General features: G+C 40.7%; 1 protein-coding gene across 1 annotated transcript; it reads right to left on the bottom strand.

Annotated features, from left to right (window-relative positions):
- Nucleotides 1–14,292: 14,292 nt before the first annotated feature.
- LOC124291089 (solute carrier organic anion transporter family member 2A1-like) lies at nucleotides 14,293–50,952 on the bottom strand. Its single transcript, XM_046727993.1, has 10 exons — nucleotides 50,295–50,952; nucleotides 35,557–36,395; nucleotides 30,656–30,742; nucleotides 30,048–30,236; nucleotides 29,441–29,605; nucleotides 27,543–27,741; nucleotides 20,056–20,191; nucleotides 18,727–18,884; nucleotides 17,019–17,083; nucleotides 14,293–15,408 (listed from the first exon to the last, which is right to left on the bottom strand). Exons 2-10 carry the CDS (start codon nucleotides 36,281–36,283, stop codon nucleotides 15,104–15,106), a joined length of 2,031 nt encoding a protein of 676 aa, XP_046583949.1. The 5' UTR covers nucleotides 36,284–36,395; nucleotides 50,295–50,952; the 3' UTR covers nucleotides 14,293–15,103.
- Nucleotides 50,953–51,775: the final 823 nt, after the last annotated feature.

Genomic DNA, 51,775 nt, shown 5'->3' with positions numbered 1-51,775 from the left:
CATAATGTATTACATGACGAACATTTGAAATAACACATCAAACGAAATAAAAAATAAACATCAATGTTGCATTGTTTAAATTCACAAAAGTTAACATAACGTGACGTATATCAGAATGCATAGACTATCAATACCTTGTAAATATTCATGGAAATGCTCAAATACGTGGTGAATCAATAAATGAAACAAATAGTTTTAACTGACGTCACTTGGAGGCTCCAAACCAGAATACTGTATCCTCGGGCTTCAGTCAGAAGGAAAAACTCAACCGTAGCATGACGTAAATCAGTTAGCATAAGTTAACCAAGGTTAACCAGGGTTCACCTGGAACGTCCAGTGTTTTGAAATCGAACGCAAGCACAAATACAAATCACCAAGCCTTTACGTACAAACTACCATTCAAGCCGGAGGCTACAGCTGTGAGTAGCCTCTTATGTAACAAATCTACGTCGCCTTACCTCAACAGATGTTATACAAGATCGGTGTTATGAACAAGCACTAGGTAACATCTATGGCGACAAAACATAATTGTGGCACTATTATATTATAAATAGCCTACGCTGTCGTTCATAACTAAGAATAAACCACGGAGAATTTTTAATGGGTTTAAAAGCATCGATAGTGACGAGTTTCTGAGGAATGCTACTGATGAGAGTGCTCTCTTCAAACAGTTGCAAAGAAATATATCAATACTAGAACAAGAGCGAGAAAGGTTACTGGGTACGAGTGAATTCGAACTTCCTATTACAGAAAATGTTTGAGTAATGTGTAGAACTACACGATGACCCGTTCACTGTTAACAAACTCGGTGTTGGAAACACAAGCCTCCTATAGAGGTGCTAATCAATAATATATGGCGATGGAGTGGTAGAGAAACGAAAAATCGATAATAGGTTCAGGTAGGAAGGGATGATGGTGAGAAAAGCATGTTATCTACGGACGTAAGAGGATTTGGTTTTAATTAAAACTTTTTCTCATTTGTTGATAGACTGTCAAGCCGCTCCTGCAATTCCATAGATTAGCTGCATCACGTAATGTATATAGTTATGCTTTCTGAAACTTTAAATCAGCGATTACTCCCTATCTTAAGTTTTTTTAATAATTGGTCATTTCAGCGATTTTTTCTTTGGGGATACTTTTCCAATTTTATAGAGGCATGGAAGACTGAAGGTAAGGTTCACATTGGGAGCTTTACAAGCAAACTCGAACATCCCTGGAGCCGACCTTCAAGTATTTAGGTTCCTTTCCTCTTTGCCTTTCTTGTGACAGGGGTGGTGGGAGGGGTGGGTTGAGGAGGATTGGCTGAGATGGTGGTGAGGGGATGGGCAAGTGGCAGTGAAAGATCAGCCTAAATATTGAATATATTAAACACCGCATACTTTTCTAAAGATTAAACATTAAAAATTAAAAATAACCCTACCCTAAAAAGTAAAGTTAATCTTCAATCATTTTCACAGTCCGGCCATTACCTCCTACCTGCATACTGTGAGTGAGTGAGTGAGTTTGGTTTTACGCCGCTTTTAGCAATATTCCAGCAATCGGCTTCACACATTGTAACCATGTGGGGAATCGAACCCGGGCCTTCGGACTGACGAGCGAACGCTTTAACCACGAGGTCGCATTATGGTCGTGTTACGATCGTTCTGTGTAACGGGGTCGTATGAAAGTACAGTATCACTGTTAAGAGATAATAACCTTAAACCCAGATTCCTATTTTAATTACAGCAATGTTGGTTCACGGTTACAGTGTATAAAAGGAGCCGATTTGAAGAATACCAAAGTGATTATACAGCTTTGGAGTTGAGTACATGCTCAAGATATTGTTATTGTTTGTTGAGGATGATTATCATCACTTGCAGCTTAATGACCCTTTGAAGATGGTAGTCAAAGAAGTTGAGCCTCAATACGACATCCCGGGGATAAAGGTGCTTACACCAGATGGTGGCACAGCATCTTCATCGTGGGCGTTGGCACTGCCTGGATACAGCAGAGTAAATCAATGAGCACGTCATACTTATAGACCCTCATCCAATTTGAAACATTAGAAGCAGGACAACTGGATAAAAACGGCTGACTTCAAGAGTATTACATTGTATTTGTGCAAATATTACTATCTGCTATTCAAACGATTCATAGCGTGGGTCATCTCCTCCGGTTCAGCTCTGGACAGAGCGGTCAATCAAACGTCCAATCGCTAAGATGTCAATATAACTTACTCTCAGACGATGAAATGGATATTTGCTCCTCTGTCAGAGACTTTGCTTGTAATAACCCAGTGCCAGTGAAAACTAGAGAATATTGACGGTGCGTTCACTCAAGCATAGCAGACAGAAACTCTACACTTATTTCTCCTGAATCAGTTATTGATCGCAGTAGCATTTAGTTCTAGACAGAGACACGATGAAAGCCGAACAGTAATAAAATATGCACCTACATGAATGCCAGGTTTTGTGGTTACCTCCGTCTGTAGGTTGTATCGCGATAGTAAACGTGTTTTAGTTGCAAACTAAAAGTAGGGTTCCTTTAAATTAATATGCTGAGACACGATGACCGTATGTTCGAATCCAATATTCGCGTTGCTTAGGATCTTACGTCTGTCAGAGCCACGATGTGCTTTTGGATGTGACCAGTGAACTGTTTCACTTCGGGTATTCCTTACAAAATGCAGACTCGCGTCGTGTCCTATACAAGGGAATAACATTTAATGGAGTTAAACCGACTCATGCATTCACTCACTCACACAAAATTGAAAAACAACACACGTACAAGTTTGTAATGATGTAATAGCATTCAGGGGCGGATCCAGGATTTTGGAATGGATGGGGTGGGGATTGGGGTGGGAGGTTACCACCTGGGTATATCTTAATCCGGATAAATTATAAGGAAAGTATGTCCGGATTAGGGGGTCCCTGTATGAAGCGTGTGCATCTTACGAGCATGACTTAATGTCTTCTAGCTGGAGCGGTGAGGTAGCCTAGTGGTTAAAGCGTTCGCTCGTCACGCTGAAGACCCGGGTTCGATTCCCCAAATGGGTACAATGTGTGAAGCCCATATCTGGTGTCCCCCGGCGTGATATTGCTGAAATATTGTTAAAAGCGGCGCAAAACTAAACTCACTCGCTACCTCATCTAGCTATTTAATGCTGGTCGCATGATGCCGCTTACTACCACGACATCGTGGACTGTTGTCATAATATCAACACCTGGTTTTGCCGTGACTTAACTACGTTTCTCGTGTGGGTCTCGGTGCTGAACGACAGCTTCTCTCTCATTTTCAATAAATTCATGTTAGTTAAGGCTCTGCGAGTTAACCATGACGATCTGAGAGATTTCTTGCTGTCAGTGTCGATATTAATAAACATGTGAAGACATGTGCTTGACACTAATACATATCAGTAGTGATGTCTGTTTCATATGAAATGTACACCCGCCTATATAAGCATGAGGTATGTAGCCGTATAGATGCTTTACCGATATGTATATCGCTGGAAATTGAGCTCACGTGGGAATGTCGCCTCTTTACAGCCCACGTAGGAATAGAAAGCCAGACATACCACAACGAAACAAGATTTTTTTTCCCTCTGAGATCAAATTATTGCTACACATGTATTGATGGGACTGGCTTCCATCCCTTGGATCTATCAGTGTTGAAAGCATGAAGCATTCATTGATTGGGAACAAATGCATTAACTGAATTAATTCACTGTATCATCAAAATTTATGACCTTGTTATTGTAAGGCAAGTTTTCGCAATGACATAAAATGATAACTAGTCATGTGAAATATGATGCACCTTTTTGTACTTTATATTATGATTAATAAAGATAAAATATTTAAAAAAATAAAATTTTAATCTAAAATATCATACAAATTCTGTTATTTCGATGAAAAATACAATATGAACATTGTGTATGAACACTTCGAGATGAATATATTCAAAACAATAACGACCATATTAAACTTAATGTTCGAGAATGCAGAGACAAACAAGATAAACAAGAGGCTATAATATAAAAGGCGATTTTTTTTCAATCGGCTCCATTGTCCACGTACATTACACAATTGAAACAAACGCATTGTCAATTTATGTATCAGAAACAGCAGCTCTCCTATTCTGAATGCGTAAAATTTTAATGACTTTTTGTAACTTTTACAGCAAAATAAAGAAAGTTCTACGTATAAATACATCAAACGAATATATTCCTTCTGTGACCTACCTGTTTTGACTGTCACACCTGTACAGCGATACCTGTGCGGCCTCTCAAAGACCTTCCTGTTGTCAAATGATGTTGCAATTGCGAGTCCCGTTAGCGAGGATTTGTAGGAGAAACGTATGTAAACACGACCGATTGCGAAAACACCGGTATCTGTGTGCAACGTGAAATGGTCGCCAGGCGTGACGTCACTTAATCACGTGACTTGTAAGTTTCCATCCGCCTGTTAAGAAGAATACCTATCAACATCGATCTGTGTTCCTCAATGGAATATACCCAGCTGGGAGAGGATGGTGACGCATAGACCGTGTGTGTGTGCGTGTGTGTGAGTTGAAGTAGGGGATGTCGACTGTTGTTTATGCTGTCTGTGCCGGCCACGACTCATCCAGTAGATGATATATATTATGCATGGTATACTGTCCCTGGAAGGCGTGAATGAAGTCAAGGCACGCACTGCTGTTGCATCTGTGCCAGCTGTACAGTACTGCTCAGACATAGTTTACCAACTTCCAGGTACAGCTCAGAAAGCTATCGTAGCGCTACGACTGTCGTAAGTCTATGTTACAGTATAGGAGGTAGGACAGTCGTAGCGGGGCCACGTACGTGTATAACATCCCCGTACATCCCATGCACGTTGTACTGTGGGTATAATTCAGTTGTCGTGGTAAGCGATGTTATATGATCATGAGCCAGATGTTGTGACAGATTATGGAATTAGAGCAGTGTGTGGTAGTACAACTGTATAGATAGTGAGATAGCTAAAAGTGTTTGGAATTTTAACAGGTTTTGAAGGGTTGGTATTGTAACATTGTGAGATTCTGGAGTGTGTGGTATTGTAACAGTGTGAGATTCTGGTGTGTGTTGTATTGTAACAGTGTGAGATTCTGGTGTGTGTGGTATTGTAACAGTGTGAGATTCTGGAGAGTGTGGTATAAAAATGATGTGAGATTGCCAAATTGTATTGTTGTATTATTATAGCACTAAAACAGTGTGAGATTGTTGAAGTGTTTGGTATTGTAACAGTGTGAGATTGTTGAAGTGTTTGGTATTGTAACAGAGTGAGATTGTTGAAGTGTTTGGTATTGTAACAGTGTTAGACTGGTGGACTGTTTGGTATCATAACAAGGTGAGATTGCTTAAGTACATGGTATTATAAAAGTGTGCGACTACTGAAGTGTGTAGTATTATAACAGTGCTATAATCACAACGGTGTGAGATTGCTGCAGCTTGTGGTATCACAACGGTGTGAGATTGCTGCAGCTTGTGGTATCACAGCGGTGTGAGATTGCTGCAGCTTGTAGTATCACAACGGTGTGAGATTGCTGCAGCTTGTGGTATCACAACGGTGTGAGATTGCTGCAGCTTGTGGTATCACAACGGTGTGAGATTGCTGCAGCTTGTGGTATCACAACGGTGTGAGATTGCTGCAGCTTGTGGTATCACAACGGTGTGAGATTGCTGCAGCTTGTGGTATCACAACGGTGTGAGATTGCCGCAGCTTGTTGTATCACAACGATGTGAGATTGCTGCAGCTTGTTGTATCACAACGGTGTGCGATTGCTGCAGCTTGTGGTATCACAACGGTGTGAGATTGCTGCATTGGGTATCACAACGGTATGAGATTGCTGCAGCTCGTGGTATCACAACGGTGTGAGATTGCTGCAGCTTGTGGTATCACAACGGTGTGAGATTGCTGCAGTTTGAGGTATCACAACATTGTGAGATTGCTGAAGTGTACACTTTTAATACACTCTGGCATAGTTACACTCCGACAAATGAGAACTTACATAGGATGTCCAGCAACGGATATTTTAACAAGAATGAAAACATGATCAGCAAATCTCTGTTGAAGTCCTGTACATGAAGCCAGAACGTTCCGGCATTAATAAAGTATGTCCTGATTACCCCCAGCGAGCTGGGATTGTGGCTCACCGTGGTTCAGTTATTGGGTACGATGTCTGAGGAGGTAGCTAACGTGACCACAAGGCCTACTAAACCCCCTTGAAGGACATGGTGGTGCCTACATCTGAAACAAACGAAATATGTCTATTCGATGTTCGATGATATAATGAGCAGTGCACAGTGTAGCAGGCATCGTCAGTATCAGTGAGTGAGTGACTTTAGTTTTACGCTGCTTTTAGCATGATTTCATCACGATGGGGTCACCAGAAATGGGCTTCCTGCATTGTATCCATGTGGGGAATCGAACCCGGTCGCTTCAACCACTAGGCTCCCCATCGCCCCTGTATCAGCTTGAACTGGTTAATGAATACCAGACATTCAACTCCAAAAGGTTATTTATGACGTTTCTGAAGTTTAAGTGAAATCCACTTTTCATAAGCGGTACAACAGTTTATTATTGGCGGTACTCAGAAGGGACCGGGGTCTTAGAAGATTCCCGGAATGCTTGGCGACTAAATGTAATGAATAGTCAGAACCAGTGACTTTTCTGACGTGTGACAGTTCCCGACTGCGTGAACCGTTTCTCAGTCAGTACGACGTGTCTGATTGCGTGCAATAGTGCCCCTGATTGCGTGGAGCTTTTTGTGAAGCGGTGTGCATTGGCTGATTTATGATTTTGACCTAGGTTGCGCCGACCGTTGCTCAGTCTGTGGCTCACTGCGTGCACTAGTGCCCCCGATTGCGTTGTACGTTTCCCAAGCGTACGTTTCTCGGATTCCGTAAACCAATGAAATGTTTGACACAATGATAAAAACCCGCCGTTCCTCAGTCACAGCACTCAGCTCTCAGCTCTCTGGTAAGAGCAGCAAATGATGGTACAAGCATCTCTAAGTCAATGACATCAATTTTCTTTTAAACGTCAGGTCTTGGAATTCTGAAGCCTTTCTTTAATAATGCGGAAGTAGTGTAAAATGAATTCATTGTAAATCGATAAAGCATCGACCTAACGGTAAAAATATATACATGTGCCGTGAACAAACAGCGCTGGTGACGCAGATACATTGTCTGGTCGAAAATATACCAGAGAGCAGGCTTAAACATAAGAAAACAAGCATTGATCTACTTGTGACCAGTTTAAAAATACATTTAATCCATTCTACACCTGGAAATAGCTTCTTAATTGACGTACTTTGCTCCATGTCCATGTCTTCGTGGAACTAGAACAAAATAGGGAAAGGAATCCATCGAGTGAATTATTGATAATCCAGGAACAACATACGTGTTTCAGAATAGTAAACTATTATAACTACGTTATTATGGGATTGCTAGCAGAACAGAATAATATAATCTTGTGTATTTGGTATATTGATTTTTAATAATTTATGCCAACTTGTGAGGTTAATGGTGGGACTATTGCTGATGAGTGCATGTGGTGTCGAATTTTGTTTTGTGGTGAACAACTCCAGGAATAGGTTCTGTTTGGTAATATGCTCCATGGCGTGTCCTTGATCGTTGGTTGGCTGGTTGTTTAACGCCGTCTGGGTCTGTCAATAATTTCATTGACATTCCAGTGACCAACAGCATGAGCATCGACCTACGTAATTCGGATACGATGACATGTGTCAAATAAGTCAGCGAGCCTGACCACCCGATCCCGTTAGACCAATTCTATCCCGGATCTTCACGGGTATGCGTCCTTGCACTCTCCTACCCAGACTTCCATGCGGCCAGCAAGCATAGTACCTCTGCAACAGACCAGAAAGATGTGACGATTCGTCACATCTTGCACAGTCCATTCAATATAATATACATATTTCTTAACACTTTTATTTTTGACGAGTCTACACATCTAATTAAACATCTTTGATAGAATGGTTTAGTTCCACAGAGAAAAAATCCTAAAACATGTAACACTATTTCGGTTTGCGTAGCGATCCTTTGTTTACATAGGTTGTACGGCTCCACGTCCTGTCATCGAAGCCAACGGAGAGCAAACGATGCAGCAAGTTTGATATCTAAATATGTACTGTCATAAACCTTACTGCCGTAGTTGTGGAAGAATATTAATGTAACAATGTAAAACATTGTGAAGTGCGCGTAGAAAGCTTGCTTAAGGCCAGTCTCTTCTTATTTTGAATATGCGCGTTTGTTTACAAACAAGAGAAAAGTCCGGTCACGTGGTATGCAAATTAGCCTGTGGCAGTGATGTTATGCTAAGTCATCACTGCGCCCGAGTGTGGCGTCCTTATACCATCGCTATATCCTGACACTGTACATAGCGGGCCTGACCATCCGATCCCGTTAGACCAATTCTAACCCGGATCTTCACGGGTACGCGTCCTTGTAAACCATCTGTACACCTAAATTGTATCCTGACAGTACAGGTACCTCGTGACTAACTTGATACTGTCTACCAGGTCACTGCACATTGTCACTAAACCATGTCACTGTAACAACCAGTCATTGCACAAGGTCACTGTAATCCTACCGCTGTACCCAATCGATGTAATTCGTCACTGACCCCATCAGTGTACCTTGTCACTGTACCCTCGTCACTCAACATGTTCAGCGTGCCACATCACTGTACCCTGCCACTGAGCCCTGCCAGTGTACCCTGTCACCCTGCCCTGTCACTATTGCCCGTCAACTGTAGCCCGTCACTCTACCTTGAGACTGTACCCGCCCTTCTGTCCCACCTTGAGACTGTACCCGCCCTGCTGTCCTACCTTGAGACTGTACCCGCCCTGCTGTCCTACCTTGAGACTGTATCCCCCTGCTGTCCGTTACCTGGCACTGTATAATCCTTCAGTATGTGACTCCACCATGTCACTTTATATTGTCATCCCTCCCCGTCACTGTACCATGTGACTACATTGAGATCATCTCACTGCACCATATCACTACATGTATACCCTGTCACCGTAGCATGTCACTACATGTATACCCTGTCACCGTAGCATGTCACTACATGTATACCCTGTCACCGTAGCATGTCACTACATGTATACCCTGTCACCGTAGCATGTCACTACATGTATACCCTGTCACCGTAGCATGTCACTACATGCATACCCTGTCACTACATGTCACTACCCCCTGTCACCGTAGCATGTCACTACATGTATACCCTGTCACCGTAGCATGTCACTACATGTATACCCTGTCACCGTAACATGTCACTACATGTGTACCCTGTTACCGTAACATGTCACTACATGTATACCCTGTTACCCTGTTACCGTAACATGTCACTACATGTATACCCCCTGTCACCGTAACATGTCACTACATGTATACCCTGTTACCGTAACATGTCCCTGTCGTAGCCGTAGCATACCCCTGTCACCGTAACATGTCACTACATGTGTACCCTGTTACCCATGTTACCGTATACCCTGTCACCGTAATGTCATGTCACTACATGTATACCCTGTTACCGTAACATGTCACTACACTACATGTATACCCTGTCACCGTAGCACCGTGTCACTACATGTACCGTACATGTCACTACTGTTACCGTAACATGTCACTACATGTATACCCTGTCACCGTAACATGTCACTACATGTATACCCTGTCACCGTAATGTCATGTCACTACATGTATACCCTGTTACCGTAGTAGCATGTCACTACATGTATACCCCCTGTTACCGTAACATGTCACTACATGTATACCCTGTCATGTCACTACTACATGTGTGCCCTGTTACCGTAACATGTCACTACATGTATACCCTGTTACCGTAACATGTCACTGTATACCCTGTCACCGTAGCATGTCACTGTGTACCCTGTTACCGTAACATGTCACTACATGTATACCCTGTCACCGTACTACATGTAGTGTCACCCTGTTACCGTAGCCCGTCACTTCGATTCCTGTTACCGTAACATGTCACTGTGTTACCGTAGCCCATCACTGTCCTACCGTTACCGTAACATGTCATTGCATGTCACTACAATGTTACCTGCGTACCGTAACTAAACATGTCACTACATGTATACCCTGTCACCGTAGCCGTGTCACTACATGTATACCCTGTTACCGTAACATGTCACTACATGTATACCCTGTTACCGTAACATGTCACTACATGTATGTATACTGTTATGTCCGTACCCTGTCACCGTATACCCTGTCACCGTAACATGTCACTACATACATGTTACCGTATGTCACTGTACACCGTGTATACCCTGTTACCGTAGCATGTCACTACATGTACCCTGTTACCGTAACATGTCACTACATGTATACCCTGTTACCGTAACATGTCACTACATGTATACCCTGTTACCGTAACATGTCACTACATGTATACCCTGTTACCGTAATATTGCTAAAAGCGGCGTATGTCACTACATACATGTCATACAAGTGTACCCTGTTACCGTAACATGTCACTACATGTATACCCTGTCACCGTACCATGTCGCTACATGTATATCCTGTCACCGTACCATGTTGCCGTCACTACATGTATACCCTGTTACCGTAACATGTCACTACATGTATACCCTGTCACCGTAACATGTCACTACATGTATACCCTGTTACCGTAACATGTCACTACATGTATACCCTGTTACCGTAACATGTCACTACATGTATACCCTGTCACCGTACCATGTCACTACATGTATACCCTGTCACCGTAATTTGTCACTACATGTGTACCCTGTCACCGTACCATGTCACTACATGTATACCCTGTCACCGTAATTTGTCACTACATGTGTACCCTGTCACCGTACCATATCACTACATGTATACCCTGTCACCGTAATTTGTCACTACATGTGTACCCTGTCACCGTACCATATCACTACATGTATACCCTGTCACTGCACAACGTCACTACGTTTATACCCTGTCACCGTAAGATATCACTACATGTATACTCTGTTACCGTAGCACGTGTATGTTACATTACATTACATTTCATTTAACAAATTAATATATTTTAAAGTTTCCAATGCTCACCTTTAAATGATAGTTTCCATATGGTAATATATTTCTGTCTGAGATTTTCGAAATAGATAGTTCGAATCTTACCAAACTTTGCGTTAATGTACATGTGATATACCTGTGATTTATTTTCGAATCTTTTTTGAGGCATTGATCATTGTATTTTGAAGAAATTATACGTTTTTGTTCTGCGATCTTCAGGGGTGTTACACTATTTCACGCATTCACTGACTGGTTAATAGAAACTATCAAGGTGAGGCGATCTGGTTAAAGTGCTGAAGTGGCGATGGCTGCAGGGCGAGCAAATACTGTAGTGTAATGAGCGGAATACCATACGTTGCATCAACCCACGGCATCAGCCCCCTCGGTAAGTAAAGTGAGAACGTTCAAATAAAGAAAATAGTTTATTTCATATTCATTTAGTACTAAATCACAACGTCATTACAATATAACTGGTTTATACACACAAACATATAAATGTAGTCATTGTGATGAAAAATGAAAATAGATCTCGTTTTAAAACGTGTGATTAACAACACGCGATACAAGGATACATGTACATTACAAAATGAAAACTCATATAACACGCCCCAATAAGTAAGAGTTGGAGCTCTCTTTCACTTCATGTGTCACTGGCGTTTCCTAGGAACCCCTCAGACTCTCATCGATTCGTTACAAAGTCACCCCTCCGTGGTCTAAAGGATAGAGTATCTGTCCGGAGAGCGAAAAGTCGGTCAAACCGGCAGCGTCAGACAAAACATATGAAAATATGGTACTTGTTGTTGCCTTGCCTAGCCCTGCCATTTAGGGAAAACAAGGACTGTTCGGTTAGGAGTCAGTGTACTGTGTCTGAGTGGGCTATCCATGTAAAACTGTGGCTTGGTATCCCCCTAGTGACCCGAATCAGTACCGACAAGCACAGGCATGCACACTTAACACATTTAATTTCACCTCGTTACAAAATCAATTAAAGCTTGAGACCGAATTTTACAGTTATCAGGCATGGTACATATCAGATATGTTCAAATAATTGACAAACAGCCTTTTCACATCCTTGCAATAGGAATTTTCATTCAAGAACCAACTGAATGGCTAAAGTGAGCAAAGGTGATCCTGAGAAAATCTCATATTGAGCAAATCCATGATCAAAGACGATTTTTACTGTAATAGTTGTACTGTTTTTATCATTGTCCCAGTGGTAGCAACATGAGTTAAAGACTTGCTCATATTTAAATATATAATACCTACCTAAAATATTTTGATATAAAAATTTACTGTTATAAATTAAATGATTTTCTCAATAAAATTTAAACTCAAGTATACCTTTAAATGCATAGAGAAAAATGCTGCTTCACAACACATGCTGAAACGGTTACAGGATTGGATCATCACAAGACACCATGTCAGTCTTATTCTTGTAAATGGTAAATGAAAACGATATACCTGCAAGAAATCTTTTGAATGTCAGAAGTATTTTCTTGTTCTTTTACACTTTTACAACATACCTCAATGATCAATAAAACCAGTTTTCTTCTTTTATGTAGGTCAGTAATCCAAATCTACAGCTTACATGATGTGTATTACGTGTCTAAAGCGGACACTCGTTAATCCGGACTCATGTGGATTGGACATACATTGTATATCCCGTGATATCAGAAATACTACAACTACAAATGAAATTTGGTCTTGGTCGAAATGAACAAGGTGAGCCTGCGAAATATCTGAAAAATGAAAAACAGTTCTTTATCTTCACCAAGCCTAAACACATGAAAGGACAGACAGTTACGTTCAGATAAATAGTTTGAATTATGATGGGGTTTTCTTATTTGGAACTATCATTCTAATTTCTAATCACATCTAAACACAACGAAATAAGCTAATGCATATATGTCACCATTAAAATGTATGATTAATGTTAAAAGAATAAAATACATAGGCATTATTTGAGTCAATAAATTCAAAATCAAACAGTACCAAACATCATAGAGTATCATACAATATCAGATCATTGGATCATCAGATCAGGCCTTTCATTTAGTCATTTGCATGTACAAGAAGTTCAATATATTCACACAATATATATTTAGGTCCGTAATGAACACGTGGATAAAAACATTCAGGTTGCACGTTAAAGGGTATTTTTAAAAATCAGAGCATGTGTGGTTTACACAACCATGCTTTTCAGCAATGGGCTATTTACACTGAAAAGCCGACGTGTTATCATTTATTTAATGTAATTATATTTAAACATAAAATACAACAAAGTTTAATAGAGCAAATCGGTCAAACTGATTTCATTTTAAACATTCAGAAGCAGACCTAATTTATGAGAATGAGAATAATTCCGATTTATACTTTGATAGGATCCCAAGAATAATTGTAATTCGACACCAGAAATATACGACATTAACAGGTTGCAGCCCGACTAATGAAATGGCTTCAATGATACAAAAGCTTGTGAATATATAAACTATGAAATCTTATCTGATCGTAATCTAGAACATATCTTTTATGCTTTTAACATTTAACAAGCGTTCGAGCCTATCGTCAGTTACTTTATCCATATTTCATTCCAGCTTTAAACGAATTTGACTGGTTTTGTGTGGTTTCTATAAAAACATTGATTTGATAATGGAATAAAGATTAAATGAAAACTTTAAGCATAAAAAATCTAAGGATATAAGTCATTTGGAATTTTGGTGAATAAGAAGGTCATATGTGACCTGTTCGGTGTTTTCATCATTTGTGACATATCTTAGGATATTTGGTGGGGAAAGACAGCCCACAACATATACAAATGTACATGTTATCAGGTGGATGTAAAAACAATAGATAACATTGATGGTGTATATTTCATTCTTTTTGGACAAATAGCCCCGGCCCTTCCTCCATTACAGCTTCGTTTTGGAAGTGATGCCTTCACTTTTAACCCCAGTTTTGACTTGGGGAGACCTTCTCGTTAGTGTAATTAGACAGAACGGCTATTATTTGTGCGTGGGACTCAAATCAATGCGAGGATAGTGAATGAGTCCATGGTATTCATTATAGTGAAGTATATACATTTGTGTGTGTGTGTGTGTGTGTGTGTGTGTGTGTATGTGTGTATGTATGTATGTGTGTGTGTGTGTGTGTGTGTGTGTGTGTGTGTGTGTGTGTGTGTGTGTGTGTGTGTGTGTGTGTGTGTGTGTGTGTGTGTGTGTGTGTGTGTGTGTGTGTGTGTGTGTGTGTGTGTGTGTGTGTGTGTGTGTGTGTGTGTGTGTGTGTGTGTGTGTGTGTGTGTGTGGTGTGTGTGTGTGTACACTGGATCAAGAAAATGACTTTGAAGACAACAGGACTTTTAACAAACATGCTTTGTCACAGTATCACGCTGCCGTCATTGTTCGTCATTGTTCGTCCTTACAGCGCACTGAAGTATTCTTCGTCTATATTTCCATGGGGCAGGTGTCAGAGGTATCATTGGGAGTAGCACATACATTAATACTTTTTCTCCACTTTCAACTGTGCTTCCTTATGTCTACGCCAGAATGCCTACCTGTAATAACAGCCATCTCATTACATGTAGATACTTTACCTGTATCTGAATCCAGATCTGGGACACTATATAGGAGGTCACGTAGGGTAACAGCGAACTTTGACCTTACAATCTAAAGGAAGAAACGAGTTTAGTTTTACGCCATTTTCAGCAATATTCCAGCAATATTTATTAATACTTCTGAATTTTAAAAGACTCGATTTTGATTGGCTGATTAGAAAGTGGTGACCCAAGATTCAATGGAGTTGTCCTCCGATCTTTACGAACAAAAGTATCGTATCGGAGTAAAAGGTTACATTTGAATGAGATTGGTCCTGTTAAGAGCACCGTCGATGGCATAGATTTGCAGGTGAGCTACGGCCAGCACAGTGCTGGATTATCACAAACCAGAAAACGATAGGTAGCGTTAAATCGTCTCCTATCGGTACTATTACTATGTTCGTCCAGTGTTTGACTACACTTCACAAAAAATGCCTTCAACACTACACCTTACTGTGACGTAGATCCCCGTTCACACCATTTTTCACAATAAATTTCTCTTTCTCGGGGCTATCAACTTTTGGCGTTTCTAAAAAGAAAGGTCTGGTTTTCTTCTTGGCGATTACTAAGGCTACGATATAGAGAAGGACGGAACTTCCTCTTGTAACGACGAACACAGTGTGGTACTTGAGATTGAAGCCACGGAGGTCGTAAAGCAGACACGCCCCTGAACCGGAACAGGAAGTGGCCCACGTACGGCAGGTCGTGTCGATTAGTTTCCCGAACAACACTGGTCCTGGGAACCAACCTAGAAACAGGAAAATTATAATTCTCTTTAATCATAATTCCTGAGAAATAATATATTTATTAACTATGATTTCATATTCATATGAGGTTTAAAACAGATTACCGTATACTTCGACATTCCAAAGTGGCCAATACTGTTAGATTTGAATTATCATCAAGTCAAAACATAGATTACACAACAGTCTCGTTTCCTGTTGTCTGGGTTCCGTCCTATTGCGCAACTTAGTACAATAACCAGTCCAGAATTTCGAGACCAGTTCATTTAACTGGATGCATAAATATTAATCAGTACCATTATTTGATACATCTAAGCATTTGTATATTGCAACACTACGCTCCTTATAATCCTTGCAAAAATGTCGTGCGGCGTGCTCTGTCGTACAGCGTGCACTGACACACAGACACCTGGAAATCGTGGAAATCTCAAAACGAGGCTCTACCGCTAGAAAAGTTTGATATTATATCAATCACATTGTGCGTTACAGAACTGCACTGAATAAGCGCCAAAAACTCAAAACAGGTGTAACCAGTGAGCCAGATGCATTGGGAATCATTTTACGACCTCATCAAACTGGGGCAGTCTGTGACATCTTAGTGAAGGTCATGCTGCCCACACATCGCCAGAAAATATAGAAATACGAGGTTATTAAATTTTAAAATCAAAATTCATTTGTAAATACCATTTTCATATGAAACAAGGAATTGGAATTCAGTGTAACCATTGTTGTTTGTAATGTCTATTTTCACTTTCACACGAGAAAATTCGGATCGGCTGAAAAGTAGGCCATTGTCTGAATAGGTTAATGAGACTCCTGTTTCGGTTTGGTGAGCGGTATTTATTTTAACCTTACTCAAAAACGAAGATATATATAGTCCTTTTCTTTTGTTGTTGTTGTTGTTGTTGTTGTTGTTGTTGCTTGTAGCAATATTCGAGCTAATAAATTGGCAGAACACTTTGCACCCATGAGGGGAATTCGGGTCTTCGGTATTAAAAGCGAACGCTTGAACCACTAGGCTACCCAACAACCACTCTATTTGCTAAGGTGGTTTAGCAGTCATGGTATAGGTTCGTGACACTAAAGACACGGTTTCATTTGCCCATGATACAAATGTGAAACCCAATTTTGGTGAAAGTGGTGATATTCCGAATGAACCACATTGAACTATTGTTAAGCACTTTGTATAAGTCTATCTTTGTGCCGTTATAACCAGGGCGACATTATAACCAGGAAAGCCCAATCGGTCGGTCATATCTCCACCGTCAACACTCTATGGTAGTGATAAGGGACCGTTATAATTTTAGGCTAGGAGGGCTGGTGATGATTTTATGGAGAAGCATGTACAGTGTGAATGCCCCTTCCCCCTAAATTATGTACAAAGTAAGTGACACCCCACGCAATATACTGATATACAGTACACAAATAGTTACATCAGTCACCGTGCGTTGTAACCAGGGAATTTCAATGGGTGGAAATCTGTTCTGAAAAATAATGGCTTTATAACCAGGGGCATTATTACCAGGGTGCACTGAACTTTCTGCTGACTGAACAAATGCCGAATTGCCGTTGTCCTCAATACGGTAAGCTTCCAGTCTGCTCAGTGTTTACTTACCTAGTAAGGTATTGAGGAACGCTGACAAGCCTATGGCGAGCGGTTTATCTGCTTCTGATACGCTTCTGGAACATGAAAGATAAAATCAACGTATTATAAGCACGACAGAGTTCGCGGAAGATATACGTAGGCGAACGAACGACTAGTAGATTTTAGGACCGTTTCTCGTAGTTTCTGAAAGCAAAATTAGCTGAAATAGTGTATGGTTGTATCATTCGTTTTCGTTTCCGCAATCGATTTCGATTTTATGTTTGCTCCGATGTGTCAACGTTAACGTATCTTCACATAAAGATGTTTTGTAAAATAGGTCCACAAAGGAGCTGATTACATATCGGGATTACGTTTTCAGTAGATTCAAACTAAAGGGTAATAACCCATTGTCCCATGGGGTGAAGGTCATAAACTGTTGGTTGCCATCTCCCTGAAATTAGATCCCTGACTCAGATGTTACCCCTTTCTGTGTAGAACCATGAGAACACCTCTGTAGTATGACAGGGGCGTAGCTACCATTATAAAAAAAGCCCGAGCTTACACATCAGTTTTGCTAAAAGGTTGGACAAGTCCTCAATACTATCTAAATAAAAAGCTTTGCAACCTATCGGGCTTACAAGAAAAACAGGGCTTGCTACGCGCCTGGATGAATACATGTGCATGAGTACATTATGGATGTTCTTTTTATTATTTACATGACGTTTCAAAGCAAATTCTTGCTCATTCTTCAGGTGAAGGATGAGAACCTCTATAGGATGTCACGTCGCGTACACCCTTTCATCAGCTAATCACCGTCGAAGTATCGCATTTCGAAGCATTCAGACAAGCATATCATATTTCTCGAAAACGGTTAAAATCGACGATTTGAGCGTGTGTCTCAAACAAGATCAACACATGTGAACCTTTGAGTGAGTGTGAGTTTAGTTTTACGCCGCTTTTAGCAATATTCCATCAAAATCACGGCGGGGGACACCAGAAATGGGCTCCACACGTTTTACCTATGTGGGGAATCGAACCCGGGGTTTCGTCGTGGCGAGCAAAAGCTCTAACCACTAGGCTACCCCACCGCTCTGTAAACCTTTGAAGATATCTTTTCCATAAACGAATATTTTGCTGTTTGCATGGAGCGTATGGGGCAATGGATTAGTGGTTTGCAGATATGATTGATAAACCAGTTCAATCTTACATATTTATATATTACAATTTAACAGCAACTTAGGAGAACTTTAACTGACAAATGTATGTCAAATATGATTTGTTTGTCATTACTTTAGGCAATCAACTTTTTCTACGTTTTCCACGGTTTGTGCAAATAATAACGGTACTAATGCGTGTATATGTCATGTCGATTACTGACAATGGAAGAGGAACAAATGACCCAGTTGTCTGAAGCGCCGCAGTCCGTTGTGCAGAGTTGCGTCCCTTGAGCACGACAGACCCCTATGATCGTGGGTTAGTTATCAGAAATGGCCGAAATAATGCCGATGCGACGTAAAACATAACTCAGATATCGGAACCATACCGTTGCTCGAGGGTTTCTCCGGAACTGGTAAATATCTTGGACCTGCATCACCTCGGGTTTTCCCCCTACACCAGGCTGACGCGCCTTGATACAAACGGAACATTTTCAAAGCGGCGGTAAACCCAATCCATTCATTTACAATGGAACAGTGTGTTTTATTAAACATGCCTGATTATAACCTTCATCTCTACTCACCTGATTGTGACTATAAACCCAGGCATCATTCCGAGGGTCGCTGTGAAGGCACTGAAGAACATGATGGCGACGTAGGGGTATAGGTTGCTGCAGCTGCTCTCACACAGACCAGGCACTGCTGTGGAGTTGCCGGAGATGCACGTGCACCCCGTGTAATACTGAAACAACCGTGGCGTGCGCCTTTAAGAGTCTTCAAAGGCACAAATGGAGTTTGCTTACACAGACGTATCCTTATTTGCGCTTACAATGAATTTAACCGTTAAACATTTGTTTGTCATGTTCTTGTAAACCAGAGTTTAGGTATAATGTGTATCATGCGCTGCCATACATATGCTTTAGATACATGGTTGGCTACGAAAACATGTCATAGCAATGATAAAATGTTTGGGAGCAACCATTGAAGGAAAGAAAATACTGTGATAATGCAAACAAATAATGACGTTTACCTCCTTTTCAGATCTATGATTGGACATAACGATTTACCAATGACTACATGTTGGTTGGGGCTGCTTGGCTCGTCACGCCGAAGACCCGGGTTCGAATCCCCACATGGGTACAATGAGTGAAGCCCATTTCTGGTGTCCCCCGCCGTGATATTGCTGGAATATTGCTAAAAGCGGCGTAAAACCAAACTCAGTCAGTCAGTCAGTGGTTGGGGCTGCTAGACAACGCGTGGGTCTCTATCTGACCTGCAGGTTAACCTTGTTTCTGCTCTTAGATCAACTACTGCTATTACATTTGTCACCGTTCTTTCAAAACCAGCCCTTCAAAACAAGAATGAGCCTAAAGATATATCTCTACTGACAACGATAGTCCTTTCCTAAATCATCTGTCTTCAGCTGAAACTGTAACTGTCTACCTAAATCTCTTAAAGGAAGCGCACAGAATATTTTTCTAAATTGCTAACAAATTTTCATTCACACAAATTTACAGCAAAAGACATGACCCCTCAGGATATGTACTCAGCGGACATTCATGGATAAAAACTCGTAAATTCAGGATTAAGGAATTTGACAATGGCTCCCAGACGGATTCCAAGCTGAATTAATTGATGTATGTAAGCTTCTTCTCGGATCAAGTCAGACCCTATAAAAATCTTCAATATGTAAATATGAGAATTGATGTTCTTTGTGTCCATACTCGTAAAGGGTACCGTCTGTTGAAAACGTATATCTTTACATTTTATTGACGTTTATCATGCAAGGGTTCAGTAGAACATAATAACATTATACTTAAATTTACAAAATATATATATTACCCATAAAAATACTTTAAATTTGGTTTGGTTGGGGTGAATATGTACAGGTAACTCATGTGTCGCTTCACTACCTCTGCGTCCATTGATGGGCATCCTGCATGGCATGGGGACTGGTAGCTGATCCCATCCTCGCCACACACGGGGAAAAAGTCGTTGACGTCACAGCCACAGCCCGATGTGCAGGTCCAAGGCAATGCCGTCGTGTTACTGGAAACATATACAGTGTATCAGAATGGCGTGTCGTCAAACCCCGACGTCTTGAGTTGCTGCTCATTATATCAACCACTGGTTTAGTTGACCAAGACTCGATTACGTAGACATCGAAATGACATAGCTGGGTATTGCTGACTGAAAAACCTAATTCAAACTAATTTGCTAAAAAAACATTACATCATTACATCAACAGATTATATTTATGCAGGGTGAAATTGGGGTCATAGAGTGGGTGAGTTTAGTTTTACGCTGCACACAGCAATATTCTAGCTATATGGTAGCGGTCTGTAAATAATCGAGTCTGGACCAAACAATCCAGTGATCAACAGCATGAGCATTGATCTACGCAATTGGGATTCGATGACAACCCGTTAGTCGCCTCTTTCGACAAGCATGGGTTACTGAAGATCAACCCGTGAAGGTCCGGGTTAGAATGTACCTTCAGTAACCCATGCTTGTCGTAAGAGGCGACTCACGGGATCGGGTGGTCAGGCTCGCTGGCTTGGTTGACATCGGTTCCCATTGCGCAGATCGATGCTGTCTGGTCCGGACTCGATTATTTACAGACCGTCTCCATATAGCTGGAATATTGCTGAGTGCGGCGTAAAACTAAACTCACTCACTGAAGATCAATTCTAACCCGGATCCTCACGGGTTTAGGGTCATAGAAGACTTGACATTGGATTTACATGAGTTATCTCCTTCAGAAATGAGAACAGATTAAACTATTTACATGCTGCAGCTATATAGGTCAATAGCAATTCAGCTGGAGTGTATAATCCGTGACACCGGTGTCGTAACACTGTGTTGATATAAAACACCACACAAAAGATTTCGTTTATCAGGTAAGGACAATACCCCTAAGTCTATTCCACAAAGTTTTCATTTAAAACCAAAATATTTTCACTAAATAACGCCAAACCCTCATGCAAATAAAAAAATATACATTGTCTTAATGAGATGAGGGGCGGTGGGTAGCCTAATGGTTAACGCCTTCGCTCGTCACGCCGAAGACCCGGGCTCGATTCCCCACATGGGCACAATGTTTGATGCCCATTTCTGGTGTCCCCCGACCTTATATTGCTGGAATATTGCTAAAAAGGCGTAAAACTAAACTGACTCACTCACTTTATGAGATAAGAGTACAGTGATACAGCTGGAGTTACGTTAAATGATGATTATAGTAAACATTGAAATGTGATAAATGTAACCATGCGTCAAATGCGATAATGCGACAACCGCGATATTAAGATGCACGTCTCTGTAGGTGCACGTTCAGGACATACACTACTCTGAAGATCACTTTGGAGTAGTCCATGATTGTCTCAGAGTCCATCTCTATGGGAGGCTTCCATCTCTATGGGAGGCTTACATGACAGCAAACTGGGGGTCAGGTCATAATCTGCTTTAAAATTTGGTGTGTAGTTTGGCACTACACCCTATTGGTGAGACACATATGATTTTGCACCATAAATCCTATCGGAAGTCTTCTAAACTGAGACAGTGACATATCTGGTGGATGAGGAGGTCACCATGCATTTGTCCGCACATCTCACATCGTCCACGAGCAGCTCCTGATCTCCATGCAGCACGAAGGTTCACTACGAATCTGGCAGTAGCCTTCACAGAAAGACACACCTCTGCAACCTTCCAGGCTATGTGAGGGGAGATGTCTGGGTGAATGTCCAGAAAGAGACGTGTGTCTGGGTCTGCAAGTATCCTTTGCTTCCACGCTTCTAGTTCATACAGCCTAACTGTCTCCTTTACTTTCCTTTTCCATAACTTTTAAGCCATAAACGAACCGGATATAACCAATCTGTAGGGCAATGGCACCTTTGTTTCTGTGTTGCTGGTGGACAGTTGCTCGACGAGTTGATTTATGTGCCTTGTGAAACACTTCTGTACAGTGGGAACCATGAAGATACTTGTTATTAGCAACTACACAACTTTCCACTTAGCTATAAATGTTGTCCAATATTGTCCATAGGCTATCGGGGATTCCTATAGTGTGCAGTTTGTGCATAAGACCGGCGTGCCAAACCGTGTCAAAATCTTTTGAGCTATTTAGAAAACAACATATAAGGAGTGAGATGTCTCCATGTAGTTGTTTACAGTTTCTTGCGAAATGAACGATGTGTCACAAGAGGTCAATCCTTCATAAAACCGCACTGTTGATTGGATGGGAACATCTTACTATCTTTGAGCTGGGATATCCTTTTGCTGATTACCATTTCAAAAATCAAGATCACTGGCGGTAGAGTAACGCCGTATGAGTCTAGAGAAGTACGGGGTTTCTTTCCTCCTTTATATATTGGCACAATCACGACTTTCTTCCATTGTAGAGGGGTGTATACGGTGTCCAGTATGAGATTAAAGAGGATGGAGAGCATGCTGTATAAATACTTCCCCCATGTTTAAGATGCTCGTAGAAAATATTGTCAAGACCACATGCTTTGTTGTTTTTTAGGTTTCGATAAACACATAAACGTATGTATAACTATGTATTACCATATTTCCTGGCTGGCTGACCGAATTCATCAAACCAATATTGAAGTAAAACCAGGGAAGAGTGCTTTTAGATTGCATGCTTAGATAAAAATAGTTTTACATCTTACAAGAACATGTCCTCAAACTGTCCTCTGTTGTACGACGTTAAGCAGTCATTGGTCATATTTAAACAACATAAAGAAACCGTTAATCTGATCACGTGTACGTCCTGGCGTCTGAACACACCAGCAATACATTGTGATACTCATATCGGGTGTAAATGCTCGTTGGCGGTTTATCGGTGAAGGACACTGCAAGCTGGGCTTTGACCTGTAATATCAGACATGCGCTCTTTCATTTCAGCTGCACGGATCCACGCAACTGCACTTGTACGTTCCCGTGTAGACTTGCACAAGTCTCTAAGGTAATAATTAATAGTTTAAATGATAATTTCTAAAGAATATAAATAACCGTCAAACAGACAGGCGTCCTTGGCCGCTTATCTGGACTTGTCTCTTTAAAGCATAGAATTACTATACATCCATGGGCTTAGCCTTCAGTACAGCCTTGGAGCAAGGCTAGTTCCCAAAGTCTCCGCTAGAGTACAGACCCGTGTCAGTTATATCGACGTAATTTCCATAGACTTACATGTTATTTCAGTGTAGCATAAATAATTTTCATGAAGTGAGTTTAGGATGGATATATTTAAAATTTGACAGGCAAATTTGAAATCATCTCTGCTCTGCGCACATAATTTCAGTTCAATTCTCCGACCAATATTTAACCAATGATATTACATTTATCAACTTATGTATGGTTCAACAGTGCACAACAGTGCAGTGCCCAATAGGCCGCCATGTTAAAGGAGTTCACGGCTATGTACATATGTTGATTAAATTGTTGCCATTCGATAAATAAGCAACGGAAAATTAAACAGAAATTATGTGATTGTAGGTAAGATGATTCCTCACAAGTTTGCAAACTTTTACTTGGATCTTACGATAATTTAATTCATGAAATTATTTATGCTACACTAAATTAACATGTAAGTCTATGGAAATTACGTCAAGTGTCCGAATATAACTGGCACGGGTCTGTAGATAATGTAGTTGTGACCCAGACACGGTGTTTTCCCGGTCAGTCATGTATCTGAAGACGTGTGGGGAATGGATTGAGGGCCTTCGTTCTACAGCTGGTGCATGATAAATCACCTGTATATATGATATATGAATTTAAGGCCTTCAATCTACAGATGGAGCATGATACTGTATGATATATGGACATAGGGCCTTCTTTTTACACTACTTGAATATTACTGTGTTGGAGGTATGGATTAAGGGCTTCCTTTCCAACACTTGAGTATTATAATGTTTGAGATATGGATTTAGGGCCTTCTTTCACTCATTTAAGTAGTATATGTTTGAGATATGGATTTAGGGCCTTCTTTCACTCATTTAAGTAGTATAATGTTTGAGATATGGATTTAGGGCCTTCTTTCACTCATTTAAGTAGTATAATGTAGATATGGATTTTGGGCCTCTTTCACCATTTAAGTTATATGAGATATGGATTTAGGGCCTTCTTTCACTCATTTAAGTAGTATATGTTTGAGATATGGATTTAGGGCCTTCTTTCACTCATTTAAGTAGTATATGTTTGAGATATGGATTTTGGGCCTTCTTTCACTCATTTAAGTAGTATAATGTTTGAGATATGGATTTAGGGCCTTCTTTCACTCATTTAAGTAGTATATGTTTGAGATATGGATTTTGGGCCTTCTTTCACTCATTTAAGTAGTATAATGTTTGAGATATGGATTTTGGGCCTTCTTTCATCATTTAAGTAGTATAATTTTGAGATATGGATTTTGGGCCTTCTTTCACTCATTTAAGTAGTATAATGTTTGAGATATGGATTTTGGGCCTTCTTTCACTCATTTAAGTAGTATATGTTTGAGATATGGATTTTGGGCCTTCTTTCACTCATTTAAGTAGTATAATGTTTGAGATATGGATTTTGGGCCTTCTTTCACTCATTTAAGTAGTATAATGTTTGAGATATGGATTTTGGGCCTTCTTTCACTCATTTAAGTAGTATATGTTTGAGATATGGATTTTGGGCCTTCTTTCACTCATTTAAGTAGTATAATGTTTGAGATATGGATTTTGGGCCTTCTTTCGATAATTTAAGTTGTATAATGTTTGAGATATGGATTTAGGCCTTCTTTCACTCATTTAAGTTGTATAATGCTTGAGATATGGATTTTGGGCCTTCTTTCACTCATTTAAGTAGTATATGTTTGAGATATGGATTTTGGGCCTTCTTTCACTCATTTAAGTTGTATAATGTTTGAGATATGGATTTTGGGCCTTCTTTCACTCATTTAAGTTGTATAATGTTTGAGATATGCATTTAGGGCCTTCTTTCACTCATTAAAGTTGTATAATGTTTGGGATATGCATTTAGAGCCTTCTTTCACTCATTTAAGTTGTATAATGTTTGAGATATGCATTTAGGGCCTTCTTTCACTCATTAAAGTTGTATAATGTTTGAGATATGCATTTTGGGCCTTCTTTTAACCATTTAAGTATTATCACGTTTGAGGTGTGGATTTGGATCTTTCTTTCACCCATTTGAGCATTATAATGTTTGAGATATATATTGGGGCCTTCTCTCCACCACTTGAGTATTATAATGTCTGAGATGTGGATTTATGGTCTTCATTCTACCAATGAGTCGTATAATGTTTTAGATATAAATCACGGCCTCCTTTAGTAATTGGAGCATGACAATGTTCGGGGTGCAATGAACAGTCCACATTTAGAGCAGCAGAAAGAATTTCATTGAATATATCCATTTGATTCTGGGGAAATAATTTCTAAAATATAATAGCTGGCCGCCGAATTTGTCAATTAGTAAATCACAGATTTAGCTGACATGAACAAAATAACACAATGAATCATTAGAAACATTATTGGCAGAAGAGGTTTGGGAATCGGAGGAAAACAAACTCTTCGAGGCTAATTTCATGGATTTCCTTTTTGTACGGGTCACTAGTGACAAGGCGATAATTTTGAAAGAGTAATACAAACGTTCATTTGCAATTTTTGGTCTGCGTGTTTTGTAACTGAGGGTCCATGCAAAGGTGCTTGACGTGTGTAGGCTGTTAGCTCACCAGGTTGACGGCAAATATGTCATTAAAGAGGCCGGAGCTGGTCGCGAGTATTCTGCTCCTTCGGGTATACATACATTGACGTGGCTTCAGGTTCACGGCAAATATGTCATTAAAGAGGCCGGAGCTGGTCGCGAGTATTCTGCTCCTTCAGGTATACATACATTGACGTGGCTTTGTCCACTTGCTGCTTCAACAGTTTGCCAGTTTTGTGGAAATTTATGGCTACCATGTTGCCTTTGCACACTCAATATGAGTGAACGTGTGCCACTGAGTCCAATATGTTCTTGTACGGGGTCTGCGTCTGCCTCTGGGGCATGTGTCATCTCCTGTTTGGTTGGTTTACATACCGGGAAACGCTGACTGGGCTACCTAGTTAAAAATATTTGTCTTTGCAACCAGCTAACGGGGTTCAGTTCTAACAGGGTTATGCGCCTTCGGTTCAGGGGAATATGTCCTCCCTGCCTAGCCCCTCTATGGAGAGGCGTACAGCACCAGGCCCATATTACTAGTAATATTGTTGTTGTTGATGTTGTCGGGTTTTTTTGTTGATGATGTTGTCGTTATTGTTGTTGATGTTGTCGTTGTTGTTGCTGATGATGTTGTCGTTGTTGTTGTTGCTGTTGTTATGAATGTACAATGTTGTTATTATGAATGTACAATGTTGTTATTATGAAACACAATGTTGTTGATGTTGTTGTTGCTGTTTATGTTGTTGTTATTAATGTACAATGTTGTTATCAAAACAGAATGATGTTGTTGATGTTGCTGTTCATGTTGTTGTTGTCATTGTGAAAACACAATGATATTGTTCTTGTTGTTGTTGTTTGTTAAACCGATTTCAACATATTAATCGCACAGATTCGTTTTGACTACGTTTTGCATTTTCTTATATTTAATTAAGGCGTTAACACCGAGGACAGGAAGTTATGTTCTATGTTTTGTTTCAAATTATTGAATTCGGTAATTGGATTGGATCTGTTGCATTACAATGTGTGAATAAGTGACATCTTTACAAAGGCACTCTGGATTGTTTAAACTTACAGATGCATTACTTGTCCGTACAGGATTGACACTCAGACATTAATTTCACACAGGTAGAAGCATTGCTTACACATAGATTGAATTTGTGTATTAAATTATACATCAAATGTTAACTTGTCAATGTGTTCAGTCATAATTAACCCACCATCCCCTTCCCCTGGCCCAACTACCCACCACCATTTTACCCCCACACGAACTCGTCAGGAATCTAACATTTGTTCCATGTTCGTGAGAGAAATGAGCGAGTCAGTTGTATTATACATAGCGTATTTTAAGCAACATTCCACCAACATCAGGGGCCTTCGATATGACGAGCGAACGTGTTCGTCACCTGGCGTCTAGCCGAGCAATATAAGTTTAGGAAAGGATGTTATTATTGTTTAGAGACCCGTGAAGATCCGGGGTAGAATTGGTCTTCAGCAACCCATGCTTGACTTAAGAGGCAACTAACGGGATCGGGTGGTCAGGTTCGCTGACTTGGTTGACACATGTCATCGTATCCCAGTTGCGTAAAACGATGCTCATGATGTTGATCACTGGATTGTCTGGTACAGATTCGGTTATTTACAGACCGCCACCATATAGCTGGAATATTGCTGAGTGAGGCGTTAAACAACCAACAGCTATTATTGTTTAGCTCACCTGGCCATCTGAGTGGTATGGTGTCCCACGATGTGGGGTTGGGGGCACCCAAGGAAGAAGCCGCTAGCGCTGAGAATCACGGACACAGAGGCTATCCCCGTGATGAAGATAATGCAGGTGATGGGTCGCAACTTCAGCTTGGAAGTGATGATACCTCCTAACATGGAACCGCCAGCAGCAGCAACTACGTTCAGGGCACCTGTATCATTGAGATGAGGGTTTATCATTTGCAGTTTCCTTTTGACATACAGTGAATAAAATCTCAATTCATAGTGCAATTCCGTTTGTATCATGGGTATGTGAAGCAGTTCCCAGCTAACACACAACGTTGTGGGAAGGTTGTAGATTGGTAACGTCATGACACAACGTTGTGGGAAGGTTGTAGATTGGTAACGTCATGACACAACGTTGTGGGAAGGTTGTAGATTGGTAGCGTCATGACAACGTTGTGGGAAGGTTGTAGATTGGTAACGTCATGACACAATGTTATGAGAAGGTTGTAGATTGGTAACGTCATGACACAACGTTGTGAGAAGGTTGTAGATTGGTAACGTCATGACACAACGTTGTGAGAAGGTTGTAGATTGGTAACGTCATGACACAACGTTAGTATTACGTCATTGTATTGCGTTTTTTCACAACGTTACAGATACATATTTAAGTTGTCAAAACGTTGTGTATCGACTATTACACAACGTCATGTTTCATCGGTTCTGAAACGTTGATGCAACGTAATCTGTCTCCTTCCCGAAAATCGTAAGAACAAGAGTGACTTTGAATTATTCGTATATTCTGCAGAAAGCAAGACCGTAGTGCATTATTTACCTATTATATTACAATTTGTGATTACCATCCCATAAATATACTGAAGTCACAGTAACGTAATTTCCATTCTTCCTGACGTTAATATTACGTGACGTCGCAGCTTTGTGACAACGTAAACGTCCACAGAATAACGTTGTACAGACGAAAGCATAACGTTGTGGCAACGTGAAATTCTTAGCTGGGTGATGATTCCAGCAGCTGCTGTAAAGTCTCTTGGAAAATGTCAAGACAGAGAGTTGCATCAGACATTTCTTTTGTCACGGATGCAACAAACCCCGTTAGTCCGAAAAACTGTTAGTCTGGAATCCCTACGCCGGTTTAAACAGTGTCCTAAACACAACCTGTGTCAGCAAGTGATTCAGTTCCTATACATTTACCTCTTAATGCGGTTGCAAACCTACATACATAACCATGTGATACGCAGATTCATGGATCTCCAAATGACCTTATGCTTATAAGTGAAATATATACAACCTCCGTGAATGTGAAGTGTTGTTGTTGGGTTTTGTTAATTCAGGCATCTAACGTACTACGAATCTAAATATAGCGGCATGCATTGTGTGGCTGCTTCGGCTAAAGCCTGTTAGGTACCACAGGTCAAGCGACAGCCAGGGTAACAACAAGTATTTAACTACTTTTGGGTTGGCGCGACCGGTGATCGAACACCAGGCATTCTGCTCTCAGGCCTAACGCTCGATCCACTAGACCAGGGAGGCAGTCCTCGGTGAATATACCAACAAACCTAGAATGATCTCGGTGAATATACCAACATACCTAGAATGATCTCGGTGAATATACCAACATACCTGGCTAGAATGATCTCGGTGAATATACCAACATACCTAGTGGAATGATCTCGGTGAATATACCAACATACCTAGAATGATCTCGGTGAATATACCAACATACCTAGAATGATCTCGGTGAATATACCAACATACCTGGCTAGAATGATCTCGGTGAATATACCAACATACCTAGAATGATCTCGGTGAATATACCAACATACCTAGAATGATCTCGGTGAATATACCAACATACCTAGAATGATCTCTGTGAATATACCAACATACCTAGTATGATATTTGCCTTCCATGCTGGTATTTGAAACTGGACTTCGATGTATTTAGGCAGGAAAGACAGCATCCCACTGATGGCGAACAAGGTGAAGCAGGTAGCCAGTACCATGCACATGTAGATAGGATTGGTCAGCAGCCGAATCACCGCCTTCATCAACTCTTTTCACATGAAAATAAAGGTTATTTATACATTTTCATTACACGCTACAAGGCTTAGAAACAAAATCAAAATCACAGTATAGATTTGTCATCATTATACCATTTCATAGTTTTACCGTTATGATGCCATCTTGATCTTTCAATGTTTGATGTGTTTAACAATGTTTGAATCACTACGTTCGGTTACAACCCAGAAAGATTGACTGTTTTCAAGGGAGATCACTCGACCTTACGAAAATATTGCATACCATAAATGGAGTGAGTGAGTTTAGTTTTACGCCGCTTTTAGCAATATCGCAGCAATATCACGGCTGGGGACACAAGATATCGGCTTCACACATTGTACCCATGTGGAGAATCGAATCCGGGTCCTCGGCGTGACGGGCGAAAGCTTTAACCACTAGACTACCCCACCGCCCCACCATAAAGGAAAATAACTCACCTTTCATGTCATTTTTTAAGCTAACCCTCCTCTTTTTCTCCACTCTGGAGATGGTTTGGTCACGTGGTTTGATACGCCGGGGGAAGAAGAAGAGGGGGATGCTTGCGAGGATGCCACCTATCCCGAACACGAGGAAGCCCAGCCACCACGCCCCGATCCATCGAGGATCCCGTGGGGTAAGAGTTGTAGCTAGGGGTAGAGAGTTGTGTAACGAGGTATGTTGGTCATAGCACAGTGTTAGCCTTACATATATCTTGGCAAACAAGCAGATAGTGCTGTAAGTACTGCAATGCGTACGGTTACATTATCAAGCCGTCTAAACAGGTTTACATACTCGGACATTTTACCCAAACTGGATTACTTTCTTGTCGAGAGTCTTATAGATCTTTTATATTTCATTCCCATGGATATAACCCCCCGAAAGTTAAACTTTACATTTAATAAATTCTTCTTGCAATGACCTGTTCCGGATAGTCATATGATTCGGTTATTTAGCAACTGGGACACATGTTGATGCTACTTCCATTCAACGAACTATTTGTCAAAATGGCTGTCGCGTGAAGGCGGAATATGCCGAAAATGCCCGAGAGGTGTGATGAAGTACTCACCTTCCAACGTAACAGGCATCTTGCTGAACACGCCACCTAGCGTGAATGCTATGGCTGGTCCAAATATACTCAAACCAGTGATGATCCCTATAACGAAACGTTTGTCAGACAATTTTTTAATAATTATTTTTGGTGTTAATTTCAGACAAATGGGTTTACAAAATCACAAATTCTTGTTAAATTCGTATAACTGCCTTGGGACTCAACACATGCCTACCTAACTAAGTGCTATTCCTGTAGAGAAATCAAATGGGGCTAACCCCAGGGCATTTAGAAATGGTATCTGCAATCACCTGATTCAGGAAATGCTGCATACTACTAGTGAATGCTGGTAGTAGATAATATTTCAACAAGAGTGACGGGTATGGTTGTACGCCGCTGTTTTCCAGTAATATCACGGCGGGGGACACCAGAAATGGGTTTCACACATTGTACCCAAGTGCGGAATCGAACCCGGGTCTTCGGCGTGACGAGCGAACGCTTTAACCACTAGGCTAACCCACCGCCCCTTTCAACAAGAGAGACGTGCTTGTCGTAGGTAATATTTCAACAAGAAAGACGTGTTTGTCGTAGGTAATATTTCAACGCCAAAGACGTGCTTTCGTAGATAATACATCAACAACAAAGGTATTACTATTATGTCCTGGGACGGATGCTGCAAAGCGGCACTCACACCCGACTGTATGTCAGCGTAACCCACCGGCACGGACGGTTGCTGCACCATTACTTAGCGGGACAATTGCTGACAATGCATAAAAATGTGCTTACTCGGTAATACTGAAAACAACAATGTGTTCTCACCCGAAGGTAATAATAACCCCAGTTTAGGGAATGTCACAGTCTGAAACATTCCCGCAGTTTTTTCAGGATGTCCGTTGTGTTTCTATTAAATATGCGGCCATGACATTTGCCACAAAGATAAATGGGTGTATAGAGCAACAGCACGATGGATGTCCCAGTTGTATATCCGTTTAAAGGTCACCAACTTCACACTACCAACAACTTAAACAAGGCTCTGTCACCTAGAGTCTATTCGTTATTCAGTTTTGCACACTGCATCAGCAATGTAGAGCTTGTCCGATGCATATTTCGTGTTCCGTTGGTATTTTTCGTGGTTGTTGTTGTTATTGTTGTTGTTTAGGGTTTTGGGGTTTTGTTTTGGTTTTGGTTTTGTTTTTGAGGTTGTTTTTTTGTTTATTTGATTTTAAGTACGGTTATTTATGTCAGAATTCCAAGTTGGCAGGCTGGCTCGAGGTTTCGTTCACATTCTGCCCAACGTATTATCGTAAAACGGTGACTGCATTTCGTTATCAGAATATAATATCAAATATTTGTTGTTTTCTTGCAATTATATATCTACATGAATTAGTTAGGGTCTGATCATCTACGCTAATGGGTGGGGAACTGGTCAGAAGGAAAAAGAGGACGGTCACTCAAAATATAAAAGAGTCTTGGGAGGGGGAATCATTAAAATTAATACACATATCGGGTAATACAAAACGGATATTTTGTGATAAATTTATAAAGTGGGTCTGCATTTGTCTTTTCAGGATGGATCATCCAAAATATGTCAACCATCAAAACCCCGATGAATAAAACACGCTTAGAACGGAGCCCGAACCAGCCTCTCCCAACTTAGATGAATATATGCTGAATCAAGGCGTCATCGATTGTCTCATTTAACGCTACTTATATATCCAGGCTTATCTCATATAAGATGTGTCATGTGACAATCGATGTCGCCTTGGTCCATCACATATATATCACATTTGAGTGTGTGTGTGTCTGTGTCTGTGTCTGTGCCTGTGTCTGTGTCTCTGTCAGTCTGTCTGAGTCTGTGCCTGCGTGTCTGTGTCTGTGAGTATCTCTGAGTGTCTGTGCTTGTGTCTATGTCACTGTCTGTCTGTCTGTGTCTGTGTCAGTGTCTGTGAGTATCTCTGAGTGTCTGTGCTTGTGTCTATGTCACTGTCTGTCTGTCTGTCTGTGTCTGTGAGTATCTCTGAGTGTCTGTGCTTGTGTCTATGTGTCTGTGTCTGTGAGTCTCTGAGTGTGTGTCTGTCTGTCTGTGTCTGTGTCTGTGTCTGTGAGTATCTCTGAGTGTCTGTGCTTGTGTCTATGTCACTGTCTGTCTGTCTGTCTGTGTCAGTGTCTGTGAGTATCTCTGAGTGTCTGTGCTTGTGTCTATGTCACTGTCTGTCTGTCTGTCTGTCTGTGTCTGTGTCTCTGTGAGTATCTCTGTCTGTGCTTGTGTCTATGTCACTGTCTGTCTGTCTGTCTGTGTCTGTGTCTGTGAGTATCTCTGAGTGTCTGTGCTTGTGTCTATGTCACTGTCTGTCTGTCTGTCTGTGTCTGTGTCAGTGTCTGTGAGTATCTGTGAGTGTCTGTGCTTGTGTCTATGTCACTGTCTGTCTGTCTGTCTGTGTCTGTGTCAGTGTCTGTGAGTATCTCTGAGTGGCTGTGCTTGTGTCTATGTCACTGTCTGTCTGTCTGTGTCAGTGTCTGTGAGTATCTCTGAGTGTCTGTGCTTGTGTCTATGTCACTGTCTGTCTGTCTGTCTGTGTCTGTCTGTGTCTGTGAGTATCTCTGAGTGTCTGTGCTTGTGTCTCACTGTCTGTCTGTCTGTCTGTCTGTGTCAGTGAGTATCTGTGAGTGTCTGTGCTTGTGTCTGTGTGTGTGACTATCTGTGAGTGTCTGTGTCTGTGCTCTATGTCACTGTCTGTCTGTCTGTGTGTGTCTGTGTCTGTGACTATCTCTGAGTGTCTGTGCTTGTGTCTCTGTCTGTCTGTGTCTGTCTGTGTCTGTGACTATCTGTGTGTCTGTGCTTGTGTCTATGTCACTGTCTGTCTGTCTGTGTGTGTCTGTGTGTGTGTCTGTGTCTGTGACTATCTGTGAGTGTCTGTGCTTGTGTCTATGTCTGTCTGTCTGTCTGTCTGTGCTATCTGTGTCTGTGCTCTATGTGTGTCTGTCTGTGTCTCTGGAGTGGCTGTGAGTCTGAGTGTGTGTCTGTGTGTGCGAGTGTCTGTGTGTCCTGTCAAAGTGATACCTGTCTGGTGTGTGCTGGCAGCGCATGCCCTAGTTACAGGGTGTGTAATTGATTGATTGAAACATAAACAAGAACAATCTCTGGCAGGTTTAATATCTTCGATATATTAATACTTAAAATAAATTCAATTCTCAAGATATTTGCTTTAACGTTGTATTAATGGATCGGACAATTTTACGTTCAACCAAACAGAGTATTTGTACACAAAATACACCAGGTGTTTACGTAGCTGATGACACTGCACCGAATGAAGGGGTGAGTTAGTGCAGTGGCAGAGCATGAGTGAAACACAAGGCCTTAATATGGTCAAACACATAACACCATGCACAAAGGGTCAAAACCTTTTACATCACTCTTAAAGAACCACGACGCCAGTAGTTTAATATATGTTCGCATGCCTTAGTTTTATTATCAGAATATATTACGTAGCATCTATGGTTTGGTTTGTAATGCTAATGCCGTAACCCTTACTTACTTTCATCAAAGTAAGATATTATAATGTATGTTGGATTCGCCTTACAAATTGTGTCTCTTCCTTTGACAGTGATGTCATTGTAAAGTACAGTGTTACACAAGGTTAACATTCTGTATATATTGGTAGTAAAAGCGCTATTATATAAGGTACATTTATCAAGATTCACCTGAACAAATTAACGTTTATTCACATTTATGTTTATCGTATCTCATGACTGTTATCCCCAAGCATTGTTAACTCAAAATTACTCATTATCCCTAACAATAGCATTTCTCTTAAGGTTTCGTGTTTCACTTTCGATGTATACTCATGCCAATAATGGTTGTCACCCCCTTCAATTTTTTTTATTGGAGAGGGTGTGGGGTGGTGGGGGTGTGGGGTTGGGGTGGGGAGGGGGTGACAACCATTATAGGCATGAGTATATATTAGGATGTGAGTATATTTTCTGTGTTTTCCATCTCCCGCACGCGGAATCTCTTTTCGATGTGAAGTAATAAAAAAGGGTTTTCTTAACTCAGTTTTCCCCTCTTGAAATGCATGCCCTGGTGTGATAAAAGAAATACTGTTGCCATGCACGCTCATTCAAAACATGCCAGAATCATCTTTCTTCATCTGCATGTATCTGAAACATTGTTTCCAAAGCAAAACAACTCGATCTACATCATAGATTAATTACAAGAAAATTAATATTACTCAGTGAGTGAAAATACTTATTTAGTTTTAAGCATTATTTTCGAGTGTCCGTTCTATTGTTGTTTGAAGCTGCAGATGAGTAACACATAAAAATAACTCGGATGGCCTCACTTGGAAGCATTAAAATTAATCTTCCTGGCAAAAGAGGTATACACCCTTGTCTAATGGTGACCAAAAAGGAAATAGACAAGAAATAGGTATTCGATGTTTGTAGTCTTCCGGGGACTATGCAGCCTAGTATTGTTTTTATGTCATTTATAATGCTTTCGTCAAATCCAGTTTTAATGTGTATGCTTTCTTTCTGTACGGCTTTTGATTTGACATGCAAACAAGGTTTTGATGGTGGTTGTACATTTGATCATGCTTCAGTTTAATCAGCTCCTTACTATCACTTCAGTGAGTGAGTATAGTTTTACGTCGCTCTTAGCAATATTCCAGCAATATCACGGCGGGGGACACCAGAAATGGGTTCCACACATTGCACCCATGTGGGGAATCGAACTAAGGTCTTAAGACTGACGAGCGAAGGCTAGGCACTAGACCTTTGAAACACAATCAGAATAAACTGAACACCGTATATGTGATAGGTGCAACACCTCACGTCACTAAGGCACTGGCATTGCCCAAAAACCCAATTCCTTGGGACGCAAGCCCTTGTGCTGGAAACATATCAATGACAATTATACTTACCTAGGTACAAGGTTGTCTTCGTTTTATCTACGTTATCATCAACATACGTTGCGATGAACGGGTAACGAGGGGATTTCCCAAAACCTTGCAGGATCATTCCTATAGCTATAAGAGCAATGGCCATACTTCTTATAGACTCGGGTGTGTTTGCATTATTGCCTGAAACTGTCCTTTCTTCACAACCGTAACCTACAGAATTGTTACCGTGGCCTTGACCTTGACCTATGCTACACAATCGTCCTCCAAGCACCTGAGAATTGTTGACCCCTGTTGAATTGACAAAGGGGTGAAGGTCATTTTTGGTTGCAAAATACGGAATACTGCAAATAAGACCCGAGACTCCAAACAAAATGGTAGACAGGCCCAAAACCCGAGGTATGTGAGTCCTACGAGCGATGTAGCTCATGGCTATTGTTGTCATCAAGTAACCGATGTCGTTGCAGCTGAGGAGGAAGCCGCTGACTGAACTGCTGAACCCGAACTGTTTTTCTAGCGTTGTGATCTGCGAGTTGATGTAGATGGAGACGGTAGATGTCAGCAAGCCAGACAGACTGTACATCGCCGAGAATACGCTCATGGTTGCACAGCATTTTAGCGCATTGGGTCGGCACCCACCTATCCCACAATACACTTCGTCTTCCGATTTGACCTCCTTATCCGGTTTCTTCGCCATGTCATAATTGTTGTTCCCTAGGAAGGCTCGGCTGTCTTTGGTTTTAGATGACATGTTTGATCGTTTTGCTTCTCTTCACCAAAGATGAGGTACACATCAACGGCTTAGAACAATGTCAATCAACCACCTGTAAACTTCCAATCCGCTCCTCGCTTCGTGTGTGAATCTGGAACAATAGAACATGTAGAGGTACACCTACAGAATACCGGATACCTACCAGCCATATTGTTTAGTATCACGTCACCCTAACCCCAACGCTAACCCTAACCCGAAACCTCACCTTAAACTTTACCCTAACCTAACCCTAACCCTAAACTTTACCCTAACTCTAAGTAAACTCGCGTGTTTTCAAAGATGGCGGAATGTATCCGATATTCAGTAGTCTTCTGTAGTCTATAAAGCTTCACTATTGCATCACTTCAGCAGTGTTACTCTCCCTGAAATATAATACATTGCTCAAGAATGCACGGTCTAGACGATCTTCACAAACTATAAAACATTTATGACCATGTGCCCTTGCAGTCCTAATTTTATTCAGTTGTAAACCTTAAATTTCTGCATGTTAAACATACATACATACATATATATGTACGTACGTACGTACGTTCGTATATGTACGTACGTTCGTATATACATACATACATAACATGAGTGCGTGCGTGCATGCATTCATGCATGCGTACGTACGTACGTACTTACATGCATACATACAAACATACATACATACATACATACATACATACATACATACATACATACATACATACATACATACATACATACATACATACATACATACATACATACATACATACATACATACATACATACATACATACATACATACACGTACATACATACATACATACATACAAATATACATACACAATCGTGATACATAAATGCTGTAAGCTGGAGTTGCGTCCCTTATGTAGAGGGTAGTGGTTTTCATATGCTCGTACTGTTTTTACATACATTTACTCCACTTTTAAACTGCTAATGCAGTACAAAACACGCAGGTCGTTGGTCTGAAAAACAGTTTGATTCACGTATGAACTACCTGGGGTACCTACCTACGTAGGGAGGGTAGTGTTTTTCACTTCATCTTCAAATAAAGTAACTGACATTCATAAATTGTCTCCGTGACAAGGTGTTGGCATGTACGCATGGGAATGAATCTGAACATGCCTGTCAAAAGAAAATACCGTGGGACATGACATTCATTTTCTTCCATCCGTGGCAAAGCTTTAGTTCAATGTTCCTTTGTCTATGGAAGCCATAATCCAACAGCGAGACGTGGTGTTATTTTGCCATTTTGTCATCGGGTGTCAATTATATCGTCCTCTTATCACAACGGCGTGTTATATAGCCCATGGGTCACCCCGTTTTGCGATATTAAGCCATGCTTTCAGTCCTCTCGAAGAAAAACGTGTGGGTCCATGTGAGGTTGTCAGCTAGCTGAATCTCCCTGAACTGTGTTGGCCCAAATGAAATCACTAAACCCATAAAACCAAGCAAATATAATACATTGCTCAAGAATGCACGGTCTAGACTATAAACTATAAACTCACAAACTATAAAAAATTTATGACCATGTACCCTTGCAGCCCTAATTTTATTCAGTTGTAAACCTTAAATTTCTGCATGTTAAACATACATACATGCATGCATGCATGCATACATACATACATACATGACCTAAGCCTGTTCATCCACCTGAACAAGGGGCAAGAACTAGCACAAAAACGTCGTGGTAAACAAATAAAGAAGTTGTTATCCATAAGATTAGTCTTATATTAAGCCTGTTCTGGTGACATCAAAGAAGTTGTATTTTTCTCAAATGAGTGAAAGATGTCAGTCCGAAAAGAAATTAACCCTCTTGGTGGCAAGAAGGAAACTATACACAGGTGTATATTAGCAAATCAATAGTCAAATATCAACACAAAGGACATATATCCTAAATCATCTTCACATAGGATCTCAATGTATATTCACCCATGCATGAAAAATGAATATCATCATTTGTGAAAGACACCACTTACGCCTTCACACACACGTACACACACAGATTGTATGTTGGCCAGCGAACTTTGTCAACCCAATATCAAACAAACCATTAGATATTACTCGTATTATCATGTGGATAAACTGTGTCATCGTTATGTCAAGAAAACCATGACATATTTCTCTTGTGGATTAACGAGGTCAACCTAATGTCAAATAAACCATAACTTATATTCTCACGTGGATTATTTCATTCTAATATATATATATAAATGATGTAGGTACTTTCAGCTGAACTCACAAATCAGTTGTGCAATCACAAGTACTATCAAGTACAAGAAGAGCTTTGTGATGTGATACTACATGTATTTCTGAAACATTGTGTTTGTGTCTGCCAAGAATACCTTTCTGATGATATCATTGTAGAACCACGTGCCCGTCCAAACCAAAGAAACACTCAAGATCTGATATCATTGTAGGACCACGTGGCTGTCCAAGCCAAGGAAACACTTATGATCTGATATCATTGTAGGACCAGGTGGCTGTCCAAGCCAAGGAAACACTTATGATCTGATATCATTGGCTGTCCAATATCATTGGCCCAAGCCAAGGAAACCCTTATGATCTGATATCATTGTAGAATCATGTGATTGTCCAAACCAAGGAAACACTTATGATGATATCATTGTGAATCATGTGATTGTCCAAACCAAGGAAACACGTATGATCTGATATCATTGTAGGACCACGTGGCTGTCCAAGCCAAGGAAACACTTATGATCTGATATCATTGTAGAATCATGTAATTGTCCAAACCAAGGAAACGCTTATGATCCGATATCATTGCAGAATCATGTGTCTGTCCAAACCAAGGAAACACTTATGATCTGATATCATTGTAGGACCACGTGGCTGTCCAAGCATACATACATGCATACATGCATGCATACATGCATGCATACATATATACATACATACATACATACATACATACATACATACATACATACATACATACATACATACATACCTAACACGCCACACTGAGCACTTTCCAGCTATTTCACGGCCGTACTGGATTTAAAGGTTGGCTGGCACCTACATGATTATACGACTAAATATTTATGTAATCTATACAAATATAAGGAAGCATGAGTGACCATATTTAATACTTTTCAATCCAGTATATCACAATCGTGATGGAAGTATTGCGGGATATCAACCCATCAAATGCTGAAAGCTGGAGTTGCGTCCCTTGTGTGGCAGAAACCTATGATCGAGGTTCAAGTGAGTGAGTGAGTATAGTTTTACGCCGCTTGTAGCAATATTCCAGCAATATCACGGTGGGGGACACCACAAATGGGCTTCACGTAATGTACCCATGTGGGGAATCGAACCCGGGTATTCGGCGTGACGAGCGAAAGCTTTAACCACAAGGCTACCCCACCACCCCTGATCGAGGTTCCAAGCCTTGATGATGTTTCCAGGTCAACACCATACCCGTGCTTGTGAGTTGCACCAAATTGATCAACATCTATTGACTCTGGGCATTCCTCACACATGGAACTGACACCATCGACACCACTTCACCTGGTGAGGAGGTTCGTGTGATTCTTTAAAACCATACACAAAAGGTTGAGTTAACAAATTGTTGTATCGGGTGGTCTTACCTCGTGACCTCGTGGATATGTGTCACGGACGTCTTAGTGCGGTCGTCCTCATTTCATGCATCTCGATTCAATGAATACACGTGTACACAACCCGAACGACATTCAATGGAGGCGTGTCATCTTTTTAGAAAAACAGGCTGTGAGCAGAGGTCGAATATCAATGAAGAGGAGGACATCTCATATCGTGTTCACTGCTCTCTCGCGATAAGACATTACCAACTGTCGGCCACGATGTTGTGGCATGTATCATATGGATATAATTATATCGTTGAACCAGATGTTACAATAATTCATGGGCGAACCATTTATAGGGCTATGGGGTTGAGAAACGGGGGGTCATTTTGGGGGTGTTTTTCATGCATAAAAGACAACTAAGATATTTTCAATTTCAATTTTCACCTGTGAAAACGATGTTTAAAATATTCTCTCTATGCATTATACTGTTTAGATGATGGAGGTGTACTTTAAAAAATCGAAGGATTTCAGCGAAAACTAATTGATTGTTTTAAGTCTCATGTTTAATGGAACCGTCACGACTTCGTCGCGTGACAGGTCGTGACAATACTCCATATATATATAAATCTATACTACTCAAAAACTTGTATTGACAGTTGATATGTGCTCACAGATAAACCAGTATAATAGACACAGGGTTGTTACACAACGTTATAAAATGACGTAATACTAACGTTGTGACAACGTTGTATCGTGACGTTACCAATCTACAACCTTCCTATAACGTTGTGTGTTAGCTGGGTTACCATTGAAGGCTGTGGTGAAATAACGTTATAAAATGACGTAATACTAACGTTGTGACAACGATGTATCATGACGTTACCAATCTACAACCTTCCCATAACGTTGTAAAAACGTTGTGTTTTAGCTGGGTTACCATTGAAGGCTGCGGTGAAATAACGTTATAAAATGACGTAGTACTAACGTTGTGACAACGTTGTATCATGACGTTACCAATCTACAACCTTCCCATAACGTTGTGAAAACGTTGTGTGTTAGCTGGGAACTGCTTCATATACCCATGATACAAACGGAATTGCACTATGAATTGAGATTTTATTCACTGTATGTCAAAAGGAAACTGCAAATTATAAACCCTCATCTCAATGATACAGGTGCCCTGAACGTAGTTGCTGCTGCTGGTGGATCCATGTTAGGAGGTATCATCACTTCCAAGCTGAAGTTGCGACCCATCACCTGCATTATCTTCATCACGGGGATAGCCTTTGTGTCCGTGATTCTCAGTGCTAGCGGCTTCTTCCTTGGGTGCCCCCAACCCCACATCGTGGGACACCACACAACTGAGATGGCCAGGTGAGCTAAACAATAATAGTTGTTGGTTGTTTAACGCCTCACTTAGCAATATTCCAGCTATATGGTGGCGGTCTGTAAATAACCGAATCTGTACCAGACAATCCAGTGATCAACACCATGAGCATCGTTCTTCGCAACTGGGATTCGATGACCTATGTTAACAAAGTCAGAGAGCCTGACCACCCGATCCCGTTAGTCGCCTTTTACGACAAGCATGGGTAACTAAAGACCAATTCTAACCGGGGTCTTCGCGGGTTCCATAGTTTGGCCTTTCAGCATCGTGACATAACGTTCAATGATGCAACATCTGCACTAAAGGGAGCGGTAATAACCGAGTGGTTTAACGGTGTGCCCGACATATTGAAGAAAAAGCTACTAGTCTTCACATCGAAGCAAAAGCTAATACTATAGTGGTGTAAAATCACACTAACTCACCCATTACAATAACTGTAAGTGCATCAGACAAGAACACGACTTGCTGTCTGGTTTCCGTCACCTTCCTAATCAATATGTGTCCGGGGTACATAAAAAAAGTAAAACCGTTAAGTTTCGAAGAAAACCCCAAAAAGGCTGTTGTAAATATGTGAGTTAGGGGCATTGATGCTTGAGCAGTGTTCTAGTTGTACCTCGGTGTGTCAGAGACCGGAGTAAACCCTGGCATGATGTATGTCCCAGACGTGTTCCATTTGCATGACAGCTCAGGCAAAACTAGACAAGTATTAAGTGCGGACCAGAATTCAAAGGCAACAACTGCTCTCGGCGATCTGCGTCGCCTTGGCTTCTCGTGCCCCTTGTTATAAGGTTGGTTTCCTTGTTGTTTAACGCAATATTCCAGCTATATGGCGCTGGTCTGTAAAATACTCGAGTTTCGACCAGACGATCCAGTGATCAACAGCATGAGCATCGATCTACACAAATGGGATACGATGACATGTGTCAACCAGGTCAGTTAGCCTGACCACCCGATCCCGTTAGTCGCCTTTTACGACAAGCACGGGTTACAGAAGGTCAATTCTAACCCGGTTCTTCACGGGTACCCTTGTTATAAGTAAATCATAGATAATATATAAATATGTGTTGTGATCCATGTAAACACAAGTACTGATAATCTGTACGTGTTGGATGAGACGGCTTTAATGATGCTTTGAGCAGCATGTCACTTCATTCGTAACTGGGGCGGTGGTGTAGCCTAGTGGTTAAAGTGTTGGCTCGTCACGCCGAAGACCTGGGTTCGAATCCCCACATGGGTACAATGTGTGAAAGCCCATTTCTGGTGTCCCCCGCCGTGATGTTGCTGGAATATTGCTAAAAGCGGCGTAAAACCAAACTCAGTCTGTCAGTTATTCGTAACTATGAACGCAATTGCCTCTACTTTGTTGAAACCGAAGCCATTTGAGGCATGCTGAAAGACATGAATCCTAATCAGGACGAATCATCTATTCAAACCCTCTATCAGTGAACCCAGGGTAGGGGACGCATATATACGTCAGATGTTTTCACTGGAAACAAACACATTCTTTCTTATATAAACTGTGTTAATAGTGGTTGTGACCGGTAGGGCGGGACATGTTTATCCTTTCTGCGATCACCTGGTGTTATCATTGCCATAAATGACACATTCGTATATTTTGCGACGCTATTTCCTTACGAAATCTGTCAAGTAATCCAGACTGGTTATTCTCTGGCATTGGCGTTACATAAAGAACCGAGATCAAAGTGTTTCTTGTTCGACCTGTTGATATGTTGGGCAGGAACGAACGAAACAGGTTACATTCTTCTCATTCTTCAGTAATGTTTTCAAATGTTCAAAATACCTACCCCTCTCTCCTCCTTGTGAAAAATGTGCCCGATCAACATATACTGGACAAAATAAGTTAGGGATATTGGTATTTTTATGATTGATATTTTATCAGAGTGTCAATGAATAAATAGATCATTATTCATAATTTCAAAATTTACATATATCCCTAACTATTTTTGTCCAGTATGGATCATTTTGTTCTTTGTTGTGGTGTAGATGTTTTTGTTGTTTTTGTTGATGAAAATTATGATGATGATGATTCCAGCTATATGAAGGCTGATATAATAATCGAATCAAGACCAGACAGTCAAGTGATTGATATCACAAACATCGATCTACGAAACTGGTATACGATGACGTACATGTACATCAACTACGTCAGCGAGCCGATCCAGTTAATCGGCTCTCACGACAAGCAGTTTCTCCAGTGTATCAGTACTAACCCGGAATATTCTCGAGATATTTATCTATTTACCAGCTTGATAAACATCATGCTGAAACTGAGCCCTGGAACTATCGAATACTGTTTAGCGGGATGATTCACAAAGACCATGGATGGGTCATAAAAGGCTGTTGTTACATCATGGTGCCTACGCGTGAATCGCAGACTGTTTGTACGGTTACAGTCACCTCAATGGTTATTGATTCCGTGCCTTAAGATGCAATTGAACTGTCTGTACTTGAGACACTTTATTCGATATAAATCAAGCTATCGTACTCACACACATTCATGTCCTCGCATGATTTTGCATGTTCTAAAATGGAAATATTTTAACTCAATATCTGCCAAAGACTATGGGCTGATTTTGTTGCGTTTTTGGTTTGTTTGGGGATTTTTTGGTTGGTAAGTCCACATTATGACGATGGGTAAGTGAGTGAGTTGGGTTTTACGTCGCCCTTAGCAATATTCCAGCGCAGGTTGGTTCCCGGAGTCTGTCAAAGCGTTAGCGCAGCAGACCCCGGGAACCAGGCTGCATTCCAGCAAATTACGGCTGCACACCAGCAATGGCCATGGGCTGCACACATTGTACCCATGTAGCAAATGTAACCCGGACCTATCGATTCGACGAAAAGAACGCTTTAACCACTGGGCTACACCCCCACCCACCCACAAACACACACACCCACACCCCCTTCGTCGATAGGATAATAATATTAAAAGACCCATCCGTTTTAATCTTAGTAGTAATTATAATGAAGCGTAGTGTGGTGAGAAGGATGGTGGCACGATTCATGACCAGGTCAAACCTAACATCGATACTTGGTTCCATAAGTGGTCCAACCCTTTAATTGAAAATCAGGAATGAACCCCCAAAATGACGCACAGCAAAAAATATCTTTGTATTATTGAAATTTAGACGAAATTCCTCCAGAACTACCTCATTAGTATGTGTGTTTCTGTTTGTTTTGTTTTCAAGATATTTTTTGTTTTGTTGTTGTTTTAAATGTGTTTTTTTCTTTTGTAATTTAGTTTAAGCTCTGGGTGGGACAGTAAAGAGAAATTATAGACGCCGATGGGATCGGGTGAATCGGTTTCATCAACTCTGTGTGAGAGACGGTTGTCAGGGAACTAGCCACCCTGACTGTTAACGAATCACTTTCGTTAAATTTTTTACCTTTGCGCTTAAAACAGTTTGTCGCTCGTTTAAACGGACTGTTTAGTACAATAGGACTAGGATGTAAAGCAACAGAGATAAGCCACACATGTTATGTTTGGGATTACACTTTCTGGGTAAATTAAATTACTAGTACGTTTGTCGAGTTGAGTCATCCGGGGTTCGATGGTTGACTTTGCTGTAGGCACGGATTAGGTCCCGGTTGGGACTCAACCAAACAAAAGTACTAGAATCTGTACATTCCTGAGAACGAATAATCCCAAACATAATTTGTGTTCCTTTAGACCACTTTCTAAATGTCATTGTGTATTCATAACTAAGATAAGAATATCATTCAGCTAGGTCACAGTGCCTATCCAATAATAGAACGGCATTATCTAAAGACGGCTACAGAAAGGCTGTCAACACTCCCTGTGACTTATTTACATCCCAAATAGAGTGTTCGTGTCTGAAGATTTGACATTTAATATAATTATATTGCGTCTGAATGAAACATATAGTTTATAAAGTAAATGATAGACACCAATCCTACAGGAGGAGTAATTCATTCATATCACCCGACTTCCGACCCGTACACCATCATGTCAGACTGCGATGACATGAACGCCCGTCTCACCCTTCGTGAGTGTGAGTGAGTGAGTTTGGCTTTAGTCACCCGACGCTCTTCTCCAAAACTAGGTGAACATTTTCTGAATGTAAACCCCTACTGCCATCTTCTAATGTACTGAAACACCTAAGCTACGCAAATTAAATAATAGTTTATATACTGAACTAACCTATTGTTAAAAGCAATCGTGAATATTTAAGCTGACGTTTGATAATTCTATCCCAAAGAATATTCCTGATCCCTAACTGCTTCAAAACACACACACACACACACACACACACACACACACACACACACACACACACACACACACACACACACACACACACACACACACACACACACACACACACACACACACACACATACACCTAAGCCTGTTCATCCCACCACAACAAGGGGCACCTAACTAGCCTGTTCATCCACCTGAACAAGGGGCAAGAACTAGCACAGGAACGTCAAAAAAGTTGTATTTTTCTCAAATGAGTGAAAGATGTCAGTCCGAAAACATTGTGTTTGTGTCCGCCAAGAATACCTTTCTGATGATATCATTGTAGAACCACGTGCCCGTCCAAACCAAAGAAACACTTAAGATCTGATATCATTGTAGGACCACGTGGTTGTCCAAGCCAAGGAAACACTTATGATCTGATATCATTGTAGGACCACGTGGCTGTCCAAGCCAAGGAAACACTTATGATCTGATATCATTGTAGAATCATGTGATTGTCCAAACCAAGGAAACGCTTATGATCTGATATCATTGGAGAATCATGTGATTGTCCAAGCCAAGGAAACACTTATGATTTGATATCATTGTAGAATCATGTGATTGTCCAAACCAAGGAAACACTTATAATCTGATATCATTGTAGAATCATGTGATTGTCCAAACCAAGGAAACACTTATGATCTGATATCATTGGAGAATCATGTGATTGTCCAAACCAAGGAAACACTTATGATCTGATACCATTGTAGAACCACATGGCTGTCCAAGCCAAGGAAACACTTATGATCTGACATCATTGTAGAATCATGTGATTGTCCAAACCAAGGAAACAGTTATGATCTGACATCATTGTAGAATCATGTGATTGACCAAGCCAAAGGAAACACGTATGATCTGATATCATTGTAGAATTATGTGATTGACCAAGGTACAGTAAATAGACTGAAGGTACAGTAAACAGACTGCTCGACACAGCGGCTGTGTAAAGCTAACCTATCCACACAACCCGTCGCGTTTCATTCACCACTGTTTGCACAGCACACGTCAACATTACCTTGGTCATTGTACTGGGATCAGTCAGTTCGTAGAACATGCACACTCAAGTACTATAGTAGGATAAACACCAATGCTTAATCGATCTCCTGTAGATCTTCAAGACCTTTTATATTCGACTGTAATTTATTGACGATGCAGATTAAATGTATGTGTATGCTCGACGTGGCAGAGTGACTTTGGTTCCACGCCACTGGGGACAGGTTTTCAGTTATATACCGGGGAGGGGATGTTTGTGGTTTTGTGTGTGTGTCAGGGGCAAGGAAAGGTTAGTTTAATCAATGGATAATGTTAAGAACAGATTATCTTTAATACCGCCTAGCTAATTTTAAAGCACCTGATACCACGGGACCATCTGTGAGTGAGTGAGTTTTACCCCGCCTTAAGCAATATTCCAGCAATATTACGGCGGGGGACACCAGAAATGGGCTTCACACATTGTACCCATGTGGGGAATCGAACCCGGGCCTTCAGCGTGACTAGAGAACGCTATGACCCTATTAAGGTAAGTGGTACAAATCTAACTATTTTCGCTCAAGTTATATTTAATAGACGACTTCTATGATCTAAACATACATTTTAAAGGATATATTTTAGTATGTGTGGCTTCAATCATATTGCGGATGCGGTTGAGATCGTTACGTAATAACATTTCCCATATCTATGGTATCTAAAGAGCGTGAGTGAGTATGGTTTTACGCCACTCTTAGCAATATTCCAGCATTATCATTATCAGAAGTGGGCCTCACACAATATTCCCATATGGGGATTCGAACCCGGGTCGTCAGCATGACAAGCGGACGCTTTAACCATTAGCCTACCCAACCGACCCGGTAGCTTGACATGTGTAGTTTATGGTCTTCACGCTTGAGTAGACAGGGATGCTGACTTGTATATCGTTTCCAGGTAATGTTATAGTTATTATACGGCTTTGTTACAGTCTTAATGTCTTCAGATGTGACGTCCCCTTCATGCATAAACATGAGGTGTTAAACTGATGAACCCTATAAAATGTATTGTAGCCAGGCCAAAATATTTTATTGGCATTATTCCAAACTATACACCTATGATATACGACCACTTGACACACTGAATCGTACAATATACTTCGTCATCCACTATCAGGCCTTGGAATCCGTTTGTCATCATGTGAGTGAGTGAGTGAGTTTGGTTTTACTCCGCTCTTAGCAACAGTCCATGTGTTGTGGTGAGCAGTATCAAATAATTAAATGGAGAATAGACCGTGCGGGTATTTATATACATCTCTTCAAAAGTTTAGACTCACTTAAAACACTTACTATATGTTATGTATATATATATGGTTACATTGAAGATTGATTTTTCCACTAACTTGGGGGAACCAACTGCAAACTTTATGCAGATGAATTGCTCGAGGGTCATGCATCAATTTGCTGAAAAGCATGTGCAAATATCGTGCATGTGAACAGCTGCGTTTTGGTGTAAAGCTTTGTTAAGAATTCGCTAATTTTCACTGATTTTTATAATTTACTGAACTCATGACAATCATCTTTTCAACGTTACGAATTTGTTTTACAATACACCAGTTCATGTGTAAACAGTACCTTTACAGTATGGAATATTTTGCAAAATATAGTTTAGAACACTTGCCTGAAGTAAGTGGCTACATTTACACTAGTGATTCTAAACTTTTGATGAGAAGTATATTAAATTTTTTTAAAATGTTTTTATTCATTTCAGATAGGTATCCATGTTAGGGCTGGTTACATTTTGGCAACAAAGAGTTACAAATTTTCAAAGTAAGAAAATATAGTTACTAGTATACAAAGTCAGGGAGTGCACGACTCCAGCAGCAAACTTCATGGGTTACAGGCATGCTCGAGCTAGTTATACATCAGCAACAAAGATTTACTAATTTCGAAATGTGGAAACATAGGTACATAAAGTCAGGGAGTGAACCACTCAAGCAACAGACTCCATTGGTTACAGGCATGTTCTAGCTAGTTATACATCAGCAACAAAGATTTACTAATTTCGAAGTGTGGAAACATAAGTACACAGAATCAGGGAGTGCATCACTCCCTGCAACAGACTCTCTGGGTTACAGGCATGTAAGAGCTGGTCATACATCAGCAACAAAGAGTTCAAATTTTCAAAGTGTGATAATATAGTATACAAAATCAGAGATTACACTACTTCAGTTGCAAACTCCATAGGTAAGGCACTTGGAGCTGGTTATACATTGGCACCAACAAGTTACAAATTTTCAGAGTGTGAAAGTATAGGTACAACAGTCGGGGAGTACATGACTCCAGAGACAAGCTCATGGGTTACCTGCATGTTGAGTAATTAATATTATTATCATTCTTCTTCTTATCATTATTATTATTATTATGTTTTATTACATTATTATTATTATTATTATTATTATTATTATAGGATATTTATATGATGTTAAAACCTGGTTATCGTCGACAACAGAGTTACTAATTTCAAAGTTTGCAAGGATGGGTATAGAAAGACAAAGTGCAAACCTCCAGCAGCAAACTCATGGGTCGTAGGCATGTTGGAGCTGATTATTTATTGGCCCAGAGACTTGCAGATTTTCGAAGTTCGAAATAAAGTTATTAGGATGAGAAGTATATTTACATTGATATCTTGTGGTGAACATATCAAAAACCCTACCAATGTCCACAACGCCAGTAGTGTGATACTCACATGTTAAGGAGCGGTTGGGTAGCATAGAGCTTAAAGCGTTAGCTCGTCACGCCGAAGACCCGGGTTTGATTCCCCACATGAGTACAATGTGTGAAGCCCATTTCTAGTGTCCCCCGCCGTGATGTTGCTGGAATATTGCTAAAAGAGGAGTAACAACTCACTCACTCACAAACGGGTTCCAAGACCTGGCGGTGGTATATTGTACGATTCAGTGTGTCAAGTGCTCGTACATTATATACGTATTGACGCCAGTGTGTATTTCCCACACAAGACATCGAAGACGCTTACCGATATGTACCAAACAGAGACAATAGACAAAGAGGTTGCATCGATAACTGTTCCGCAAACGTCAACTAATCGGCGACACAATTGTCATTCAGGCTCAAACGGATATATAGTAACAAATTGATAATTGATAATTAATTATCTTATCTGAGTGAGTGAGTGAATGAGTTTAGTTTTACGCCGCTTTTAGTAATATTCCAGCAATATCACGGCCGGGGACACCTCAAATGGGCTTCACACATTGTACCCATGTGGGGAATCGAACCCGAGTCTTCGGCGTGACGAGCGAACACTTTCACCACTAGCCTACCCAAACGTCCCGGTGTCAGCAAAACGACCACGAATGTGTCATTTGGTCGAATAAATATCTGCTATGAGTAACTTGTAGACAAATAGCGCACGTATGTAGATCACTCGCGAATGTGCACTGTTGACAGAACTGCAATAAACTACAGCGCCTTGCTGCTCCTGCGGCGGTGCTAGACAGTTTAACAGTGCAGGAAATATATCGTACCCGAGAATTGTGTGTTTCTTAATACCGATCTAAAGAGAATCCTTTTTACCTGTGTTTAACAGTGCTAAACGTCTCTCCTATGTTGAAGCAACTCACGGCTTGGGCGTTCAATACATTGATTACACGGCACATACTAAATGGTAGAAATGGATGCAAAATATATATTCTACCAGGGTAGAATTAATGACGCTCACTTAACACAGACGCGTAAAAATCAACATCATAAAATGTGTGCAAAATATCTATATATATCCTACCTTATTAGAAACTGCACACGAGGTCGCTTGGTATGAGGGCGACGTGATCAGGCCGTCCCTCTCGTCGTCCTGGCTTTACCGTTAGAAGTGGTCTGTTGACGGGGGAGAAATTAACATCTACTGAGTATACGAGCACCGGGTGGATGAACTCGACCATCAGTCCAGACACGTGACCACCTGAGCACACGGGTTCCGCCGACTGGGGGTAGCTGTAACGACAGCCATTGAGCTGGCGATATATAATCCGTTCAAGCGTTGTGAGAAGGAAAGCGGACTGGTGACATATAGAGTTATCTAACACAAGTCGCGGTGTTTGATTTGACATACATTATCGTAGTTCCCCTCCGCTCTTCTGTCTGTGAACGTACATGCATGAGAGCAACGCATGGATCCCGTATGTCGCGTCACGATAACATACCTGTGTGTGTAACACCAATACTAGAACACACGTGAACAAATAAAAACGAAATTGTTGAATCAATACTTGTTGGATTTGTTTTGCGATTAGACATAGCTGTGTAATTTACGTTTGTGTTGATTGAAACGTTGTAGAAACACAACGACATGTTTTTGAGGTTCTGGATCATTGTAATGATTTCGTAAGCATGACCTATTTTCACCTCCTCTCAAGCCGCGTTGTATAAGTTAGCCGAGGAATGTTTACAGAAAGCGAGTGACAGATTCCACATGCTCGAAGAAACTTTCAACCGCGCATGCGCATACTACATCAAGACAGCGCACCCTGGGTAAAAATCAATTGAAGAGTAAATATTTGGTAAATAAATACAGATTCTCTTTTGTACAGATAATACGTTTCATCGACCCATAGAATACACGTTGTAAGTCTCACTTATAGTTTTGTCAATATACTGTGGCATTAGCTATAGCCCTGTACCATACCTATTTTCAAGTGTAGACAATCTATTACTCATTGTACAGAGGACACCGCGGAATGAGTTTTGTAGATGCCATTACAGAAGATATTTGCAAAAAACATACTCGCTGACCCATGCACTTTCCCATTGTACAATACATCTTTACTCCGTTCAATAAGTAATTGTGGACGCGCACAATCTAGACCAGTGCCGATAAATCGATGACGTCATTGTCAGAAGTTTAGAATTATGATGTAATACCTTCCGTGAAAGAAAACATTAACATATATGTTGATCAAAAGATTACCAACTGTCATGAATAGTACCCATTTAATCCAAATTTTGAAAAAAATGTTAAAACAGACTAAAGGACAAGTTACCTGTTTTGGTGGGTTTTTTTTATTTTAACGTTTTTATTTCCCATTACATGTTTCCATGACATTATAATTATGAGTAGATGTTCACATATACAAGACATACAGAAATAGGTAGTATCTACAGGTTTGGCATAGGGCCTTAGTCGGTGTTGCATTGACCATTCTTTCTTTGCAGATATTACATATAGATAAGTAGGCATAACTGCATAATATATAGGTAGGGTTTTGG

This window comes from Haliotis rubra, unplaced genomic scaffold (genome assembly GCF_003918875.1).
Source record: "Haliotis rubra isolate DU_JTF1 unplaced genomic scaffold, ASM391887v1 Scf480, whole genome shotgun sequence".
NCBI classification, from domain to species: domain Eukaryota; kingdom Metazoa; phylum Mollusca; class Gastropoda; order Lepetellida; family Haliotidae; genus Haliotis; species Haliotis rubra.
This window is presented reverse-complemented; position numbering and strand designations above follow the sequence as displayed.

Excerpts from the sequence above, each read along its gene's own strand:
- LOC124291089 (XM_046727993.1), bottom strand. The coding sequence starts at position 36,283 with ATGTCATCTAAAACCAAAGACAGCCGAGCCTTCCTAGGGAACAACAAT. Across the intron at positions 30,743-35,556 it reads GAAGACAACCTTGTACCTAG|GGATCATCACTGGTTTGAGT; the intron begins GTAAGTATAATT and ends GTTTCGTTATAG. Across the intron at positions 27,742-29,440 it reads GAAGGCAAATATCATACTAG|GTGCCCTGAACGTAGTTGCT; the intron begins GTATGTTGGTAT and ends TCAATGATACAG.